The sequence below is a fragment of the Ictidomys tridecemlineatus genome, chromosome 3, assembly GCF_052094955.1.
Source record: "Ictidomys tridecemlineatus isolate mIctTri1 chromosome 3, mIctTri1.hap1, whole genome shotgun sequence".
Taxonomy (NCBI): domain Eukaryota; kingdom Metazoa; phylum Chordata; class Mammalia; order Rodentia; family Sciuridae; genus Ictidomys; species Ictidomys tridecemlineatus.
This window is the reverse complement of record NC_135479.1, coordinates 107685977-107758065: the sequence shown is the minus strand read 5'-3', so window position 1 is coordinate 107758065 and position 72089 is coordinate 107685977.

Here is a 72089-nt window from a genome sequence, read left to right as displayed (position 1 = left end):
TGTCCCAAAGATTTTATATATTACATCTGAAATCATTCAGTAAAAGGAGGAACAAGGAACACCATGAGCTAACAATGCTTTCAGCTACATACAGAAGTGAGAAGGGCAAGAGTGACTCTGACAAGCTCATGCATCTTAAATTCAGTACCACTCAATGCTTTTTCCCAAGAGGACATCTAAATAACACTAGACAATGGAGATATCCAGTAATAGAGTGCATTGATACAGAAACATTACAATGCATGTAAATGAGAGCAGTCAACTCCCAAAGGAATCAGCTAGGGACCAGAATTGTCACTCTTTACTTGCAAAATAAGAAAATGTGCGCGCGCGCGCACACACACACACACACACACACACACACACACACGCTCACATACAGGATAATAGCAGTAGTAATAACAGTGGTAAGACTATAAGTAACTGATCACATAGCATTATACCAAAATAATAATCGGATTTTTTAATTTGAAATAGAGTATTTTAGACATGATTCAAGCAAATGATATTGATGAGGAACTACATGAGATTTAAAATGAAAAATGTTTCTAGAGGTGTTCTTTGTTCACCTGTAAAATAATATCAACTTACCTTCTAATTTTCAAACTCATTAAACAGAGGATTATTTCAGGGATTGCCCCCACACTCCCACAACCACCCACACTCACTTACATCATAATGTCAACACTGTCTCTATTGGAAAACTGTTCTCTGCTTTTCTTTGCCCGTTTCTAGGTCTGGTTTCTGCTTTCAGAGGATGAACTACTGCATGTTTTCCATTTGCAATGACAAAGTTCATTGAGATTACATTGGATCTCTGAAGTTAAAGTGCCATCTTGTGCCAAAAGAAAGCATCTCAATATAGATTTTTTTAAACATTGGCAAGATGAGTTTTCACATAATAGTGATGTATCATATGTATATAAAACCCTCAATATTAAATATGAACATCAACATAAAATGCACATTTAACTTTGTTTTACTTTGTTAACAACATCGTACTAAGTTTCACCTAGGTTGTTTAAATTATGCATTCCACATGCGTGTGGCAGCATCCTGTGTCTTCTTATTGCAGTAATGTAGACATAAAATGAATGCTGTAGACCTCATGCTCTCACACAATGATAGATTGTTTAAGACTTAAGTAATAGTTCTTTTAGGACCAAGGGCAAACCCCAGTCTCACTGATAAACTTGTCTGCCTGTACCAATCATGCCACTTGGAACCAATCCATTCCATTTTAAGAATTTAAATGGCAGCAATGCTCAAAACACTGTACCCAAGAGGGAAGTCCAATGCCAGCAGACACTATGCCAGTGCACAGTCAGCAAATGCAGAAACCATGCTGCAAACAGAATGATTTCCTGCATTAGCCTGACAGCTTTCAAAAGCAATCTCATGTGACCAGCAAGAGGTTTATAAAATCCATTCTGCTCACAATGCCAACATGCAAACAGTTAGAAAATGGGATCATCATTGACTTTGTGTTATAATTCCTTCAATTAATAAGATATAGGTGGAAATTTTTAAAAACACTAAAACCTAGACCATATTTTTTAAGTAAAACAAGTTGTATACACCTTGAAATCATACCACAGAACACAGTAAACCATCTAGAATGTGAAAATGTATCTCTAATATAACCTCAAACGTGATGAAAGGGAAACAGTTACTAATAGAGACAAAATTTTATTTTTTTTTGAGGTTAGGTTTTCTTTTTTTTATTGGTTATTCAAAACATTACAAAGATTGCAGAATCACATTGTAGAGACATAATTTTAAAGGTGATGAGAAATGAAACAAAATTGCTAGATAATCTGATTTGGGGCTCAATGTGTCGGATGAATTGTTAAATAATTAAACACTGATTTGTGTCCATATATAAGGCAAAAATTACTCAAAAGATAGTTAAATAACACTATAATCTTGAAAAACATCATTCAAGAGTTTATCTCAACCCTTTTTTGCCTCTTTCCAAAATTTATAACATTTAAAATATCTGAAAAAGCATTTAACATGTTTGTAGTAGTCCCTGGAGGGACCATACAAAGGAAACATATTATAGAAAAACAAACATATTTGTGAAATTATTTTTGCCATTTTGGTGCTTGAGGAAATAGACACATTTGTAGAATTTTTAAACACCCTGACTTTACATCTATTTCTGTTCTTTGGATTGCAAGTTATCTGACAACATGGTAAAACTCATGAGGATTATTGCTAGTGTCAGTCTCTTCTAAAGTATGATAGCTGATTTATCCCTTTGTTTAAAAGCTTATAGTGTAGCTTTATTTTAGTAATTAACTTTTTCATTGAGCATTTATTACATTCCCACAAGTCTACTTAGTGTAGGATCCAGTCTTCACAATAGCTGGGACTCAGAGTGGGAAAAAAAAAAAAAACATTTTCTAAAATCAAATACCTCATTTGTGTTGGATATGGAAGATAACTTTATTTTTAATTTTTCTTCTGCTAAAGCCATATTTTTAACCCAAATTTCAAAAGTTATCACAAAAATATGTTTTTTTTATTTGATAAACAAGAAAAAAATCACTTCAATTAAAAGTATTGTATCATTTCAATCCAGCATGCTTATGTGTCTCATGTGCAGTTCAATTTACAGAATACAGTGATTCTTGTTCAACTTCCCTCTAACAATTAACTAAATGGAATATTATTATATGTTCTCTTGCTAAACATCTTAGACTCATGAATTGAGCTTGAATGGTGTCAACCATTCCAATTGCAGCCACCAGAGTTCTTTATAGTATTTTCTCCCATTTTAGAATGGCTTTTCATTTGGATTGGAAACTTCCTCTCACATAATCTGATTCTAATGTTTGCAACAGAAACTAGCTGTAGGAGAAATATGCCAGTGATCTTCGTGACCACTGAGGCAGCACTGGTAAGTTTTTCATCTTGTACAAGATGAGTCCCTCACCTCTCTCCAGCTTCCCCTCCATGTTTCCATAATGTTTCAGTTCCTTTCCCTCCTTTTGAAGGGTTAGGCGATCAGAATGAAGACTTGAAGTGCATTATCTTATAGCTAGATGGTCCACAGTCTACCAGTCTTTTAAAAGCTAAAGAGTCATTTACATTTTATGTGTTGAAGAGCAGGCACTGTTCAATAGACACTGACCTTCTAGACTCAAATATATGTGAAAAAGAGAGGAGTCTGAGAGATTCTTCAACTTCAGGTATCAGTTTGACATGTGATCCTTGAAATGGATGAAAAAGTCTGGTAGCAGCTCAGTATTCTAATAAACAAAATCCCTGTCTCTTTATGACCATTAATCACTCTCCTTTTTTCCTTTTTCCTGATTGTGTTCTTCAGGTTTATCAGTTGTGCCAATACATTTGATATTTTGGGCAGAGGTAATATGTTCAAATCTAGAGTGTTACCATAGAATTTATAATTGCTTTCTTTAGCTTTTTGAAAAAAATCATCTCTCTCTCTCTCTCTCTTTCTCTCTCTCTCTCTCTCTCTCTCTCTCTCTCTCTCTCTCTCTCTCTCTCTCTCTCTCTCTCTGTCTCCCCTCTCTCTCCTCCCCATCTCTTTGTACATAAAAGCACACATATTGAAATCTACTTCTCTTGCCATTTGTGCAAAGTGGGAGCCTTATAATCATTTTAATTCACTTCTGTTCAGATGGGCTAATAATATAATGCATTGAATGCCTGGCTCTGCCTAGGGTCATGAAGTAAAGAAACAGAAAATGAAAGCCGTTTCCAACATGCCCATGCCTATATGCTGCTATTGATTGGTTTTGAATTTCCTTCACCCTGACCCCAAATACTGCAAGGGAAAAAGTGTCTGCCCTTCTGAAGCCTCTAATACAAAAAGATGAAAACACATAACTGTATACTTGAAAATAGGAGAAAATATGTTCTTGTCTCATACCGCCTGTCTTGCCTCTGGAAATGATTGAATCAAGGCAAGAGTGGGTTTCTCCTAACAATGTCACCAGTGACCTTTCCTCCTCCTCTCCTCACTCAAAATGTGAAAATTAAGAGTCAAAGCTGTAAATTAATTTAAATAAAAAATGCCTGAAACAGAAGGTCTTGCATATTGTAAAGAAATAGGACAGGTATTCTGAGTGTTCCTCCATTGTTGTTTAGAAAATCTTCATGATCTGGAAGACTTAAGATGGTGTTGCACTGAAAAGGTGCAGACTAGGGAGGTATTTACCATGTTTTCATGGTAATTTACCTCGTTCGGTGGACTTGTAATGCACCATGCGCTTGCATTGGGCTAGATACCAGGAACTGAAAAGTAAGTAAGGTTTCTCTGTCTTCACAATACAGGCCACAGAACCACACAAACAGGAAAAGATAGTGAGTTCTCTGCATGAGGCAGAGGAGAAAGAGGCATGAAAGGGAGTCCTCTATGAGTGATATGATCTAAGTTATACAAAAGGACAAGTACTATCCAGATGAAAAGGGCACTACTCCAAAGCCAAAAGAGGTGGAAAATATTTTGTGTGCTAAGGCAGAGGTCTGAAAGGATCAAGCATATGCAAATAACAGGCAGGTTGGTATAGAAATTGCCACTTATCTCCACAAGACCACACAATATAGCTTATTTCAGAGTGTTTCCTTTCACCATTGCAATATAATTACTTTTTATATATGAGAGACCACATCTTGATATTTAAACTTAAATTAATAAATATGGTGCTAGCTGGGCATGGTGGCACATGCCTGTAATCTCAGCAGCTTGGGAGGCGGAGACAGGAGGATAGCCAGTTCAAAGCCAGCCTCAGCAAGAGCGAGGCACTTAGCAACTCAGCGAGACCCTGCCTTTAAATAAAATACAAAATAGGGCTGTAGGGCTGAGAATGTGGCTCAGTGGTTGAACACCCCTGGGTTCAATCCCCAGTACCAAAAAAAAAAAAAAAAAAAAGTATACAAAAACAAGTATGGTGCTTAGAATGGAGCATATAAGTTTTATCTTTACTTTTTTCTGCAGCCCTCAGGTTCACAAGTCTCTTCTTCACTATTTACTCCACCATGTAACATTATACAACATCTGATGAACATACAGGAGGCACTGAAGTTCATGAGATTGTCACAACTTGATTTTTATCAAGTTCAGTACTGAGAAGAAACTTCCTTCACACTGATTCTTTTGTACAAACCAGTGAAAGTAACTGTGAGATGTAAAATATTTGTGATGATGAATGATCTCCTGCAGTTCTTCAGGCAAGATTAAGTTACTCTCACTCCAAAAATCTACTTATTAGGTTATGGTTGAAGAAGAATTTGAAAACTAGGTCCAGGAACTATAAAAGTATGTACAGCCTACAAATTTTCAGTCTAAAATTCATAAACACATCTTTGAACTTTTAATAATGTTAGATTTGATCAAAATGATTGACAGATGCATGTTTTCCTTTAACCATCTGCTAAATGGCCTCCCCAAGAAGTTCAACTTCACTGCACACAACTATTTGAAGAAAAATTTCATCCTTTTTTTTTTTGAAAACTAAATTTCATAATAGTGGTCCTGTTTTAATGCTGTTATTTGAGTTGAAATATAATTACGAACTTATCTGTACTAGGTTTTCCTCCAAATGTCTATTTGAAAATAATTTTTCAGCTTTTATGTTTTTCTGATAGTATGTATCATCACATTTTTAACCTCTTATTCTGGCAGACATATACTACACACACACACACACACACACACACACACACACACACACACCTCTTAATGATTAAAATCCCTTCCAATGTCGTTTACTCTTAATGGTAAATTTAAAATGTACATGCAGTCAAAAAATCATAATAAATTAAGTTCTTATTTGTAAGAATACAAATAAGATAAAATTTCCCAGTGAATGAAAACCATCCTTGTCATATTTTCAACCTCAAGTTTGATATAAAGCATATTTCTTATTGTGGATATGAAGAATTAATATTGTTTAAATAATTATATTGCCAAGAACAATCTGGAGATTCAATGTAATCTCCACCAAAATACCAATGATATTTTTCAGAGCTAGAGAATTTGGTATTTTTTACCAAAATGCCAGTGATATTTCTCAGAGCTAAAAATTCTAATCCATAAAAGCAATATCCGATTCAAATTATACTACAGAGCCATACTGACAAAAGCAGCATGGTACTTGGCATAAAAACAGACATGTAAATCAAAGGAACAGAAGACATAGAAACAGACTTACACAACTACATCCATCTTATTCTTAATAAAGGTGTCAGAAAGATACATTTCAGAAAAGATAGCCTGTTTAATAAATGGTCCTGGGAAGACTCATATATAGAAGAATGAAGCTAGCTCCCTATCTCTCATTCTCTACAAAACTCAAAATGAATTAAAGACAGAAGACCAGAAACACTGCAACTGTGAGGGAAAAGAAATAAAGTAAACAATTCAACATACAGGTGCAGGCAAAGACTTCCTGAATAGACTGAACAGAACTCCCATAACAAGGAGATAAGAGCAAGAATCAACAAATAGGTAGACATGGAATTAAAAAGACAACAAAGAAAACAAAAGAGTAAAGATAACTGTCAGAATAGGAGAAAATCTTTGCCAGCTACTTTTCCAACAGACGATTAATGTCAGAAATATATAAAGAACAAAAGCAAAACAAAATAAACAAACAAAAAACAGAAACCTTAAGTCATATTATATATATATATTTTAACCATGCTTTGGATCGAATGCAGGGCCCAGTACATGCTAGGCAGCCACTGTACCACTGAGCTACAGACCCAGCCCCAGTCTAAGTTCTTTTAAAGTCAATTTTAACATCAATCCACTGAAATGCTACATGCCACATGACATGCATATTAAATGAATATGTGACCTTACATTCTGATTTATACTGCAAAGCAATGAAAATGATTTGGAATAACCAGAGTCTATATGTTATTTTCATATAATATCAATTATTAAACATTATTATCCAGCCCTTTGCTAATATTAAAAGGTTATAGCAGTTTTTAAATTGCAATAAATACTTTGAAAAAGAATATCCTGATGAAAAAGTACTAATAATTTGTGATAATAATGGTAATTTTTGTAGTCTACTATTATATAGTTTTATAATAAGTTAAATAAGCTTTTTCCTGGGCAAGGTGTTACTGTGCAAATTGAAGATTAACTCAAATTTTGGCACCTTTAAAGCTCTATGTCATATGATAAACTTACTGGATCTTAATCCAGGTCTTGCTGGATGTTTATGTTGCAAGATGTTACTAGAACTATACCTCATCATCACCAAAGCATTCCAAACAGCTGTCTGCAAGAAGCCACGTGGAAGCATTAAATAATGTGAGAATCTCCACAATGTTGGGGACCATCTGAGGTTTTTCACACCAATAGCCAAAAGATGCAGGTCAGTGGCAGATATCTAGAGTGATGGGTCAGGGTAGAATTACCTGCAGTTTCAATTTAAATCTTTTGTGGACTCCTGTATCCCACCATAATATCTACTCACCTCTACTCCAATCCTCAAATATAACTAAAAATCAAGCTGTGAAGAATCTAGAAGTAATCTCTAAACAGAAGCTGGGAAAAAATGTTTCTTTTTTTTCTAAAAAGTATGCTAGCATAAACTTAGGCAAAAGGACTCTTCACAAAAGCGACTTCAGGAATACATTCATTGGGGTAAATCTTGCAATTATTTGTGGTTGTGTTTGTCATCTTTGTGTTTCTGAAAATAAATAAATAAAATAAAACATCTGAAACAAGGACTTAGAGGAGGAAAGATTTTTTTTTCTTAATTTTCTCATGTTTTTGAAAGTTTTACTTTATGGTCAGCTGGCTCCATTGCTATGGCCTGTGATGAAGCAGAACATCATGAAGGAGAATGTTTGACAGAGCCAAACTGCTTATTTCAAGCAGAGAGGGAGGAGGGAGCCTTGAACAAGATACACCCATCAACATCATATACCCTGTGAACAGCATACTCCAACTATGCCCCACTTCCTGCAATTTCTACCACTTCCCAATAATGTCATCATATTATTAATCCATTGGTGGATTAAGTCACTAATGAAGTCAAATCCCTGATAAACCTATCACTTCCTTAGGAGCCCCATCTCGGAACACTGTTGTATTGGGACCATGCCCTCAACACCTGAGCCACTGGAGAATATTCTACAGCCAAACCACTAGTGAAGATAAACAAATATAAATCAGAAATCAGAAGAAAACTACTCAAGTGAATAAAGTTTTACACATAGAATTCCATTTCGAATGAACTTGCTACTTATGAAAGCATAAAAGCATAATTGATGTGAGGTTCATATTTAAAATAAAAAGCAGCATTGTTTGGAGCAATATATATGAATTAGATGAGCTGGAGTGATTTTTTTTTTCCTGCAGTACTGGGGAATTGAATTGAGGGATGCTCATTGCCTTTTTTTTTTTTTTTAAAGAGAGAGAGAGAGAGAGAGAGAGAGAGAATTTTAATATTTATTTATTTTTTGTTTTGTTTTCGGCGGACACAACATCTTTGTTGGTATGTGGTGCTGGTGCTGAGGATCGAACCAGGGCCGCACGCATACCAGGCGAGCGCGCTACCGCTTGAGCCACATCCCCAGCCCCAAACTTTATTTTTTATTTTGAGACAGTCTCCATAAGTTGCTCAAAGGTGTAATCCTCCTGCCTCTCCATAGCAGCTAAACTATGAGCACACATCACATGACCACTTTAGCTGAAGCCCTTAACAAAGACAGGTTATTAAATCCTTTTACTCAGGATTCTCAAGATTTCTGATTCACTAATTAAGACCTTTTTGAGAGAAATCTTGTTTGGTTTTCTTCTTTACCTAACATCAATCCTTGTTAAAAGGTATTTTAAATAAGGAAATGTAGCAATGCATTTGATTTTATAGAATGAAAAAAAAAAGTATTTTTATGGTAAATAAAGCTTTACTTAGAAACATTTTCCACAGAATATCAGGAAAGATATTTCTTTTGAAAATAAAAACAATTTTAAAGAAGGCTGTATAACAGAGAAATTATTAGGGAATCTTATGCCCAAAATGAATTTCAAAACCATTTATTATTATCATTATTATAATTAGCAACAAAAAATGAATATTGAAAATAAATATAGAGATAAACATACAAACACATATTCACATACATATGCATGTGTATTTAGATACAAAAATAAAAGCATGCCAAATTGAAGAAAAATATTATTACATAAACAGATAAAATAACAATCATGAGTAGTTTTTAAAAAAGCATAAATACTTAATGAATTTGGTGTCAACATACCTTATATACAGAGATATGATAAATGATGGTATAAAGGTGTATTAAGAATTGTATGCAAAAACAAAGAGAGAGAGCTCATGTATAATGGCATAATTTGTCCTGAACATACTTTATATAGAGAGTTACAAAAAAATTGTGCTGTGAATGGATAATCATGAATGTAATGCACTCCACTATTGTCATGTATGTAAGAAATAAAGAAAAAAGAAAGAAAGAAAAAAAAGAATATAAAAAGTCTTGTGATGCACTTTAGGCTTTATTTTCTGTTGTTGAGTATAATAAAAATATGGGAATGACTTTTTGTAATAAGTACAATATCTAATATCTATGAATCATTTGTTTTTAAGTATGTATATTCATAATAATAAAAACATAGTTGATAATAGTTCCATGAGAAAGATTCTCCCTATGTTCATTTCAAAAAAGATAACATTTTATAAATTGTTCTAAATTCATTTTCATTAATTTATAGTTTCTTCCCTTGTAGAGGTCATGATTGACATTTTGTCTTTGGGGGAAAAAAAAAACAATATGACAAAGAAATTTTTAAAGAAATGCCACAGTTTCAAGTGAGCACATCCCAATGTATTCACTCACTCCTTGATGACTCAGAGAGAAGGAATGGTTTTGTCATACCTGAAAAAAATAAAAGTTCCTAGAACATTTCTCCTACTCATCTAAATAACTTCATAAAAAGTGAAACAAACTGCAGGAACCAAACAAGGGAAAAAAACAAGAATATAACACAACAGGATGTGCATATTGGCATTAAAACTGATTATGTGATAGTTTGATTTTAAGAAAAGTAGTTATAAAAGCAAGGAAGAGGCACACAATTTATGCTTTTAAAAATGAATCTCTTTTTTATAAGTAAAATAAATTATGCTATATCAAGATTAATATTATTATTTATTAAATAATTAAAAGATAAAACAATAAAGGAAAATAACCAAAAAGAAATTTCTTTAAAATCAAAAAACAAACAAAAAACATTTAAAATTATTACTTGTAGACTTACTATATTATTTAATAAGCTTTAAATTGCTCTATAAGATTATTTCTCAAAGCTTTCCTGAAGTCAATTACTTTCCTGAAATTTGTTTTCACAGTCAAATCTTTAATATTCCAGCTTTATAAAAAATTGTTTGAGAATATTTCCCTTTTAATATAAGTGGATTTAAAGAAAGGATATGTATTCAGTTATTGATCCAAACCATTTGATTTTTTTCTAAATGTCTTACCTCTACTCGAAAATCCACCCTGATTTCTAACATCATTGTGTAGTATTTGTAGCAAAACCTTCTAATCTTAACTTCTCAAGTAGTTCCCTGAATTTATCTTCAAATAAATAGAGTTATTTCGTTTCTTTCACGAGAATAATTATCTCAGATATGTTTCTTCTCATTTTCTAATTCTGTTAAATGACGCCCTACAGTATCTCTCTCTCTGAAGCAGAGTGACAGGCTGACAGGTGTTGTCAGCAAGAAGTCTGGTGACTGAGAGATGTGTTTGTCTTCTAATAGATTCAATAAAGCATAAAGGAGAGGCAAAGCAGCAGTGTGTGCAGCTTGGGAAGCCTTTAGCAAACCCCTTTGAAAGATGTGAAATCTCTGAATATTCTAATTGAGGCACTGATACTTACAGTCTGCACTGTTGTGTTCTTAAAACATTCAACCAAGATGCCTGGTGGCACATTATTATCTAGAAACAGTGATACATATCATAAGGAGGCCCAAATCCATTGCATTATTTGTGCTTCCAAAAGAAGCTGTGGTGAAGGGTAGTTAGAAAATGACATAAAAATTCATCTTAAAAGGCTGTTATCTCTTATTTCCTCTGCAACTTTGAAACTATGCTGTGAGCATCGTCCCAGCAGCACACATCTCAAGCCCGCTGTGAGTCGTTACACCCTCAGCAAGACTTCCTCCCCTCTTCCTCCCACCTTCATTTAGTTCCCCTAAGAAAACACTGTGTGCTGTGTATTCATTTCCTGCAGCCCTTGGTTCCTGAATGTAGCTGAACGGAAACTGACCAATTCTATAATAAGCAACCTCTTCAATTAGTCACAGTGTCACCTGTGATAATACAAATTCTTCTCTGTGATTCTAATCATCAGCTGCCATTCAAATAATGCCAGGTGCTTAGCAAAACACACTGTGGAATTTTCATCCATCTGTCCAGTCTTGGAATGACCTTCCATTCCTTTCCTTTTTATACATGTTATCTTTAAATAGTCCATTTGCATAACATAAGAATGCCTCTGACTATTATAGAAAGTTGCATGATGGGAGTGGGGACTATTTACTACATGTTTTGTAAACCATATGATATTAAAGCTATTGCCATTCAGCTTCAGTTCATTTATGTAAAGAAAACAAATGATAATTATTAACAAAAATACATTCTTCCTTTTATCAACTACAAATTTATTTTCAGGATAAAATAAAACTCTTTTGCGAATACTTAAAGGAGTAACTAATGAAGCCATTTATTGTCCAAATCTGACAAAAAATTGTGCTGAGAAACTGCCTAGGAGCCATGATGAGCTTTGAAATTAAGCATTTTCAGTAAGGGCATCAAAGGAGTTAAACCAAAATGATAACATAGACTTAAGGAATCTGTCTATTAATATTGATTCCAACCTGCATAACCATGTAAAAAATACCTACAGACACTTCGAACAGAATGATCCAGAGGCAGATGGAAAGAGATAATGAATACCTTCTGAAAATATATCTTAACTAAACTGATCATATAATAATCTTCCACATCAGAACATGTTTGAGAACGAAAGAGGCCACTGTTAATAATAACATCAGAACTATAAGAATAAGCTAAACTGTCAAGCAAAGAAAGATGTATGCTCTCTGAATTTGTATTTCTATTGTTCCACAGGCCTCCAATGAAAATCCAAGTGATTTTCTACTGCATGAAAAATAAATCTTCACAATATGGCTCCAAACCAATGTTCCCTTTTTTGACCACATCATTTGACTTAGAACCTATTTTCTAAGTATATTGGCCTAAGTATGTTGGCTGATCATGCTCTCTTGAAAGATTAACCTTAATAGGCACTCTAGTTTCTGTTTGGAATGATATCTTGGAAATTAATTAATTAAAGGTAAATTGTTCTTGTAACTCAAGGTCAAGTTAATTTATGTCCTTTTATTGGCAAATACATAGAAACTTTAGACCATATGTATTAGGAAATGGAACAAAGCTTTCCATTAGTAAATCGGCTCTGAGGAACAGTTTCTCCATCCATCTCTCTTTGCATTGTTGTTTCTAAATAGAAGTTAGTCCCCAGTTTCTTTGATTTTTGTCAATTCAACTAGCTAATATAACCTTTCTTGCATCCTGATTTTCAGTGGACTTGGCCAATAATATTTTTTGCTAGGAATCCATCCTTCCATGTTACATGACTCATGGAAAGGTCATCCTTCATTCTGGAAAACATCAATCTAAGAACAAATTCAGTGAAAGAACAAGTTACCTCTGCTATCAGTGGGCCCTCTTATTTCAGAATGAACATGATACAAAGAAGTAGAGTAAGGAATAAGGGCAGTTCCAACCTCATCCTCTTTATGAAGCCTTCCCAAATGTTACTGAAGAAAATTGAATGGTCTCCATTGAACACTGGCATAAAATATTGTACTGCCACTTATTACTGTGCCATATATTTTGAATCAAAATATTTACATTTGAGTTTCTCTCTATTGCTGGATCATGAACTTCTGAACCACCATGATCTTTTCTTATTGATATTGTCATTACTCATGGTACAGTGACTTGGTCTTTAGTAGATTTCAATAATGTTTATTACATTGAATTGAAAAGTTAGAAAGTTATCATAATTCAATGTAATGTTAGATATGGAAAATGAAACAAAAGAAACTAACAGTCCTTCCACTCTAATATACTGAAATACAAGTCATTGTTTATCTCATCTCTCACCTGTTCCTTGCATCTGTAATTTTTATGCTAACCAGGAAAATAGAAGGGAAGATTGTATTCTAGAAAAAGCTGTTCATAAGATGCTAATTAAGGCACCAGAAGAGAAAGTTATAGTAGCATAGATCATACATTCTTAAAATAGCCTGTGTCAAATTAATATGAAGCTTTATCCCAGCTTAGAGGAAAATCATTTTAATTTCATACACCAATATTTCAGCATAATAACCAGATTAGAAGACCCAACTATAAAAAGATTAACTTGAATAAAAGATCAGGAAAATACAAGTGAGTAAGTAGCAGAAACAAATAAACAAAATCCCAGCCTTTTGTCAATCTTTATAATATTTTGGATAGCACTTAGGAAATTCTGGTTTACACAGTGTTATTGCAAAAAAGAATGTGGGCATACATCTTGAGAGGTAAGTGTGAAAATAGACCTTTGCCATCATATAACTGAAAATTCAAAAATGCCAAGGACTGAAAAGTCATTACAGGAATGTACAAGGAAAAGAAATTCTGGTCAGGTTTAATCTGACTTTGAGAGTTATCATAAGGATTAACATGGAATTCAATTGGCAACATATCAGAAGCCATATTTTGCCTTTAAACTTATGTAACTATTTTTACAGCTTCCCGGCCTTGCTATTTTTAATGTTTACCTTTGCAAAAAAAAAAAAAAAAGTCAAATCTTTTCCCACTTAAATTATAATAGTCTAAACTCTTTACTAACTTCATAAAGATTTAAAGATTTCAGAGACTATCATGCACACTTTGATGTAAGTGAGTCCCTTTACTTTCACTCTTGTTTCCTAGTGAATGCTTTTTGAGGGATATCACATCTATGTTCCTTGAATTGAAACTCCTTTGGGTTAATTCACAACACCATTTGTTTGTACATATCTCTAATAGGAATTTAAATATTGGAGCCTAATAAATTGGGTGGGTTCACTACACAGAAGTGATTTTTAAAAAAGAAGTGGGGAGAAATTTAATAGAAAATAAAATGATATGCTGAACAAACAAAAAAATCTGCTGTGGAATATTTCAGAACACCTGATTAAATATACGGAAAAAATTTTTCATCTTCACTATTGTTAACTACACAATGTGTAAAAGATGTAAAAATAATGTAAATACATAAATTTCATTCTACATTTATACATGTATGATATACAAATGTAAATGATATTTATCAATTCTATTCATATTTATGCAATATGCCAATTTTAAATGCAATTCTATTTTCTTTTAGGTTCAAGAATAAGTTCATATAAAATCTCTGACTTATGATAAGAAGTATGTGATGAATTTTCTCATTGAATATCAGTCCTGCTCTAAACTGAAAAAAGAAATGAATACATCAGTGAGTAGGTTGTAGAAGGAGTGATTACAGTAGCATGATAAATACAGAAAAACTTTTTTTTTTATTCTTCTGAAGCACTGCAGATATTATTCAGTAGCTTATCTGCACAAAAATAAAATGTGACACCCCCCCCTCTCGTAAAACAGCCAAGGTTAGTAAGTATTCGTCATGCAAGTTAAAGTTCCCTCAGGCCTATTCAACCTTTTATAAGACTTTTCTCCCTTTTTCCCAGGAATAATAAGATCTTTCCTGAGGGTTTGTAGAGTCCTTTTGAATCATTCATTCAACTCCATAGCCTTTGTTAGATGTGTTTCTTTAAAAAAAATACATTAAAGGAAAATTTCAAATATGTTAGATTATTTCTAAGGCCACCTCATGGTAAAACAGCAAGTGGTAAATTTTTTATTTTAAGTAAAATATATCACAGCTAAATAGCTTTTACGTGTGTGATACATGTATTGCTTCAAATATATTTTTGTGTGTGCTACATATATATTGTCACCATAATTTTTAAATTTCTTAATGGAAAGTGGAAATCCATGAATACATTGCATGCTGCATAGTTGCACATTTGAAGAGCCTTCTCTTTTATCATTTATACTTATCAATAATCAATAACTTAAAATTTACATTTTTTACAAACTGTCAGTTATTAATCTGGGCAATATATAATAGATTGAGATATAAAGTATCTATATTAGTAGGCACGACATTATAACTTATAGTTTAAAAACAACCTTTTCAGGTTAGGGATTTTTTTCCTTTTATTCAATTTTTTTTTTTAAAGTTTTTGGAACTGAGTGCCTAGAACATCCTGACACATAGTGGGTCAGGATATTTGCTAATAAATGAAGGAATACATTAATAAATGAATGATAGTCCAATGGATGATATTAAGACAGTAGTATATAGATTCAAAAGTGAACATATTGTTTACTCAGAAACCCAAAGGATTGATTCCAGAGTACCAGAGCCTCACATTCAAAATTTCATGTTTAATTCATATCTTCCTGATACAAAATAATTTACTTTATTTTCATTTATTTATATATCAACATACTTATTTTTCAGTTATGCAGATTGAACTCAGAGGCACTTTATCAGCAAGCTACACCCTTAAACCTTTGTGTTTTTATTGGACATAGCATCTTGCTAAATTCCCAAGGCTAAACCTTGAATTTACAATCATCCTGCCTTAGCTTCCTGAGTCTCTGGGATTACAGGCATGTGCTGCTCCATCCAGCTGGATTTATTTGTTCAAATGTATTTATGGATCAAATATGAGTTGAAGATGATAAGAGACAGTGAAGACTGAAGAACTCCTCTGCAACTCTCTGCTGTCACATTTCCTGTAGCTGTTCCATGCCAGGTACATAGCCTTGACCCTAACTCTCCCTTTCTTTCACTCTCAATAACATCCAAATAGCCCAAACAATGATTCCTAAATTTCAGAAATAATTCCTCTCTTTTCATACTGCAATCCTTGGATAACTGTTATCCAAATTAGCATGATATCATCTGGTTCCCTTCTGCTGAAGCCCTATGAAGTGATTGTCCTCTCTTCCCCAGGTTAAATTCTCAGCATCTTTGGAATCCTCTCATGCCTGATATTTTTAAGTAAACATCTGTGCACATGGTGTTGTGTTTGATTTTCCTCCACAGGGCGATCAATTCACTTCAGAGATTGAGTGAGTCTTAGGTATCTGTGAAGATGAAAACTCAATGTGCAGTACTATGTGCAATAGGGTCTTAACTTAATTAGAAAGGTGTTTACAACACAAGCAAATCTTGTCCAATCTACAGACATTAATCTCTGAATCATTATCATAAAATAAGTATATTTCCAAAATTTTAGAGAAAAGCAAAAACTATACACTTTGGGGGGGTTTTAAGTCTTCTTTGATTATAAATTGTCTCAATTATGTTTTTTTTAATAATTCCACCTATTAGATCTTTGTTTAATTTTAGGCACAGAAATTTGTGTATAAATTACCCTTTGAAGGTATCTGGGTGACTTTTGGAAGACCTCTGCATGAAAGTGAGAATTTTAAGGAGGAAGATTAGGAGTTTTTAGTGCATCTCTGGCAGCCCTTAGAGACAATCTAGTGTCCCATAATATTCATTGACAAACATTTATTATTATTATCATCATCATCATCATCATCACCATCAAAAGAAAAAATGTGTTCCTAAGGCTCTGCTTGGTCCATCTCAGTGTCTACAGAATAGGAAGCTGATCCCCAGGCCTTGTGCTAATTCTACTATGACCACCTGGTCTCTAGAGGGTATCCCCTGATCACAGAGAATGGCTAACACTGTGATTGGCCTCACACTTTATGCCCAGAGCATCTAGAAATATTGCCACCTTCACACTGTATCCATCAGAATATTTCTGGGATAACTCCCTTATCAGTCATTGGCCAGTTGCTAAATCTATGTTTTGATCATGGCCCAAAATGTAAACCTTTCTAGTTATTTTTCTTTTTCTAAAATTTTCCTCAAACAAATTTGTACTTCCTTCTCTCCATTCAACTAACTTCATTTCTTCAAAACCTTTTCTTAAAATTTGTTATTGGTGCATAATAATTTCACATAATAGTAAAATTCTTTGGGACGTATTTATACACACACATTATCAATTTGATCAATTTTATTTCCCAGTTCATGACATGCCCTCCACTCCTTCCTCCCCCTAATTCCTTTCTTTTACCATACTGGTTTTCAATTTTTATTTTATTCTTTTTTCTTTCTTTTTTTCCTTTTTTTGCTCTCTAGCTTCTACATGAGAAAAAAACATACAATCCTTTCTGAGTCTGACTTATTTTGCTTAAATGATACTGCCCAGTTCCAAAAGTTTCCCAGCGGATGACATAATTTCATTCTTCTTTGTAACTGAGTAGAACTCTATTTTGTATATAAACTATAGTTTCTTTCTCCATTTGTCACTTGACAGACACCTAGTCTGGTTCCATAACTTGGTTAGTATGAACTAGCCTGCTATACATATTGATAGCATATATCTTTATAGTATACTGATTTTACTTCTTTTGGATAAATGCCAGGAGAACAGATATAACTGTGTCATATGGCAGTTTCATTCAGAATCTTTTGAAGAATCTTTATACTGACTTATATACCAGTTGTGCTAATTTACATTACTACACTCAATATATAAAGGTTCTTTCTTGCCTGAATCCATACCATCATTTATTGTTATTTGTATTCTTGTTGATTGTTACTCACTGATTCCATCATGTAAAAATCTCAAGATAATTTTTTTTTCATACTGGGGATTGAACCCAGAAGTGCTTATCACTGAGCTATATCTCCAGTGCTTTTTTATTTATTTATTGAAAGAGGGTCTTTCTAAGTTGCTATCTAAGTTTGCTTTGAATTTGGGATTCTCCTGTCTAAGCCTTTCAAGTCTCTGAGAATCAGATAGTTTTGATCAGCATTTTCCTGATGGCTAAAGATGTTTAATATTTTTAAAATATTTTTTGTCCATTTGTACTTTAAATGCTTTTATTATGTGCTCTAAAGTATCTCTTTTATGAAAAAAAATAAAAATAATTATTTAAAGAAATACCTTGACCGTATCACTGAGAATCCTCCTCTATCTTCTTGCCATAACTGAATCCTGTTCCTTTCATGGTATTCTTGATTTTCCCAGAGCTCTTTAAAAGAGGGGAATAGAAAGTTATTCTAATTTAACTAAATGTCTTGTGAAAGAGGAAGGGCTTTGGTAATTAGAGTATGGAAGAGATTTTTACAAAATGAATGAACTAAATCTTCAGATAAGAGGAATCTTTGAAAAATATTTAAGAATTATTAAAACCCATGGAAAACAAATAGAATGTTTACCAAAAAATATCATAGTCATAGAGGCAATAATTAGATAAATACTATTTTAATCTTCCAAGATTTCTGGATAGACTGCTTTGAACAGAATGTTTCTGAGTGAAACAAAAACAAGTACAATTGATTCTCATTATTCATAGTAGTTATGTTCTATAAAGTTACCATAAACACTGAATTATTGATTGCTGCATCATGCTTCTGGGGAAAATACAGAGTTAGGTTCTTGTGCACCTCTGGTTCATGGTATTTTCATAAATGAATCAATATACAACAATGAACTCACAGCCAATAATTGCATTATAACTGATGTGTGAATGAATGTTTTCTTACACCAGTTCCCCCCATCACAGTCTTCTTGTACTTAGAAACATGAGATAGTAGCATTTCAGTACTATTCTTGGGAGTTATATTAAACAAAAATATCACCAATGAAAAAGCCCAGAAATGCAAAAGAAGGAAAAAAAGCAAACAAAAAATAGGATACTTAACAAACCACAACAGGTCACTTATTTATATCATGTGACATAAGTGACCTGTTGTGGTCTATTAGGTATCATTTATATCATGTGACATAAAACTAGAATACAAATCATCATCCTGTTTGACTACATTGGGAACATTCATGTGAGATAAATCCAATTTGTTGCCATTCTAAGTATGTCCATGAATGACAGTAAAGTGTAATGAATATTGATTTAAGTGTAACAAATAAATCTTTGCAAATAAGTAAATTTAAAAATATTAAATTCATTTATAATTAAGGATTAACTATATTTTTATATAACTGCCACAAAAATGTCATCCATTACTAGAAAATATATGATAATCTTCACGGGTGTTCCTATTTTTGCCTTCTTACTAATTCCACAATAACTACTTCAAACTTTATTCACTTGTCCCAAATTTTGATGTCAACTTTTTTCATCATTCTCATAAGTGACCTTGCCTTTTAAATCACCATATCATTGGTTGATTTTTTAGATTCTTTGTATTCTTTTCATACTCCCTGTCTAGACCTGATAAGCCTATGCTAAATTCCCCTACCTACTTTTCTGACTATCCCATCAGAAGTCAGACTCTTTGCCTATCTTGTTTATTTCTGTATTTCTTTCACTTAGCAGTAGAGTAATCTAATAGTAATGAAAACATAAAGATTTATAAAAATGTGAACCTAACTTTCTATTTAAACTAACATCAAATCTCCTGCTGATACAAAATATAGAACTGCTTTAACCAAAAGTGTGCCATAGTAGTTAAAACTAAAAGTTAGAAAGAGAATCCTTTAGCTGTCAAAATAAGAGACAATATTTAGAATTACAATAGACCACTCATCAGAAAAATAAAGGACAGAGACCATGGGATAATATCTTCAGAGCTTTAAGGAAAATATAAATGCCAACCCCAATATTATATCCAGATAAATGAAAATTAAATAATTATACTAAAGTAAAGACTTTTTCAAAGTCAAGAGAAAGTTTATTCACTGAATATTTTACTAAAGGATAAATATTAGACTGAAAAAAATGATTTAAGAAAAATGAAATGGAATGGAGTGAAATGATGGTGAAAGAACTTTATAAATAGAAAATCCAAACAAGTGTTGTTCAAACAAAATATAATAATGAGAGCAATAACAGTAATAATAATGATTAATCTTGTGATGGAAAGTATTATTTATACATTAGTATTATACTTTCTTACTCCCTTAGAAATAGTGTAACTTCACATAGTCTTTGCTACAAATAACTTGAGAAATAGTTATGCCTGCATAAGGCAATACTTTTCCAAACACTTTTCTACTTAGCTAAAAATCTTCCCACCTCATTTTACATAGGATATTGATCAAAGACATGTAAAATTCTGGACAGATAATTAAGGTACCATACTATAGACAGTAGCTTTCAAATATTCTATTATAGCAACAAAAAGTGAAATTTGGTCTGCGTCTTCACTGTCTTCTTTTTATTTTACTTTATTTTATTTGTTCTTTTTAGTTACACATGACAGTCAAGTATATTTATCTAATGAGATAAAATATTCATTGATCAAACCAATGACTTATGGAAAACATGTACAAGTGAGGCAAATTATGTAAAGGGAATTTGTAATAACAATGTGCTATCCAAATATACAGAAATGCTACTATAGAACACTAACCTGAGGATGCAGAGGTCCAAGCTTTCCTCAACATATGCCTCTCTTGGATGAAGTTGCTTTTTTGGAGGTCTCACTTCATGGAAAAAAATTGTTTAAAATTGAGAATGGACTTAGGAACTATATGAAAATTTTACTTTGCTCTCAAGCATAGAATGCCACAGGACAAGAACAGACTGAAAAATCATTTGGTTCACACCATGCAGAAGGAATGGAAATCAGAGACAGGATAGATAGCAAGATGTCCAAAAGCAGAACCTTATGATTTTCCAAGAGCAAATTTTCCAGGTGGAGGGAATCCTTGTGGATTCCCCTGATTTGCAGCTGAAATATTAAGAGACTGAGAACATTTAGACATGATTCAGGGCAAAACAAGTACATCTATAAAGAAAGACAATCTTTGTTAGTTCAATTTATTCTATTTATCTGTGATGGGGATTTATGCCAATGTCAATTTAAACCCATGACAAATGAAAGAGAAGCATCACAAACAGGGTTAAAAGGGACAGAGTAAAAAAAAAATTTTAATTAAAATATTCTAAGGTTCTTACATTTTCTTTTTTGTTTGCTTATTTTATTTTGATTTGTTATACATGACAAAGGAATGCTTTACAATTTATATTACACATATAGAGCACAATTTTTCATCTCTTTGGTTGTACACAAAGTGGAGTCACATACTTCATATCTTCTTAAAAGTACTTACAATGTTAAATAGAAGTGGTGAAAGAGGGCATCCCTGTCTTGTTCTGTTTTTTAGAGGGAATGCCTTCAATTTTTCTGCATTTAGAATGATGTTGGCCTGCAGCTTAGCCTAGGTAGATATTATGATGTTGAGATATGTTCCTGTTATCTCCACTTTTTTTAGTGTTTTGAAAATGAAAGGGGGCTGTATTTTGTCAAATGCTTTTTCTGCTTCTATTGAGATGATCATATGGTTTTTATCTTTAAGTCTGTTGATTTCCATATATTAAAACAATGTTGCATCCCTGAAATGACCCCACTTGATCACAGTCTACTACCTTTTTGATATTTTTTGTATTTGATTTGCCAGAATACTGAGAAATTTTGCATCTATGTTCATTAGAGATATTGGTCTGAAGATTTTTGTTTTTATGTGTCTTTGCCTGGTTTTGGAATCAGGGTAATATTGGCCTCATAGAATGAGTTTGAAAGTGCTGCCTCTTTTTCTATTTCCTGAAATAAATTGAAGAGTATTGGTATTAGTTCCTGAAATAAATTGAAGAATATTGGTATTAGTTTTTCTTTAAAGGTCTTGTAGAATTCAGCTATGTATCCATCTGGTCCTGGGCTTTTCTTGGTTGGTAAGCTTCTGATGGCATCTTCTATTTAATTGCTTAAAATTGATCTGTTTAAATTGTTTATATCATTCTGATTCAATTTGGGCAAATTATATGACTCTAGAAATTTGTCAAGGCCTTCAATATATTCTATTTTATCAGAGTACAGGTTTTCAAAATAATTTCTAATTATCTTCTGTATTTCTGTAGTGTCAGTTGTGATATTTCCTTTTCCATCACTTATGTTAGTGATTTGAGTTCTCTCTTTCCTTCTCTTTGTTGGCATGGCTAAGGGTCTGTCAATTTTATTTATTTTTTTTTCAAAGAACAAACTTTCTCTTCTGTCAATTTTTAAAAATTTTTGTTTAAATTTTACTGATTTACTTTTACAAAATTTTACGTTTGTTTAAATTTTACTGATTTCAGCTCTGATTTTAATTATTCCCTGTCTTTTGCTGCTTTTGGTGTTCATATATTCTTCTTTTTCTAGGACTTTGAGATGTAGTGTCTTTTTTTTAAGTTGTGTTATTTTTTTTTTCATTGATTGTTCAAAACATTACAGAGCCCATGACATATCATCTTTCATACATTTGACTCAATTGGGTTTTGAACTCCCATTTTTACCCCAAATACAGATTGCAGAATCACATCTGTTACACACTCACATTTTTACATAATGGCATATTAGTGACTGTTGTATTCTGCAAAGACAAATGGGGGGAGAGAAAGGGAAAGAGAAGGGAAAGCATATGGAAGTGGTAGGAGACCTTCAATGATATAAAATTATAAGAGATTGTGAAGGGCAAGGGGGAGGGAAAAAAGGGGGAGAGAATTGAACAACAGCAGAGGAGGTAGAGAGGGAAGATGGGAGGGGAGGGGAGGGGGGATAGTAGGGGAAATGTAGTGTTAAGTCATTTATTTGTTGACTTTTTCTTCTTTTAAGGAATGAACTCCATGCAATGAACTTTCCTCTTAGAACTGCTTTCATAGTGTCCCAGAGATTTTGACATGTTGTATCTGTGTTCCCATTCACCTCTAAAAATTTTTTAATCTCCTCCTTCATGTCTTCTTTAACAATTGTTCATTGAGTAGCATATTATTTAGTCTTCAGGTATTGGAGTAGATTTTAGCTCTTATTTTATTATTGATTTCTAATTTCATTACATTATGATTGGATAGAATGAAGGGTAGGTTGTATCTCTACTTTTTTTATTTGCTAAGAGTTGCTTTGTGGCATAATATATTATATGTTCTAACTTAGAGAAGGATCCATGTGCTGCTGAGAAAAGAAGTGTATTTATTTGTTGAAGGATGAAATGTTCTATATATGTCAGTTAAGTCTAACTTATATTGATTATGTTATTTTGTTCTACAGTTTCTTTAGTCAGCTTTTGTGTAGAAGATCTATCCAGTGATGAAAAGGTATGTTAAAATCACCCAAATTATTGTTTTGTGATCTGTTTGACTCTTGAACTTGAGAAGAATTGTTGATGAACATAAATGCTCCATTGTTTGGGGCATATGTACTTATAATTGTTATGTCTTGGTGGTATATGGTTCCCTTGAGCAGTACATAGTGTCCTTCCTTATGCCTTTTGATTAACTTTAGTTTGAAGTCTACTTTATTTTATATAAGGATGGAAATCCCTGCTTGCTTCCATAATCCAACTAAGTGGTATGATTTTTCCCAATCTTTCACCTTCACTCTGTTGTCTTTTCCTATGAAATGAGTCTTGGAGGCAGCATATTGTTGAGTTCCTTTTTTTTTAATTGAATCTACTAGTCTAGTCTTCTGATTGGTGAGTTTAGGCCACTAATATTCAGGGTTATTATTGAGACATGATTTGTATTCCTAGCCATATTTGTTTATTTTTGGTATTTAACTTGTTTCTCCTCTGATTATTTTTTCCCTTTGTGTAATACCTCCCTCTGCTGATTTTCATCATTGTTTCTCATGTCCCCTTTATGGACTATTTTGCTGAGGATGTTCTGTAGTGCAGGCTTTCTAGTTGTAAACTCTTTTAACTTTTGTTTACGGTGGAAGATTTTTATTTCGTCATCAAATGTAAAGCTTATTTTTGCTATATATAAGATTCTTGGTTGGTATCCATTTTCTTTCAGAGGTTGGTATATGTTGTTCCATAATCTTCTGGCCTTGATGGTCTGGGTTGAAAAATCTGCTGAAACATAAATTAGTCTCCCTCTATACGTAATCTGATTCCTCTCTCTTGTGGATTTTAAGATTCTATCCATATGCTAGGAAATTTCATTATAACGTTCCTTGGTGTAGAAGTGTTGTAATTTTGTAATTTAATGTCCTGTAAGCCTCTTGTATTTGGTTTTCCAATTCATTCTTCATGTTGGGAATTTTTCTGATATTATCTTATTGAAGAAATTGTACATTCCTTTGGTTTGAAACTCTGTGTCTTCCTCTATCCCAATAACTCTTAGATTTTGTCTTTTGATTCTGTCCCATAATTCTTGGATGCTCTGTTCATGGTTTCTTACTATCTTCATTGTGTGATCAACTTTTTTTACAGATTGTATATTTTGTCTTCATTATCTGACATTTTTTCTTCCAAGTGATCTAGTCTGTTGATTATGCTTTCTATTGTTTTTTTTTATTTAGTTTATTGTATGCTTCATTTCAAGGATTGCTGACTTTTTTTTTTCCAAAGTGTCTATCTCATTCTTTGGCTACCTGTATTTGCTCTCTTATCTCTTTGTTGGAGTGATCAATTTTTGCCTATATTTGCTCATTTGGGTCATTTTTTAATTCATAGATCATTTTAATTATGAGCCTTCTGAACTCATTCTCTGAATTTCATCAACCTCGCTGTCCATGTGTCCTGAACTATTTATGTAGCCCTCTTGTTATTTATTCTACCATTAGCATGTATACAAGATTCTAACATATAAGGCTATTATGACTCTTATGCCAATTATTACTATTTTATTATTGCTACACTTTTGAAAATTATCCTTAGAGTTCATCAGACATCTAAACCATCACTTTTAAATAGAAACATAATTTCCTGGTTTGTTTGGGGCAATTTCCTCCCTTGTTTTTTCATGTTGTCTATGTGTCTTCCTTTCTTGCAGTGAGGATCTGACATATTACAGTCTCTACTCTATATTCTTATATTACCTATGCATATTGTCTGTACCTCACCTCACCTTGATGTTGGGCTTCCAGACCCTGTTGGTGTCCCTCAATGTATGTTTCTGCTACTAAAGGTGGTTGAGGCAAATGCCGATGTAACACGAGGTAATAGTGGAGGTGCCCCAAGATGGATGCAATGTCTTACAGAGATGGGGCTGAAAAGGTGGGCCTTATACAGTCTTTGGGGTGCCTGCTCTCAGATACAGTTCCTTCTAGGCCCTGTAAGTTGTCAAAAAGGTAGGGGCTACTGTGTGAAGGCTATGGCGATGTCTGCAGTGTCCCAAGGTGGAAGTGGGTTAGGCTTGGGCTCCTAGGTTCTAGGGGAGTACGGGGGAGGGGCAAACTGGTACCTACCCTGGGCCTGGGTCCCCTCTATGTCAGTGTGGGTGGGTCTGGGCTGGGCTTGGCTCCCGCAGTTTTTGAGTTTTTTATTTAGTTTATTGTATACTTCATTTCAAGAATTGATGACTTTTTTTTCCCCCAAACTCTTTATCTCATTCTCAAGTAATTGGGCCTCTGGCCTGAAGAGGTGGTCCTACATCAGAGGCTAAGCTCTGGCAGGTGTCTCAAAGTAAGAAATCTTGAAATCATTTGGAATGCATTGACAGTGGAAGATAACATTGTATCTATTTAGTAATTACTTGCTCAGTCCTACCTTATCCATAACAATATCCCCAAATGAACTGCATACATATAGAAAATACTCTGAAGTTCTAAAATATTTTTAGATAAATATTTTGTTAAATGGACATAAGGGGAAAAATGGAACTCTTTAACCCATTCAGTCCCTAAATGTTTAATCTATTTAACCTATAGCTGTACACAGTATGATTTATTTTTGAAATATTTGGTGCAACTTCTAAAAATAATGAAGCATTAATAAGGAAAACATAGGCTCATCAAAAGAAATATAAGACAAATAAAAGATTGAAACAATTTGTTGTGAAGAGATTATACTCAGATTTTTCTTGCTCCAAAATCCTTCAGACTACCAAGTTCCTTTGTTCAAGGCGTTCATTCTCAATTTTTTTTCTAAATATGACATAGAGAGCTCTTATAGAAAGAAAACAAGAATTTTTCATGTGAATATTTCTACCCACATCACTAATTGAACTATTGATGTAGCCCCCTTGTTATTTATTCTACCATTACCATATATACAAGATTCTAACATATAAGGCTATTATGACTCTTGGAGTTTGACAAAAGCAACTAATACTGGTGTATTGGTTTTTAAGCAAATTTTTATCATTATAGATCTTTACAAACCATTATAGATCTTTACAAACTGATTTGATTAAATATTTTTAATTGATAAATTTCTATTATCATCCCTCTTTCCTCCTCAAATTAAGTGAAGTCTCCATAAGGAACATTCTTTTTAAAAGTAATCAAATCAAATTAGTCTTCTGCTCAAAATCTTCCAAAGAAACCTGCTCATTCAGGAAAAAATCCAAATTCCTTATTGTGGCCTACATGACCAACAGAGTTATTTCATTACTTGTTTCATCCCACCTCCAGTCACTTACTTCCTTCTCATTCTGCTATAGACACATGGACATTCACTGTTTCTCAAACACAGAACTTCATGTTTCCACTGGGTATATACTATCCTTCAGATATCCATGTCCTTCTTGTTTCTTCCTCCATCAGGTCATTGAATATCCTGTTTATATTGTCATTTCTTCTTGCCACTCATCCCTCTTCTCTGTTTTTCTCCAACACTATCTAATCTAGTTTAATTTTTGAATGATTTGTTTGCTGTTAGTCCCACTTGTCTAGAATGTCAGCTCCTCAGGGCTCTTTGAGATCTGTTTAGTTTACTGCAATATCTGCAGCACTGAAAACAGTTCCTACAACATAGTATATGAATAAATGTTTTTTGAAGTGTTCAATAAACTTAAAATTTTGACTTACATGTATATGTTTAAAGAATAATGTAGAAAATCTTCCCCACAAATAATATGTATTTTAAAAGTTACCTGATCATAACATATTTATTTTGATGGTCAAAAAACATAACAGAGAGATCTATCTAATATTTTTAGCTGCTATTCTCAGAAGCAAGATGAAATAATTAAATAACATAAACATGATTGCTCTGGAGATCTGCAGTCTCTTAATCCTTTTAGTGTTCATTGGAGGGTGACAGTGATTGAAAAAAATATGATTAACATATTGTGCCTCTTCACAGTTATAATGGAGAGTTAAAAAAAAAACATCAAAAGCATTTGAAATAACTTTAAACTGTTTTAGGGAGTTCTAGACCAAAATTTAAGTTCATTTCCACCTTGCTATAAAGTAAATGTCAAGTTTTAAAAAAAAAAAACCTCAACCTTGTTTTAAACTGCTGGGATTTCTCAAAAGATGTTTTCTTTCTTAACAAACAATTGTTCATATTTTTGAAAATGAGACATAACCATAATTTTCGTCAAAGAAACTTTGAAGTTTTAGAGATATCTGAAATTCTACTCACTAAATTCTAAAGATCATTATTTTGGAGTTCTCTCAGTAGCTGATATAATAGCACAATTTAGAATATTGGGGAAAAAAAGAAAAGATATTACAAAACAATGCTGTATAAAAATTGAAAACAATATTCACAAAGAGGTTGAATTAAATGTATCTTTGCTGAAAATTTGAGGAATTAACCTTTTTAAATGAAATTTATAATACATTTTATTAAGAAATTCCCAATGATAAATAAATAACATAAATTAATAATAAGTTATGGTTTTATGAAAACTTACTATGTACTACATACAAACTGAATATATACTTTCCCAAAATTCTGAAAATAAACTTGCTCCTTCTGCAATAGGCTTCATTTCATTAAACAGAATCTCTGTACTTCCAACTGATTGGTTCCTACCAATGGAACAATCTCTAAAAGGAGGAAAAAATGGCCACTGAAAGAGAGATATCAAGTCCTAATAATCCTCCTGATCTTATAAAGAAAAAGAAATTTTGCAGAGGTAATTAAGGATCTTGACGTAAAAAGATTATGCTGGTTTAAACAGGCAGGTCTTAAATTTAATAACTATTGTCTTTATAACTTGGACAGATGAACATTACACACAGAAAAGTGAGAGCAATATGAAAAATGGAAGCAAGGATTAGAGTGATATGCAATTACAAGAGGGCCAGCAAAAGGAATGTGATGACCTCATAAATATCTGTGCTATGCCCTCTTGCTAATGATATAAATCCGAATGCCTTAAAAAGACACTCACAGGTTTGTAAGAATGTATACTATTAGAAACAATCAGTATGGACTGAAAAGGAGAGGGTGAGGGCAAAATGAAGGGAGAATATGACCTCTAAAATTCCATACATGAGAATCAAAATGATAAAGCTATTCATCTGAAAACACATACGATTCTTTGGAGGGGGAATGGAGGATAATTTGAGGGAAGAACTAAGAAATCAAAAGCTGGAGCTGTGGGCTCAGAGGAAGAAGCCCACTTTGTTGGCACCAAAAGTAGAGCCAGTGGTGCAATAGGGTAGTACCTAGAGCCACCCAGAATTATTCTCAAATCTTGAAAACCAATTATTTTCTCTATTGTATTTCAAAAGTGCTTAGTATCAGAAATCTACTTTTTCCTTATGTTTATCCCTTTGGTAGTGGGAATATCTATCATCTTATATCTGACTCAATATTATATTTAATGAATAGAGTTTTCTACTTTCACAATTACGTAGATGGAAAAGAAATTATCCTAGGACAATTTTCTCATAGGAAAATTTCTAATTTTGATGATTTATAACCAGTTTTGAAATTTGGGGGCTGATTGGCATTGGGGACTTAAATTAATGCTATAGTGCATTGGCATTTGGGAGAATGTTGAGATAGAGTTGATGTATTTTGTTATGTGGGATATACATGATTCTTTGAGGTCCAGAGGGCAGGTGCTGGTGGACTAAAAAATGTCCCTCAAATATCTCTAATCCTATATTTCTATGTCTGTGAGCTTTAATACTTTTAGCCATCCAAAAATGCAAATTCAAATAATGATGCCAAAACACCATTAGCACTGCCAAAACTTTAAAAACTGATAGCTATTGTTTTATATTTAAAGAAATGAAAATGTATACAAATTGCTGGATAGGGATATAAAATGATACAAGTGCTTGGAAACTCTGGCAGTTTCTTAAAAGATTAAATGTACTCGTATAATACACAATATGCATAAATATTTACATACATACATCCACTGTGAAATATTTATCTAAGAAGAAATGAAAAATTATACCAGCACATATCCTTCTTCAGCAATTCCATACAGCTTGATTCCTGTTTGGCTCAAACCTCAAATGTCCATCATCAATGAGGTATAACAAATTGTGTTATGTCCTCACTTAAGATACTCAGCCATTAAATGCAAGAAACTACAAATTTTATATAACAGTCTGGATGAATCAAAATAATAATGCTGGAAAATGCCAAACTCAAAGGAGTGTATACTTTAAATACTATTTATATAAAACTCTAGAGAAGAAAAACAGATTTGGTAGTACAAAAAGCAGTTCAATGATTGCCTGGGACCTGAGCTATAGTGTATGAAATTGACTATGGACAAGCATGAGATGATGATGATGATAATGATGATTACTATTATTATTTTATTTTATTTTTTGGTATGAGAAGTCTTAATGGTAGAGGTCATAATACAAATATATAACAATTTTTCAGAACTCAAACTATACTCTTGAAATGGATGCATTTGATTTTATATGTAAACACTGATGGAAAAACTATAATACTAAAATGTTAAAACAATATAATAAGTGGAAAAACATAACATGTAAAGCTTGGCATAAAAGAATGAAAAAAGCTAATAAATAATAAATAAAAATGGTAACCAAATTTACCTCACCTACTAAAAAGATGCACATATCTATATAGGTAAGTTTCCCTAAATGTTTGAGGTACATGTAATTATCTTCTACAAATTATAACAAAATGTAATAAAAGAAAAAAAATACCCAATTTATTTCATAAAACTGTCCTATCTTGATTAACAAAATGGACCAGGAAAGTAAAAAGAAAAAAGAATTTACAGGACTTCTTCATTTGGAATCACAGAAGTACAAATCCTCTGGAAAATAACAACTAGCCAATTCTCATTGTATATTACAAAAATGGTAATAAAAAATCAAGATAGAATGGAGTTTTATGTTTACTCATATTTATAAACGAGGATGTGGGTTAATTAATTTGGTCCTTAGTATAGTCCTTAGTATCAACAAGCATGTAGGTTTTGGTTCAGTTCTCCCAGAACAATCTCACCTCTGATACTCAGAACAGTAAGGAAGAGCCAGTGTTCCTCTGAGCAAATCTTCCTTGGTTCAGCATTCTGTGCACGTCAAATTAGGACTTTGGGCAAGTGTTATGGCTATGCTATGGTCAGAGTACTGTGTTCTTGCAGAAGATTTTCTTCTTGTTACTTTCAAGCATTCTGTAACTCATTTTATGAAAAAAAGGGGAGCACAAAAGATCTACATGCCCAATTATCTGTGCTTCAACATTTTGATGCACAAGTTTTTTTTTTCTTTTTCATTTTTCTTTCCCAGTTCCAATTGCATTGCCAATTATTAATGTTGGAATTGTTGTGAGCATTTGTTGTTCTTGAAGCTTGATCAATTCTCATCGCTCCATGCTGGCAAAAATTAGTGCAATCTCCTGAGATATCTCATTTCCAGATTCACTACAATGTGCTCACAACCACAAGAGCTGTGTATCTACCTTCAAAGTTTTGTTTCAGTTTTGTATAAATCATGCACTTCTATATTTATTATTTGCAGTGTACATCAGGACGCTTTTTAGTTTCAAAATGTATGATGATATCTCCACTCTGTTTAGATCTTTTTGTTTATTTCTGTATGTACTGGAAGGATGATAATATAAAGCTTTACTTAACACATTTGCTTCCTCTACTCTGTTGATATGTTGCTGTGTTCTTGTACTTGAAACTTTATACTTGTCTATAGAGTGTGTTTATTCATCTTATTTAAGACTAATTGCTTCTTTTCATGATATGTTCATAAAAATATTAATCCACCATGAACAGATCTTTCAATTTAGAATTCTCCCCAGGCATAAAGATGAATGGAACTGAACCACTTATGTTCTTAATCAAGTGCATGCATTGACTGGACAGCTGACTTGCATTTCAATGTGCAATCCATATCCATGAAACAAATTGGGGTTTGGGCCCATGATATGGCCCTTATTATCATTAATCTTTGGGTTGAACTAATGAGACATGATTTTTTAAAACACATTTTCTACTATAAATTGTTATTTATTAAATCAGAAAAATGTTGTTCAACTTTAGTATTTCTATCTGTATTAAGGTAAGCCGTCAAGTCTCAGAGAAATCATTTTAAAAAGCTAATACTAGGGCTGACAGTATTTGTCTTTTTCCAAACATACAAAAGGAATACATGATCACATACATAAAAGCTTGTTTAGAAATAGAACAGAACTCTCCATTATCACGTTCTTTTGTACTGAAGGTACTTCTCTGAAGTCAGTTGAACCCAATTTTGAATCTTATCTCTACCACATATAAGAGTTGAGAATTCATTTAACCTTTCAATAGTCCAGTTTTTTCTTATGTAAAATTATGACTTTAAAATCTAACCCTGTGGGAAGGATAAAACATCACAGAAAGGACTTAACACAGAGTGTGTTTTATAGAAAGCCCTGAACATCTAATTGCTATGACTATCTGTAGCACAAACCATTTATTTTAGTAAATTACACAAAGGGAAAGATTAAAAGCTTCAGTTTTCTAACCTATAAAATGGTAATAATACCTGCCTTACAGATCTTTTTTAATAAGGATTGTTATGGTTTGGATGTGAGATGTCCCCCAAAAGCTCATGTGTGAGACGATGCAAGAAGGTTCAGAGGGGAAATGACTGGGTTTTAAGAGTCTTAACCCTATCAGTGAATTAATCCCACCATAGGGATTAACTGAGTGGTAACTGAAGTGGAAGGATGTGGATAGAAGAGGTGGATATTGGAATATGGCTTTGGAGTATATATTTGTATCTGGCAAGAGGAGGCCTCTCTCTCTCTGCTTCCTGATCTCATGTGAGCTACTTCCCTCTGCCACACCCTCGCCATGATATCTAGCCTCACTTCAAGCCCCAAGGAATGGATAGACTTTCTATGGACTAAGACCTCTGAAACCATGAGCCCTCAAATAAACTTTTCCTCCTTTAAAATTGTTCTGGTCAGATCTTTTAGTCACAGCATCGAAAAATCTGATTGAAACAAGGATCAAATGAATTAGAAAATGAGATGAGAAAATCAGTATAAATGTTAACAGAAAATCTAAAGTAAAACAAAAAGCGTGTAGGTCAAAATACTTTGTTTATCTTCTGTTTTCTATAAAGTAGCCATTTTAATTTTGAAACAAAAATCTTTTGGAAAGTCACTTATCTCATTTTTATACCAGGAAGGAAAAGTAGAATGAATTTTTTTTCCCCACTTCTAGCTTTAAACTTGTCTGGATTAGAAACATGTAAGAAGACGTTCAGAAAATATTTGGTGTGAATTTTTCTCCTGCTATTTCATAGATTTATCCACAAAAATATTTCTCAATCATGGAGAGTATGGGACATGGCAAATAACAAATGCACTTTATAAAATACTTACATATAATAGTACATAATTTCATCAGAAATTTATGTCGGTAAGACACATAAATTCATCATTAGAAAATACTTTGTAAATGTTTAACTGTTTCTAAAAGTTATAGCCCCATATAAAGTTGCATTTTTGAAACAAAGTATGTAATTTACATAAGATGTTATCAAGCTAAAACAGCTAAAGAAAATTTCTATTTCTTTAAAATTCTTCAAATAAAATCATTGTAATAGTAATTTTTAAAATTAAAGGCAAAGTGTAATGAAAAATTTTAAGGTATTTAGAAAATCTCTCTGAATTAGTTTTTATTTGCTATAAATAAAGCTGAGTTTCCACTTTCTTTATAAAAATAGTAAACCATTGAAAGAGTATTTTAAAAATATTTTAAAGTTCTTGTTCTACTTTAATTATTTAGAAACACATTAGTCTAAACTTTCAAATCCAGGCCTATTAATTTTTATGATTAAAGCTCTATGTTAGCTTCTATTATTCATCTATATATATTTGGGAGTAACAGTCTTGTATTTGAATAAAACTATCCATAAATTAAGATTTTATTTGTTTAATAATATTAACATGATGCATATTTATTAATTGAGATTAATAGCAAATATAATATGAATATTTCAAGGATAATTGTTGCCCCAGAAACATAAAACATAGTAAATAAAAGTGTATTAAACACTGAAGTATTTGTGTAAAATTATAATTTATTATAGAAAACAAAAATTCCTAAAAAGAATTATACAGGCCTCATTGAACATGCTTATAAAAATAGCAATAAAGGTTTGTGAATATTTTTATATGTCTCTCCACTGTAGGCTATTGTTTATCGGCAGACATACCAAAATCTAGAATACTTTTTTTTCAACCTTTTTGATTCAATGGACCAATGACTTCCAATTCATATATAGATATTATATTTATCTTAATAATTAATAGTTTGGTGCTTCATTTTTGCATATATACCATTAGAGAATAAAAATTTCTTCTGGACCAGAAATCAGAAACTTGATGTCCCTTGACTGGCACTGCAAATATTAAAATGCCCTCAGCTAGTTATACCTTTCAGCCGAGAAGAAAGATGGCATATCATCCTATTGGATAAGAGAAGTATCACAGAGTTGGGGACAGAAGTCTGATATTTGAACTTGGCATATCCTTTACTGACTGACTAGGTCACCAACTATCTCTGAGTCTTATCTCTCTGGAAAAATGAAATAAACAAATGCATTTTATTTGGAAAATATGAATATCATTTATACAATGGTCATTACATAAACAGGATCACCTAAGTGACCAGTGACGACTAACTTATTTACCTTTTAGTTCAAACTGATGTGACCTGTTCCCTTTGATTTCCTCTATCCATCAAGATTCAGTCAGTTCAACAGAAGGATTAGTGTGAGCAGCTTCTGACAAAAAGACATGGAAGAGAGGAACACAGACACCATCCTTGGTGGGACCTGTGAAAGTAGAGAGGAGAGATGTCTTGCAAGAGAAGAAACCAAGGAGCAATTCTCATTCAAGTCAAGATAGAGGAAAATATGCCCTGGTTTTTATCTTTCTCCTTCCTAATATCATGCCATTGATCTTTGGCACTAGTCAGAAACCTACCTGGGAAACAGCATGCATTGCTCAAGTTTTTGAGATGCAAAGAGGAGGGCAGAGACAGGACTGGAATTGAGAACAAACTGGTAAGTGATCAACACAGGTCCTAATTGCTTATACTCTACCCTTTTTCTCAGATGAGGATTAGCATTTCCAGAAGGAAAAGTATACATTTACCAAAATAACGCTGAAAAACTTTATGTCCTAATCATAAATTCACCTAGGACCAGACTTATTATCTTATGAGCACTACTTCTCTTGATATCAAACTTTTGTTTTAACACTATTGATACAACATATGAAGCAGTAAGAACAAAAACGACATTAAAATAGTTGTCATCTCCTCCTTATCACTTCATATTTCTTTGTTTTGCCCCTGTAACACCAGATGCCATATTTAAGTTCAGCATTCTGTCAGGGAGGACTTGGGTGCTTCAATCTGTATAGGCAGGTATCTGACACTCCTGGATAGTGGTAAATATTTGGTGTACCCAAATAGTTGTCTTGACATAAAGAAGGGTTTAAATCCATTCTCTTACCCCACACACAACTCCTGTGTCACAGTGGAATGGTGAAGAACATATTAAAGTCCTGTGGCTGCTGCAAAAAATCACCACAGTCTAGGCGTCTCCCAAAAAACAAAGAAAAAATTTATTTTTTCACAATTCCAGAGACCAGAAGTCTGAAAGCAAGATGCCACAAGGAGGCATGGTGATACATGCTTGTAATCCTAGCAGCTCAAGAGGCTGAGACAGGAGGATCATGAATTCAAAACCAGCCTCAGCAAAAGCGAGGCAATAAGCAACTCAGTGAGCCCTTGTCTCTAAATAAAATACAAAATAGAGCTGGGGATGGTGGTACAGTGCCCCTGAGTTCAATCTCCATTTCGCTTGCCAAAAAATTTAAAAAAAAAAAAAAGATGTTCCCATTTGATTTTGAGCAACTCATTAAATTTCAGTCATCTGGCAAGTGGAGTAACCCAAATAGGTATAGTTTGGATATGATGCTATCAACTACTTGGATTACCATCAGCAAGCCTGAGAAAGGAATCCTGGATAAGAAGAGCTTTCAAGAAATGAAAAGCATAATCCTATGAGATTAGAAGAAATTGAGCTTTCTGCATGAGTGCCTATGACTGAGTGCCCCTGACTGACTTCATCCTTTCTGTATAGAACCATGTGATAAAATAAAAAGTGACTTCCCTAATTACAGCTACTTTGTAAATATTAGTGGCATGAGGATGAGATTTTATGTTTTTGTTTGTTTGTTTGTTTTTGTTTCTTTCTTTTCTTTTTTTTTTTTTGTATCAGGGATTGAAACCAGGGGCACATCCCAAGCCCTTTCTTTTTTTATTGTGAGACAGGGTCTCACTAAATTGCTTAGGGACTCACAAATTTGCTGAGACTTGCTTTGAACTTGTGATCTTCCTGCCTCAGCCTCCCAAGCAGCTGGGATTATAAGTGTGCACCACTGCACCCAGAAAGTTATTTTTCTTTTATTGTATGTAATTTTAAACCTTTCTAATATAACCTACTGCAATTATTTATACAAGTACTGACGAAAAGCAGAATGGAGGGATGGGTAAGAGGAGATGATGGAGAATTAATTTGTAAAAAAAATTATGTGATGTGTATATGTAAATATACTACTGGGAACTTTACCTTTATGCATAGATAGAACCAGCCAAATATGAATAAATGGATGAGCAAAAGAAAGTTTAGTAGGGTAGAGGAAGTATACAAGGAGAGGGGAGGGAATGAGAAACAAAAGGAAGAAGCAGGGGACCATGATCTGAAATAGGATACAAGCATGTACGAATTTGGGGTGAATATACTATGTGTGATTATAAAGCTCTAATTTAAAGACAAACAAACAAAACAAAGCAAAAACACATGATATTGTTTACATTATATCTGTGTCACTCCAAATGAATTTTCCTTGGTGAAATACACACCCTTTGTAAGTATGTTTATATATAAGCTGTATGCAGCTTTGGAAACAATTTAATAAAATAACAGTCAGTTATATTATCCAAAATTAACTCAACCAAAGACTTAAAATAAATTGATTTTCTCAAAAGTTTTTCAGTGTTTATTACAAAATAATAAAAATCATCTTTTCTTAAAGAATATCAAATATAACCCAGAATATAAAAATGGCTTTGAAATTTTTAAATAGTTGAAATCATAAAAAAGAAAATACTTTGTGAAACAGGAAAATTTCATCAAGTTCACATTTTATTCTCAATAAATACAAGTTTTATTGAACACAGCCTCGCCCATTCGTTTTGAATTTTCTATGACTGCTTTCATATTATAATGGTAGGTTTGAAACAATTGACAGAGACTATATGCCCTGCAAAGTCAAAAGCATTTACTATTTGGCCATTTACAGAAAAAATTGCCAACCCCTGTTATAGATGATTGAACTGAAAAAAAAATCCCCAAACAAAAGAAATATAACCAAATATCATCATTTTATAATATCTCACTTTAGCACCCCTTTCTCTCCCCTCTCTCCTTCTCACTCCCCCTCCCCGTTCCTCCCTCTCTCCTTAACCCCCCCCCTACTTTTTTCTCTCTTTTCCTCTACATTCCATGACTCATTAATGACTTCAAATGAAAGTTTAAATTCCAAAGACAAAACTGCAAAGCTCTTAAATCTAACACTAACCTATTCTGTGGAAATTCATGGTATTCCATTTGTTGCTCCTATGGAACTAACTACCTGCTCTTGACAAGTTGTTCTGTTATTCATCATTCGAAGTCTAGTGCATTTGCCATCTTATTTAAGTTTCCCTGAAGTCCACCCTCCGTTCCCCATTCTGTATTCAAAATCCTTCTCTTCTATTGAATTATTATAATTTGCTCTGAGTCAAAATAATATATCTCCTATTCTTTTTTGAAAATAATTTTTTCGTAGAATGATATGTAGATACATATCATTTTATGTATCTACATCTGCCTTCAAAAAGTTTTTTTTTTAATATTTTGGTACTTTCTATATCTGTACCCCTAATCTCCAAATTACTTATATTCTTTCTATAATTAGTGGTCACCTTTTTTTTATAATTCAAGCTCTTTAACTGCTTTTTACAGTGTTTTCAAATGGTAAGTTCTTGATTTATTTTTATCGTTCTAGAATATTCTGAAGTAGAAACAGTGACAGAGAAACCAATGCATATTTTTAAAATATTGCTAAATATATAAACCTCATTTTTTCTCCCTAAGCATATAAATTTTATTTTAGATTGATAAAAGTTCTGGGAGGATAGAGAGAGAGGGAGAGAAAAGGAGAATATGTTATTTGAAAGCAATACCAGCAAATACCAATTAAGCCCCTGGTATGACATCTGTGTTCCAGCCCCAGTCTCCAGATCTGTGCTGAATGAAATGGTAGAATCAGTGCTGTGGCCATCTGTACCAATTAACTGAACACTAATGTTCTTGCTGCAGCTGATGGTTGAGATCTCTGCAGCACAATAAAGTGCTTGGAAATTCTATTTGCCATTTTGTGGAAAGGGATAGGAAATATTGATCAAGGCTGTAACATAAGAACTCATTCAATTCAAAGCAATAAAGAGACATTAGCACAACAAATATTTTCAACTAACGAATAAAGGGGTTGCTAGTGCATCAGATATGCATAATTATGAACAGTTGTAACCTTTTTAATGGCATAAATATGAAAATATCTTTATCCATAGGCATCCAATCAGCAGGGTCAAAAATATTCACAAGTACATTGATGTCTGTTCCTTGTCTAAAAACACTCATCTTTAGCTTTAAAATAATAAAAGCAAACCAGCCTTAATTTATATTATGCTTAGACATGGGAAAGGAATATGTTTGAAGTAAATGATGAAGATAATTTTCCCCCTTGAAACCCATGACAAATTCATATCATCTGATTAAGGCACAAGAAAGGACTTCTTATATTATTTCCTGAGGCCATAAGTTTCTGAATGTATACCTATTAATGTAGTTCATACAAGAATATTGACTTGAATGGGTGAGAGTTATACATATTTGAGCCAAAAGTGAATTACTTAATTCAATATGTATAGTTATCAGAATATTATGTGAGTAGATAAAAAAATATATACTTCAGCATCATTGAAGCAACAAGACCAATGAAGCAACTCCTTTTGGAAATTGAACCAAGACTGGTGATCCAGGGAGAGCACTGGTATTTTTATGATCTTGTAGAGATGGTCTTCATTTCCTCTGAAATTATCTGGATACTCCTAGTCAATATCTCACAGTCCTCTTTGCAGCATATAGTTGCTCATGTCAGCCATTCCATAGTGTATGTGTGTGTGTGTGTGTGTGTGTGTTATTTAGTAGAAACTTTCTGTAAACTAAGTATACTTTATCCATCAAAAAAATAAAAAATAAATCATACAGTGGGGACAAATGCCACTTTCAGAATAGGATGAGGAAGGCATTTCTTCCAGTGCACTGATACATTGGGTGGGGGAGGGGGAACTAGGTTAAGACTTGGCTTGCTCTCAGATAATACACTGCAGCAAAATCAGCAGGGAGTTTATGTCAGCCAGGATGTTGTTATGGTGACAGATATAGATACTGCAATCTGGTTTCTTTCTAATTGTTCTGTCATTCAAAACATTTGTGTGAAGATTAAGAAAGGAAAAAAAAAGATGATATTTAAGTATGGGTAAGGCTCAAATATAAGTAATAGGAACTCTATCCCCTAGTTGACTGTTTCCTACATTCTTGCTTTTGTGTCTATGAATTTCAATATTGTGTTAAGTACAACTATGTTGTACTATAATAATAGAGTCTTTCAAAATATCATGGACTAGAGCACGAGTTGAGCCTCCTTGTTTTATGATGCTATTTCCCCAGGCAGCCCAGCTTACTGTACCTCATCTCACTCAGCTTTAGCAATAGAAGGAAATATTAAGAGTTCCATCATTGCCTGAGAGGTGAAATACATCCTTGAAGGCTCCATAAAGAAAGGAATGGAAATATTATAAAGATTTCACTAGGGAATTAAAAACACATTCTGTATTTGTTTTTCAGGTTTAAAAGTAAATGCCTGAGAGCCTGTTCAGTGAGTTAAGTTTGAACAAACCATTAAAATGCGATGGCTTTAATCTAGAAAATCACATTATTTTTCTAATTTCATTCTGCAAAGAAAAAGTATGCGGCATACACATATAAAAATAAAAGAATAGTCAAATCTAAAACTTAATTATTGGAATAAATTCTTCGTTATTTAATACACTACTAGATAATATTTCCTCAAACAGCAATGTATAGTATAGCTCTTTGTGAGAGTTGTAGGCAACATGGGTAACTAATCTCCCACATCAATATCATTAAGCCATTAAAGTAAGAGTATTTTTTCAATTCTCAGCAAAACATCAAGGTTTCAAAATTAGAATATATTTTCTACCTTCACAGAAAGAGGGTAAAAACATAAGTGTTTTGTACGGGGGATTGAACCCAGAGGGGTTTAACCACTGAGCCACAGCCCTAGTCTTTTATTATTTTTATTTATTTATTGCTTTTACTTTTCTTTGAAGACAGGGTCTTGTTAAATTGCTTAGGGCCTCGCTAAGTTTCTGAGATTGGCTTTGAACTTGTGATCCTCCTGCCTCAGGCTTCCAAGCCACTAGGATTACAGGCATGTGCCACCATTCCTGGCAAGGCAAATTCTATTAAGTGATTTTATTGTTGGTTATAAGTTGTGGCATCATCCTTAAGTTAGAGACTGAGTTATGTCCTCCTCAAAATTAATATGTTGAAATTCTAATCCCTAGTTCCTCAGAATGTGATCTTATTTGGAGATAGGTCTTTATATAGAGAGGTGATCAATTAGGTTAAAATGAATTCAGTACAGTGGTCTCTAACCTAATTTCACCTGTGTCCTTTTAAAAATAGGAAATTTGGAGACAGGCATATAAAGAGAGTGCCAGGTGAAGATGAACCCAGAGATCTGGGTGATGCTTAGGCAAGCCAGAAAATGCCAAGGATTGCTACAACCTACCAGAAGCTGGAGGAGAGTCATGAAACAGAGTTTTTTCTAATAGTCCTTAGAAAGAGTCAACCCTCTAGATTACCTGAATTGGACTTCTAGTCTCCAGAATTATGAGAACATTTTTGTTTGTTTGTTTAGACAACACAGATTGTGGCGTCCATCACAGCAATTTTAGTAAACTAACACATTTGCATAAAATTTATTTGGTGGTTATTTCTCAGAATAAATAATTAGTATTCACAGCATGCTATGAAATTTATATTTTATTTAATGATAATTTTTTATATTAAGAACAATATTATTCTGACCAAAATAAAATTTATAAGCCAATTTTTCCCCATATTTAATTGAATTTTTCAACCACATGTCAAATTGACCAAGGTCTAAGAGGTGCTAAATGCTTGACTGTTGTATGGGACAGAATTCAGAGAGAGGTAAGGTAAAAGGAAATATAATGTCCTGTTTTTATGATTGTTGTATATTGTATACTGCTACTGTGCATAGGTACTATATGAAAATAATCACCCAGCACTTTAACTCAAACCCCAACCTGAAGTCTTTCCCCCCTCCTTAAAATCACTTAATGGAACTTGGAACAGGTATATGTCTTCAACTCTAGCTTTGTTTAAATTTTAAACTCTTCAAATTAACTACAGTTGGCAAATGTTTGCCTACTTTGCTCAAAGGTCCTGCAAGCTCAGCACAATCTTCTTAGCATATAAACTCTTAATTTTCTGCCTTCCTTTCTGTCTCTGCTGTACACTTCTTTGATAATGTTATTTAACCTCTTAAAATGTCTCTTTTAAAACTGCTCATCTTTATGTGTATATATGCTAGATCCCATCCATAATAAATAATTCTCACTATAAATATGAAACTATGATTATTAATAACCTAAATATCAATCTAGGAAATGTAACGATTTTGTATTCTCTTTTTTAAAAAAATTTTTAATTAGTTATACATGAAAGTAGAATGCACTTATGGACTCTGATATATCATACATAGATGGGATATAATTTCGTTTTTCTGAATGTACATGTTTCAGAATCATATTTATGATCAAAATAAATGTTTGTCAATATACAAAGTTGAAGTAAAAGATTAAATCCCATGTTTTATAATTAAAAATAATTCACTATCTTTGAAATTACTATTATATTGTCATAATAACTTTTAGAAATATGGGAATCCAATTTATAATGGCCTATTATGCTTAAAAGTAAGTATACACTGCTAAAATATTTACCTAAATATTTCTAATTTTTCTTTATTGTTCAAAAGATTTGAAGTCATTGCTCAGGCCCTTGGATTTTTAAGTAGTATTACTTAATATTTCAGAAAAACTCCACTTAAACTATGAGACTATAATATTTTTGTAGTGTTTGATATAATGAAAATTATCTGTAGTAGTGAAACTCTCTTTCATCTCAATTAAGATGAAAAGTTCTTTCCAGAGTAGATCTGAAGCAACATAATATTTGACTACCTCCTACAAAAATTGAATGTGCTGATAAAAATGGAAAACCACAGAATGCACAGATACACTTCTCTATACTTGTAAAAATAATTTTCTCCCCAATAACATGTCATGCAGAAGTTCATGCTTCATTACTGATGTGGGTGAACTGTGACTAGCCGCAGAGTTCTTCCCCAGGCAAGTCAGCTTCTGTGTGCAAAACTGTGTGGCAATATAATTATTAAAATGGCTGTTAAATACCTAAGTTTGCTGTATGGTGAAGACTTTGATAAGAAAGAATTTCTTTATAGCTCGGGGGTTATCTTCTTGCTGCCCCTCTTTGCATTTCTGATTCTGGTAACATTAGACAGGCAATTGCCAGGATCTGAGAAACCCTTAGATCATTGTGGGAGTTTTGTGCTTGTTTTTATTTTACATGATATTATATCATATCCCCTCCTGAGAGAGAGAGAGAGAGAGAGAGAGAGAGAGAGAGAGAGAGAGAGAGAACTTCTTTTTCTTTTTGCCTCCATCTTCCTTTCCTTCTTGACATTGTTTCTTTTATGTACAAAACCAATATTTTTAGTATATTAGTGAATATATGAAAAAGTACATTATTGATAAGTATGTAACAATATAAAGTAGAAATCAGAAAGACAGAAACATAAGTGAAAAAAATCAACCTATGTACCACAAGACACAGTTGTTCTTCTAAGTATTAGAAGATGCATTCATAATTCTAAACTTTTTGATTGCAAACTCCTATCTCTGCCCTGAATAGCTAATTTCTTTCAGTTTTGGTGATTACCATAAACTGATCAAAGTAAATGAAGAGATATTCTTTACTAAATAATAATGTTTAATTGGAAGTCCTTTGCTTTGGGAATATTCCCAATTCACTGTAAAAGGAATTTCCTGCCTTCAAAAGCAATGCTCCTTTGATTTTCAGCAAGCCACTTTCTCTCATATTAATGTTAATGAATTTGAGATCAGTTTTGCACCTGGAAAATCAATAAAAAGCATAAATGCTTTTCAATAAGAAGCCAACAAGAACTCTCTGTGTTATATAAAATCTATCTAAAGACACTGTCTAAAGATTAAAATATGTCAACTCTTAATTTTTTTGCATTGAATAAATGAGACATTCATAGTCTTTTGTTGTTCTTGTTAATAATGTTGCTAATTGCAATATTATGCTCCTTCTTTTGAAAGCTATAGACCCCATGTACAAAATATACAAAGGCCACAAATTATAAGTGGCCTTTCGAAGATCAGATCAGCACAACCTATTCAGGAGTAAAACAAAAGATCATTATGTGGAGCTAAAACTCAAGACTTAAATTTGCTACTTCTGATCTTTTTTTTTTCATAAGTAGCACAAAGAGTACAGTGACCATATCTGTTTGCTAACCTTTGTACCCTCGGCTTAATAATTGCCTGACTTGAGTCTGCTCTCAATAAATTTATTTTTTCCAATTAAGTCATATGAATTTTGATAGTACAAACACTTGAATGACTGGATTTTGAATCATTTAGAAAGTCATACATTGAATAATCTTGGTTTAATGTACAGCCTTTAATCTCACTTTGATTACTTGAAAAAGAGATAATAATTTTAGTTGTAGGACACAAATATTAATTACATATTTTACTTTAAAAATAAATGCAATTAGATTTAAGATGCCCTAAATCTTATAATAAAAATGCTATATACCTCTATTTGACAGAAAATAATTTTTAATGTGAATATCAAACTGCTATTGACTTGTCAGTTCATATTTCTCATGAAGTTTTTTTAAAGTATGCCAGTTGTAAATAAGATTAATGTAATATGTAAACTAAAATTTCCTACAACTCTTTTTAGTAAAGAAGTATTAGTCTTGATGAATTTCTTTTAAATTACTAAATTTCTAAAACAAGAAGCCTCTTCACTGAGTGACAAAGTCATAATAGCTTGTATAAGGATGTGCATATTTATGTAGTCTGAATTAATTTCTGGTTTAGTGAGCTGCCTGGAAGAACTTTAGAATCAGGAACATATAGATCAATCAGAAGAAAAGAAGCAAGAGGCACAGACATTATCTTCCCTTGCAATTGGTAAAATATGACCACTAGAAATTTTCAAACACTGCAGAGGTCTTTAAATATGATATCTTTGTTAGAATTTTCAACAGAAGTCTTATATCCCACCATAGGCATTCCCTATGCCAAAGGAGAACTACATCTCAGTAAGAAAGCAGGTAATGGGGTGCACAACTGGGTTTTAATGTAACCTGGACAGGGAAAACAAAAGGATGATATGACCTTTTGAAGTTGCCTGCTTTAAACTAAAATTCAGCTCAACTCTAAAAAGAAAAAGTATTTTTTTTACAGCTTGTACCTTGTTAGCTTAATTGAGTTCCTTCTTTATTCCAGATAAGCAACAGAGTTCCTTTCTCTCTTTTTTTCCCATCAGTGAATTTCAGAATTTCCAAGCTCCTATTTTATTGCTTATTAAATGTTTGTCAAATGAGAAGCTTGCTCAGACCTGTTAATTGGTATGGCTTCCCATATCCTGTCACATTGACTTGGCCAGAAACGTAGCAAAATAAAGATCTGCTAATTAGTTGTGTGGGTCTGTTACAAGTGATTTCACAGTGCAAATGTGCATGGAAAACATTGAAAATACTCTTCATTTCCTTTTCTTTTTCTTTTTAAAAATCCTATGCTTAATAAATGCTAGTGGTAAAATTATCAGATAATGATTTTACGAAGTTTGTCAAAGTTGGCAAATGAGATTAAATAGGATAAATAGTAAGAATTTATATGAGCTAAAAGTGATAGTAATTTTAAGTAGAAATATATAGAGAAATACATAGCAGTTGTGCAAGGTGAACTTAAAAACAATCTACTATGTAAAAACAAGGGAAATAAGCAGCACTCACAATATCTCCTCAAACAATAATAAAATAAATATAATGATAAAATTTTAACAATGCATCTCATTTCTAACTCTTTCTACAAAGATATGGTGCAATTGATGCTAATGCCCTCAAATACAATATAACCCAAAGATCTCATTTATTTGGCTCTCTCCATCAAGAGTTTATGATTTCTCTGAGGCAAAGGTTCTCAAAATTCTACTTTTGGGCAGCTGATGAAACATTTATTGTGGGCACCAATGTATTGGAGAATCTGTTTTTTCTAGTACATATTTCCTTTTATTATAAGTAGAAGGGCCTTATATTTTCTTCCTTGGTTAAAAAAAATGCATGTAATCTGCAGTGCCTTTCTATAATTGGAAACTGGAAAGAAAATTTCAACAAAGGTAAGTATTGCACACTTTATAAATTCCAGGTACTACCCCATACATACTTTTATTTTGTAGTATATTAACATTTTATTGGTGTGGTAGTTAGGACTCAGAAAGAGTAAGTAATTTGTTTAAGCTCACAAAGGATATAAATGATATTTGAACTATAGCTGCCTACCTTCAATAATGACAGCTTATTTTTCTAACGGTTTATTAAATGTCAGGCAATGTTTGAAACATTTTACATACATGAGCACATTATGCCTGATTCAGGTAGTGAAAAATATAGATACCTTTCTTTGTAATATTAAGGTGAAATCCTTAGAAATAACAGGAATCCTCTAATGAATATGGAACAAGAAGTCACTCTTTTAAAAAACATATTACAAATTATGAAGGAAATGTTCTCTTAGTTTTTGATTTGTGTGTGTTATTTCATAATATTGCTGTTTGATTATGTTGCTGTCTTTGTTTTCTTTTGGCTGTCATTCAAATTTCAAGAAAGCTTTGTTAAAAAATCCAATGCACCATTGTACTACTTTTACAAATATCCCATCTGAGGGACATCTAGGAACTCTGATTTAATAGAAATGCATATAGATTTGATATAGATTTGAGTCACATAAGTGCATGTATGCATTCATCAAAAATTCAGAGAAATTGAAGTTAATATTTGTGCAATCATTGTAAATTTTAACTTCAAGAGAGTATGAATACTTGTGAAAATATTTTTTAAAAAATGTATTTCAGTATGTAATTTTCTGTTGGGTATAAAATACTATGAATTGATGGATATATATAGAAATAGATAGATGAATAAATTGATGATAAAGCAAATACAGAGAAGTATTAATGGTAGAATCCTGGTGACAGATATGTGGATGATCCCATAAAATACTTTTAAATTTGCTATATGTTTAAAATTTTTCACAGCAAAATGTTGTGGATGCTATTCCTTAATATGAGCAAATTTAGGAAAAGATTGTTTACTTAACAACTTATCAAATTTTATCCTCAAATAGTCTCATGATTTTTTTTTTAAGAGAGAGTGAGAGACAGAGGGGGACAGAGAGAGAGAGAATTTTAACATTTATTTATTTTTTCTTAGTTCTCGGCGGACACAACATCTTTGTTGGTATGTGGTACTGCTGAGGATTGAACCCAGGCTGCACGCATGCTAGGCGAGCGCGCTACCGCTTGAGCCATATCCCCAGCCCTAGTCTCATGATTTGTGATTTCTCATGAAAACATTCATGACGCTTCTGAGTTCTCTCCTGGTTTTATTCAGACAACACACACTGTGGGTTCCTAATGTTTCAGCACTGTTCAAGATGTCACAGATACAATGAAAAAAGGGCAGGCAGGATAACTCACTCCATGTAGCCTGTCATCTAGTATGGAAGACATACTCAATAGGGAAATGGAGATGATCACTTAGTCCATAAGAATCAATTGGCTGAGACCTTCAGGAAAGCCTGCCTTAAGCTAGTTTGTGAACTACAGTGTAGGTAGGAATTAGTATGAAACAGTATATATGTGAAGAACCGTAGGTCTGAGTATTTGAGGCACTATAAAAGGAAGAGTGGATGAACCTGCAGAGCAAGAGGATTTGATACAACTAGGTGTGCCAGATCTTTGCTCATACTCTGTAGCTGACACAATGCCATGTCTGATAATTACATGGTCTTTGAAATTTTAAAATCCAGAGAGATTCCTCAGGATCCTGGAAAAATAAAATGCCAAAGGAGTCTATGTTGCCAATATCCAACCAACTTTGATTTTACAGTTAGTTGGTTACTTTTTCTGAGCTTAGCTGCCTCTAGAATTCTAAAGGAGGTGGGGAGATAACCCAGCTGAGAGTATTTGATCTGCCAGGATCCAGGACAGAGAAAGCTGGTTAAGGATTTTCCATTCCTTTCTCCTAGGCCTAAACCCTGAATTGAACCAAGAAACCTGAAGTTAAGAAATCTTAGGTAAGGAGGCCTAGGGAAGAAAGGGGTTGGATTTTGTATAAAAGGATTTGTGAACTTGAGAAGAAGAACCTCCTCTCACCTACATACTGTCTTTGGGAAACTAAGACGCCTACACTAGATGAGTAATTCAAAATGAAGCTTCTCTAGGCAGACAGCTTGGTAAATGGGAAGTGTTCTTCTTATGAAAAACTAGGTGCCCTTTTTGTCCACTGACAAAGTCTGGGCATCAGTGTGTGTAGGTTTGGGGAGCAAAGCAAGAGTTGGAATTTTGTCTGGATTTTTTTCCTTCATAAAACTAATTATGAATGGCAATCTTTCCCAGAGAGGAAAAGTAGCTCGATCCCCATATGAGTATCCTTAGAGTGGTCTGGCTACAGGAGAGCAGCAGAGAGCAGAAAAGTTCAGCAGTTTCTTATTATATCTTGAAATCTAGAAGAAGACAACTTCTATAGCTCAAGCTCTGATAAGAAAATGATAACTTGCATAATAATAATAATCTGTAGCAGCTGACTCACAAGGACTTTTTTTTTCTTTGCTTACAAAATCCATACACAAAACTTATTTAAGCACTGAACATCATCCCCAATGAGGAATTCCCCATTGTGCAAGTAAGTAGGCAAAACCAAAAAGATGTTCCAAGTAGAAAGTAGAATGTAAATTTATAAAGAAACAGTTCAGAGCTTGAACAAAAAGGAGCAGCAAGGGCATTTATTCAATTACAATGTAAAAACTTTCTGAAAATTGCTTACATTATTTTGGAATTAAAATATTCTGGAGATGAACTGGTGGGGAGGGTGGTCACTGTGGAGCATATAGACTTGGAAGGTCAAAAAGCCCATGTGGAACTTAATAAGGAAAAAGATTTTGCAGGTAGAATGAAGAGAGCAAATATATAAATTCGAAAGTCTAAAGAGCATGTGATGGAGGAGAGAAAAACCACATAATTAACCACATAAAATAAAATTGGATTAAAAACACAAAACATAGGGAAAAAAGGAGATTTAATAATAAAATGCTTGATTTATAAAGTATATATAAACGTTGAAACAAATAGCATCATAATATCAGCTCAACATATTAGTAAAGAACAATTATACATGCAATTATAACATGATGAATATGTAACAGTAAAAACATTTTGTTAACTATTCAAATATCTGTCATAACTAGTGGGTAAAAATAAGTAACAACATAAAGGAATTAAATAAATAAGATCAACAAACTCTATTTAATGAATCTATCAAATAAAGAATGTGTATTTTTGTATGCCATAAAATTTGCCAAGGTTTTAAGAAATTATGTACTACTTAAATTAACTACTTAAAATTCAAAAGCTGTAGCCATAGGTCCCAATTATAGTCCAAATACTTAGAAATAAAAACATGTGAACTACAAACGCCTTCACTCTAAAAATTAAGAAACATAACCCTAAAAATGCCTGTGTCAAAAATTTATTTCATCATAAAGAAGGAGTAAGTTCTTACCATTGGCCACAGCATGGTTAAGACTGGAGGACATCATGCTAAGTGAAATGAACCAGACACAGAAGAAATATATTGCATGATGTCACTTACATGGGGAATTTAATTCATGTATGCAAGCAAGCATGTGTGAGCATGTGCATGTGTGTTTGTGATTTTCAAACAACAAAGGTAAGAGAACAACACACTGCTTACCAGAGAGGGATAAATGAAGAAATGATAGATGTAGGATACAAAGCAACAGATTATTGATCAAGTCTAGAGATCTAAAGTACAATGTGAGGACTGTAGATAATAAAATTGTAATATACATGAGATTCCTCTTCAGTGAAAACAGATTTTAACCACTTTCCTCACAATGGAAACATAAAATGATAACTGTAAGATAATGAATATGTTATTTGCTTCACTATAGTAACCTTTTAAAAATCTACATGTATCATGTAGCCTTGTGTTGTACACCTTAAATATACACAACCAAAAAAGTGTTGAAAGTGAAAAGCATAAATTACATATTATTTTAAAAACAATGAAAAAGGAGAAAATATTCATCAGATTTTGTAGAATATAACAAACATTCCTTTAAAATGTCTAAAACAATATTAAAGACTATAAAGTCAATTTTTTTTATAAAAGGAAAAGTAAAAATAAACCCCCAAAATAAGAATAAAGAAGTAATGAAAGGAGGAACTAAAATTAATGAAATATAAAAGTAAAAGATATTTTCAAAAGCTACTTCTTTGGTTTCACTTTATTATCTCAATAAAAGAGATAAATAGCAAAAAAAAAAAAAGAAGAAGAAGAAAAAATAGAAAAAAGAAAAAACAAGAGAGCAAAGTATTCAAAATTAGAAATGGCAGAAAGATTATGGCCATGAATACATAACACATTGAAAGAAGCTAACATTACATCATTCTTTAGTAATAATTTGCCTGAAGCTAGAATATGAAGATTTGCAATCCTGCTAAACTGTCTTCATCAACTCAACTACCGGCAATTGATCTGGATCACAGAGAATATTAACTCCAGTTAGGAGACCCAGGGTTAAGGAGCAGCCCTACATTTTATATTTTCAGCTATTTTCACCAAATTTTTCAAAGCTTATAAATCATTTTAACAAACTAAAACCTGAGTAACTGTACGTGGTCTTAAATTTAATATTGAGAATAAGTACTTTATCTTATAATTCCTTGTGATATGGCAAGTGCCCTACCTTTTTAAAAGTTGCTACTAATACCTTAATCTGTAGAAAATGTATGAATTTTTAAAAATGCTTTCACAAATATTATCTCATTTTATCATGACAACAGTTCTGTGAGCTTGGTAGCAGCCTTGGAACACTAATTCCTATTTTATACAGGAAGAAAAAAGACTCAGTAGGAACACAAGTCTGGAGAGGTTTTCCACAGGTCTTGCTTTACCTCACCTTGGTTTTTCCCTTAAATCATTATTATTTAAATAACTCTGTGCCATTCTTCTTGCAGGCTCTCCTGGCCTTTATTTGGTATCCCTGCTGCCTGCATATGATCAATAATCAGGCCATATGTGTTTAACTTTCTGTGCCTGATATGATATTTTATACCTGTAAATGACTGATTTGAAAGTTCTTTCCAAATTTCCAACAATTTTTAGAACAATGTAAAGTTTAATTTTCATTCCAAACCTCCCAGTAAAATCATAACCTCCATTTTAATTAGATCTCTACACATTTCACATTCTAACCTCTAAACAACTACTAAAGAGAGATAGAGAGAGGTAGAGAGAGAAAGAGAAGCAGAGACAGAAAGAAGTTAGGTAAGAAAGAAGTAAAACCCTTCAAAAGTATTTTTGCAATCTCTCAGCATCAATCAATTACTCAATTCTGGACGTTAAACACACTTTTTGAAATATTTTTGTGATATGATTTATACTTTTTGGAATTCTGTCTGTCTTTTTGGCTCTCCAGTATGTTTATGAAAGAGAAAATTCAACATTCCCAACTCTAACCAAGGAATGTCACAATGTTTATAAATTTTAAAACATTAATCTCTATGTTAGGAAGGTGGATTTTTCTAGAATTTTGCCAAAATGGAATCTTGAGCTGATTCAATATACCAACCTTTAAAAACTGTGTTTGTATTCACTTGTAATTACTAATAGAAAACACAGGTAAAGGGAAATATTTTTTCTTTGGGACATCCTCACCTTTTCATGGAATATTCATTCACAGATGATCATTCATCTGTGGAAATATTCCTATTCTTTCCCCACCTTTTCATGGAATGTGGATGATGGTGCCTGAGAACTGGGAAAATGGAAGACAATCCATTGAGGACAGCTTAAATAGAATGAGCAAATATTTTAGCACATTCCTAAGTAGACAATTCATGAGTAACATCAAGGGCAACTGTGGACATGGTGGTCTCAACAGAATAACAACACAGATTTCAATTGTGTGTACACACTTATAATTTAGAAATAATTGGTTGGATTAATAAGAATAAATAAAATTAATTTTTTTTAAAAAAAGAAATAATTGGAGGAGACTGAAAACTGAGAAATGTGGGGAGAACACTGAACAAAAACTTGGATGACGAAATATATCAGGCAGGTTTAGGGATTAAAACTATTCCAACTGCATAAAGAAAATTTATTTAATGAGAAATCACTTGTAGTAGTTAAGGCAAACATGATAGCTCATGAAGGACTCTGTGTTATGAAATAACACATCAGCAGGGGGCCCAACAAAATTGGAGCCATCCTTTATGAAGTCTACTTAAAAAGGAATGTGTATGGTAGACTAGGGGGATAAGACAGGAAGGCCAGTTATAAAGTTACTGAAATCATTATTACAGAGTAGAAGAGCAGAGAGCTCTATTGAGCTAAGAGTTAATGAGGCCAAAATCTAGGGCAATCCCATAAGACAGGAAAGACAAAGATAAGTATGAGAAATAGGTTAGAGATGGACCCCAATGGTTTTGCCACAACTCCAGATAATTATAAACAAACTTCTTTGTATTGCAAAGGAAAGAACTCTACTTTCTTATTTAAAGACCTAAGTTGTCTTGGTTAGATATCTATTAGCATTGGAGAGCTGTCAGAACAAGTGTCATACTCTCCACCTTCTAAATTCAGCAATAAATAAATAAATAAATTCAGCAAGCATCATGACTTAATACTTTCAAGCACCCATTAAATAATTTACTGATAAACTCAATAAATATTTATTAAACTTTATTAAGTGCTAAGCATGTTTCTAGGCTCTGAGGCTATAATATCATTGAACCTATAGACATTAATTTATGCCTTCATGTAGCTAATTAATCCACTAATATACAAATAAAATAAAATTCATTGTATGACAGACGATGAAAAGAACTATAAAAAAATCATAAGAGGGATAATGAAAGTTGAGAGAAAAGGATGTTGCAGTTTTTTTTTTTTAAGAGAGAGAGAAAGAGAAGAGAGGGAGAGAATTTTTTAATATTTATTTTTCAGTGGACACAACATCTTTATTTCATTTTTATGTGGTGCTGAGGATTGAACCCAGCACCCCACACGTGCCAGGTGAGTGTATTACCGTGTGAGTGACATCCTCAGCCCAGGATGTTGCAGTTTTATGGGGGGTACTCAGGGAAGAGCTCACTGAACAAATGACCTTTGAGTTCAACTTGCATTGGGTTAGAAAATAAACTATGTGAATTCAGGGAACCAAAGGGTTTCATTTAGAGGAAATAACCAGTATAAAAGGTCCTGAGACACTGAGATAGAAGTGAATCTATCAACCAAGTGTGGAGAAGGCAGCATTGTGGAAGCAGGGAAGTTAGAAAAAGTGTTAATAGTTTAGCTAGAGATTCCTAGTCCAAACTTTGGAGGCTATTGTGGAGCACTTTAAAGTCTCAGGTGATCCCTTTAGAAGGTTTTGAACAGAAAAATATTATAATCTGACTTATATCTTAAAAGAAAGACCTCTCCTGCTGGGGACATAGGACTGAGGGAGTGAACAGCAGCAACAAGCAGATCAGGCCCAGACAAGGGACTTGGTCGGAGGTGGTCATGTTCTATATCTGCATTGCAAACAGAAAAAAAAATATATATTCATAAAGAAACTTTGGGTATGCAGCCATAAAGAAGAATATTTGGGTCTTAACATGAATTTAAATTTAAAAAAATAATTTTAAGTCAGACTCCCATGACCCCGGCCAATGGCTCCAACTTTGTTGAGCTTATGTCCAAAGTATAGTCTAATCCTGACTAAACCATGCAGAGTGATACAGGCATGATAATCAGTGAAGCATTCCCTTAACCATACTCTGACATTTATGTGCATATTCAGAGATTTTTCAGTTAGTTCATCCTTTACCCTTATAATTCTTTTGTCCATTTTTCACATTTAGTACAGGTGCATTTAATTGAATTATGTAAAGAAGATGACAGGCTATCTGGCATCTAGAGAAATAGCTTTTGTTCTAAAGCTTTTTAAAATGCAAAACCAACTTTTAAATTTAAAATAAAGCTTTCTAATGTCATTGATATGAACTGCACGTTGTGATTAATGAACTACAGGCAAGCATATTTAAAGGGACAAACAGCACTAGACCACTTTTGAGTTAACAGAGAAAACAGGAATTAATGAGACTAATTTTAAAGTGCAATATATATATTTTTTTTAATTTAAAATAGAAATTGAACAATATATAAATTTTTATTTACTCCATTCACATACTGAATAGAACAATGAAGAGACACACTCTGTTGTTAATAGAAAAGCATTTGTAACAAATTTATTAATTGATAAATATCTGTTTGTATTCCACATCCAAGTATTAGAGTGAGCATCGTATCCTCCCTCCACCCCAAACAATCATAAAACGGGGGCTAGAATGCATGGACTTGCTATCTGAGAACTCTGAATATTAAATAGGAGCTAGATGGGGGGAGAATAATTCAACATGTCGAGCAATCAGTGATGAGTCTAACCATTTCTTTTCTCCACTAGTTGCAACTTAAAGTCAGTGTACCTCAAATCCCAAGAGGGCACTGCGCTACAGAGACCTGGAATAGCAGACATTCTCTAGTTCTGGATCAAAGCAGTCTTGGGGTTGTGGTGTTAGAACTTAAAAAAGAGACACCAAGGGGACCAAACATTGGGATTAAGAATCTCCCTGTCCAATCAATGGTGTTGTGGTTTCAAAAATTTGCCTAAAATTACTTTTGCAATCCTTTCTAGCTATTTTGTCTTGGGCAGACCCATGGAATTATGTTCCAGGATGAAGCAACAAAAGCTCCAGTTTTCTGGCCAAAGGACAAAAAGGGGAAGTCTGAGAGGACCAGAAAGTTCATCAGAAATTGCAAACAAGGAATGGCAAAGCAAACCTACAAGGTTATTTGTAATAACTGTGGGCTCCTTTCCCAGAGTTGCACACGTATGAATCTGATGCTAGTCGGCAAACTGAATGACTTTGAGAACCAAACTAACAGAAAACTCCAGACCACTGTGATGTGCTGTAAGATAAATCCTAATAGCACTGAGCAGATATTAAAACTGACCTGACATTGTAATCACAGTCATTACAAAGCAAATGCTGTCATTTTCCCCTCAAAATATGGAATCAACCTGTTGCTGCAAACATTTTCTAAGTCAAATGCTTTCTCGTTAGGTTCACAGCATAATTTATAATTTAAGAGTAAAGTTATTCCATAACAACAAAATATCAGCTATGGTTAGGAAAGGTAGCTAGGTAGATTGAGCAAAGGAAGAAAGAAAAGGAAATTTAGGTCCCACCCCTGGGCAGCACGATTGGCTGTTACATTGCCCAGCGACCACTAAGGGTCTGTTCTTGTGGTCAGACTGCCAATAGATCCCTATCAATTTAGAGGAAGGATACTGTCAATAGTCCTGGGAGTCTGGTGTATACAAAGAAGCAGTGAAATACCGTCCTGGGGTGACCCTGGGTTCATGGTAGTATCATTGGCACTTTGGTATTCTGCAACCCCCCCCCCAAGCAACGTACATGCACACCCTCATGCACACCTGAATTTTGCTTGGGCAGAGTTGATACAGTTGCACAAAACCAAGGCGGGAAACAGCTGTAACCACCCCCAGATAAATAATTCTTGGAGTGGGAGGATCCCAATCAAGCCATAAACCCCACAGTGCAGAAGAAATGAGGCATCCTTCTCGCTTGGGACTGGACATTCCACATTCTCTGGAGTGTACTTTCGTGTCACTAAACAAATCCTTTATGCTTATCCTGTTTCTGAACTGAAGCCTTTCTTTTGGGAAGATAAGAAATGAGGAAACTATCCCTGGTTACAGTATGATTTAAGGAGAATTGTCTTTCATAGCTTTACCTCTTATCTGTTAAAACGCTACCTTTTTGTAGGAGGCCATATATGAAATATGGGTTTGTCTGAGCCATCACAAGGCAGGGGGTTGCTATTCTTGGAACTGCTCTGTGAAATTCCCAGTTAGAGAAAGCCCAGATTATGCTGATGCTCTACATAAATCTTTAAATAAAGCCTGTGGACTCCATTTTGGGGAGTTAGACCCAGTCTCCAGGCTGGCCCCCACTGGATCCCTGTTGTTTCGCTTATTTTTGTGTCTTATTTCTAAAATTTCTCATACCTTTAATATTTCTGCTCTGACTCACGGCCCTAGCTCTGGAAAACTGAGGAAACATCAGCGGACTTTTCCTTTTTAAAAAATGCATGCTTATTAAGGACAGTTTTAATGAAGAAAAGTTGTTTAAAGCTTTTTATCCATTCGTTTCCAGGTTTTTCTTCTGTGTAGTTTGTTTAGTGTAGTGTATGTGCTCCTGCCTTAAATAACTTCTAAATCAAAGGCAGTTTGTGGGTATTTTCTGGTCAGTATTTCTATTTTAGATACAGTGCATGCAGTAGATTGCTTACAAGTTATTGCTATTTCAAATGACACTGTGATGAACATTGTTTGACAGTTTCTTTCAGGTTTTTTTTTTCCTAAGAGCAGTATGGTTGTGCATAGTAGTTGCATTCATCATGACAAAATCTTACATGCATGAAATTCAGTTTCAGTTCATTATCCTCCCCTTTACCCTCTGCCCCTCCTTCTCTTCTCCCTTTTTTCTTCCTCTACTCTGCTAGACTTCCTTTCTCTCATCTATTTTTGATTGGTTCTTTTTATTTATACTTAAAGGTGAAAAACCCTGTGATGAGTTTACACATTGTTATGGTTTAAATGTTGTGTTCCCCCAGAAACTCACGTGTGAGACAATGCAATGGTTCAGAGGAGAGATGATTGGGTCATAATCTTAGCCTTATCATTTAATTAATCCCTAATGGGATTAACTGGATGGTAACTTGGAGGCAGGTGTTAGTGAGGCTGGAGAAAGTAGTTCACTGGGGAGGTGGCTATGAGGTATATATTTATATCTGGCAAGTAGAGAGCTTTCTCTCTCTGCTTCTTGATCATTAGGTGAGCTGCTTCCCTGAGCCACATGCTTCTGCCGTTATTTTCTACCTCACCTCCAGCACCAAGGAATGGAGCCGGCCTTTTATGGACTAAGACCTCTGAAACCGTGAGTCCCTAAATAAACCTTCTCTCCTTTACAATTGTTCTGGTACGGTCCTATAGTCATAACAGCAAAAAGAAAGCTCACTAAAACACATATGCATTTTTTTTTTAAAGAATTCACCCATTGCTATTGCTTTCCCATCCCTTCACTCTGCCCCTGGATCTCCTTCTTCTAAACTACTGATCCTCCCTATGACTTTATCATCTGTTTCTTCTTTATTAACTGATTTGCTAAGGATTAATTGACATCTGATAAAATACATATGTTACATAATTTTCTTACTGTTTGACATCATAGAAGCCATCATCACCACAATCAAGAAACACCCCAAAGGTTGTTTCTCTAGTATTATTATTCTGCTTTCTCTGCCTTCCCTAATGTATCAATTGTCTGGCATTATAGCTTAATTTCTGTTTTCTAGAGAGTAGGCATAAGTTAAAATAAATTTCTAAATGGCAATTACTGTGACATATATTAGCAAATTGCCAATTAGGTTGCAGATACTATCAGTTTGCTTTTACAATCTGTATACCAACTTGCTTTTTCAGCAACATGTACAAGAAAGTTTGTTACTATATTCCTTTGTCAAATTGGCTTTTATTAATCTTTTTATTTTTAATAAAAGAAGCAAAATAACAATGTTGCCATGTTATTTTCATTGAATTAGGAGTGAAATGATATTTTGTTTCATTTTTACTAGTGATAAATATTTATAATTTTTGTAAAAAAAAATAAATCCTGTTTGTCATTTGCCTTGATTTGAACTGAGCTGCATATTTTTAAATTAATGGCAACACATTTTATTTTACAAAATTAAGTACCTTTCTGTTATAGATGCTTTAAATAGGCTTTTAAAACTATTTTGGGTCTTTTTTCTTCTGACAAAATAGAGAGTTTGAAATTGATCATATTAATAAAGAATCAGTGCACAAAATTCTTAAGTAAAGGACCACGGTAAAAAATGTATAACGGACTATTGTAAAGGAATTTTTTCACTATATAGTTTGAGGGCAACTGAGAAGCATTTTAATAAATCCATACATAAATAGAAAAGATTAGATAACTTTATGATACTCTTAAAAATAACATTCAGATACATCAAAAAATTAAAAATCAGTACTAGAAGAACATCATTAAGGGGCTGGGGATGTAGCTCAAGTGGTAGCGCGCTGACCTGTCAAGTGCAGGGTGCTGGGTTCGATCCTCAGCACTATATAAAGATGTTGTATCCGCTGAAAACTAAAAAATAAATATTAAAAAGTTTTCTCTATCTCTTTAAAAAAAAATCATTAAATATGCTTGTGCTCACAGCATAGAAGTTTTATCTGACAAAAACTCAAAACACAGAATAATATGGCAAAACATGTGCTCATGTAAATATTTCCAAAATACTAATTATATGTATGTGGTTAAGAACAGCATTGTTTATGAATTAGGTTGGGTATGGGTATCTACAAATTTACTCACAAACACATATGGAGTTATTTATATACAATTTTTAGGTTCTATTTCTTCTACTTATATATTTAAATAGGTTATTTAAGCAATAAATTTTAGTAATATATTTTGTGAGTAAATTAGCATTTATAAATAGTGATTTTGCTTTTATTAAGAACACATTAAAGGATGACAAAAGTATAATTTTAACCACAGAAAAGCTAATCTTCCATATATCTTTTTAAAATACTTACAAAGCTTTTGTGTTTTTTCTCTGTAAGAGCAAATTTCTAAGAAAGATATTATTTGACAAATTAACAGGTCAGACAAGCAAAGGTGACAATACCAGCCAATATATGTAGTACACTTTAAATATTCCAATATTCAGTTTAAAGACTTAGAATTTTTATCCCCATATGCTTATATATATATAAATACATTCAGATTTAAATTAGAGTATTACATTAAAATTTCATTTATCATTTCAAAATACCTCACTGTACTAAATTAATTTCACTTAAAAACTTGTCTGGCTGAGAATAACTTATGAATATTTCAGGATATTCTATTACTCACGTATCTATTTTCATTGTATATCTTACATAAATAACATTGAAAGTGAGCACAATTTGATTCATTTGGCATGAAAAGTCTAGCTAATCAAACTATTTAATGTCACTTTTAATATTTCTTTAAAAAAAGACATCTTATTTGCTGTGGATTAGGGGATATTAAAATTAATATGGATAGTAAGTTAATATCATAAGTAATATTATGTTCTTTGATAGTTGTTCATTTATATTGAGTCAAACATGTCCTGAAAATGACTAAAGTGATTATTTTTGGTCATGTTAAGTGAAAAGACTAGGAGACAGGGCCCGTTAAAATTAGTTGAGAATTATGAAATGGTTACTGACAAAGTTTTATAAGCAATGTACATTTCAAGAACTCTGACTCTTTGTAGAGCTTCAGGTGGAGGGGAAGAGTGGGGCAGTACCTGTAGATGGAACAGGTGGGGTGAGTCTGAGTTATTTACAGAGGCCAAATTGAAGGCTTTGAATGCCAAGAAAAAAGTCAAGATTTTTAAATTTTATACCAGTATTTCTCCACATCTTTAAAACTGCTCTCTCTCATTTTTAAGTTTATATATATGGCAAGAGTGATTTTTCCAACATTTTTCATTAGAAAAATAATAAACACAGTTTTTGAAAGTGCTCTTTTATATGTTGCCAACTCTTACCTGCAAGTTCTTTCCTTGGTGATGAGTCACTTTTCCTCATCTCTCAAAGTTAGAACCTCTTAAAGTTAGATCTTGGGGACATATCCATCAGGGAGCAAATGTTTACTACCTATTACAGTGTGTCATTCAGCAAAGGGTTTTTGCACAAGAGGAAGATGTGTGATATGCATATGTAATTGCCAGCACTTGATGAAAAGATTTAAAAAAGAAGGGAAACGTTAATACATGTTGCCAGAGCAAAAATAGAAAACAATATGGGAAATACCAGTAATACAAATATGTGAGTAGTGTAGAATTAGGTAGCTGTGATTCAGAATGCTAAAAGTGAAAGTTTCACTTTTGTAATTCAGAACAAAATTTTGACAGCATATATTTTGGTACTCAAAACCATCTTGGGGACTGGGGTTGTAGCTCAGTGGTAAAGCACTTGCCTTGCATGCATGAGGCACTTGGTTAGATCTTCAGCACCACGTAAAAATAAATAAATAAAATAAAGATAGTGTGTCAATCTAAAACAACAACAACAACAAAGAAAAAAACATTGTGGATCTCCAAGAGAAGAAGACTTCTTGAGTACCTGCCAGGGTATTTGTTACTGGGCACAAGTTAGTAGAAAGTGGCATGAAACCTGGACACAGAGATGACAAATGTAGGGTTTTTTTTTTTTTTTTAAGTTGTCAATGGATATTTTATTATTTATTTGTTTGTTTGTTTATATGTGGTACTGAGGATTGAACCCAGGGCCTCACACATGCCAGGCAAGTGCTCTAACACTGAGACAGAACCCTAGCCCCAAATGTAGTGTTTTGATTACCATTTCCAGCCAGTTCTTATGTCTTCAGAAAAGCCTGCATCAAGTCAGTTACTGATAACTCTTTATATCATACACTGAACTTTTCAACCTAATTTGGTTTCATAGGGAATGCATCCTTTTACATTAATGAAAGACCTTTTCCCTTTCCTATCTCAATTCTTTCTTATTGTATAGTGCTAAAATTTATCAGTGACTCAAAAAGGAAGCTTAAAAATAAAGAGGGCTCTATCAGTTGTTGCAGAGAATGGTTTAGATTCATATGTGCATTAATATCTCTAAAATCTTCCACCCACCTAAGGCATACCATTTCTAACTATCTCCAGTTATTTCTGAGGCTCTAAGATTTTCTCTTCTGTCTTTTTATGTTTGAAGGTGACCTTGACATTCATTTGAAATCATTTGACCTGAATTCACTGCACTGAGGTGATGAGAAACATTAAAGATTGACTGGTTCATACTTGCACATGTTATTTTTTTCACAGCCTAGAAGTTAAATGACAAAGGATATTTACCTGGATAAAAATTTGGGTTATATTAACATTTGTGTCATATACCTTTTGGTAAAATTTTTAATGTGGCCATTAAAAATTATGACAACATAAATAAAGCAAAGAATTTATATAATTTTTGGTTTATAAAAAAGAAAAAAAAAGCTTGTCCATTCCATATTTTTCAACTTCTTTGATTAAATTTCTTTTGGATTGGTTCATTTACACATACACACAAAATGGCACTGTATATTAAAGTATACATGGAAATAAAAATGCCTTGAGGAAGTATCATAAATGTTTCTGATAACTTTGAGTTGATATACTATTATTTTTTACTTCCCATAAAAGTATACTGAACTACTTTAAAGTATATTTTAATAGTAAGTTTGCTTAAAGTAAGTGAAGGATGGAAGGCCTAAAAGGGAAAATAACTTGCTACCTGAAGTTTTTGCCCCAATTTCAGTAATCCTAAACATGGATATGCTTATACAGAGAAATATACACTTTAAAAGAAACTTGAAGATCCATTTGAACTTCTCGGTTCCCCTATGTTATGAAATGAAGATGATAATGATACTACGTCAAACGGCAAAACTTTTTACGTCTATCTAAATATATTTTTGGTAGGAAAATGTATAAAGTTTATAGGTGAATTATAATGAATTGGCTCTAGATATTATGTTCTGATTTTGGAAATCTGGAAATTATACAATATCTTTAACTTAGTTTATGTGCAAAATATGATACAAATCTCCTTCCCTTCCCCTACCACGAAAAAAGGGTATCATTAGTATTAACAGATGTTAATGTAGACATTTAGTATATAGGAAATTATTTTATTTTATTTTATTTTTATTTTAACACATATATACCATTTTGTTTCTGCAATTTTTAAAGATAGATGTATCTGCTAAGAGACTTTTACATGATGACAAGGTCACCAAATTTGAGGAAGGGTTTGTATTAGCCTTTTTAATCAATATTTACTCTGAACCATCAAAGTACTTCATGGCTGTTCTGATAACTATGGGTTTCCTGAATTCAGCTTCAGGTTTTCAGCACTATTTATAGCTTTCAATCAGCTGAAGAAATAACTGCTTTATTACCACTTTACTGTGGTCCAGTCAGAAATTAATATATCTAGTCATGAAGCTCTGAAAGGAATTAAGACACAAGTTAGCAGTTTATGAAATGTGAAATAAAATTCCATAGATTGATATTATATTAGTAAACTAAAATAAAACTTTATAGAATACAAAATATAGTTTCAAAAAATTAGCTTTCAATTTATTGTCCTAGATGTCATATCCCATTTTTATGACAACTAGTTAAACTGTTACGTATGAAAATATTATAAACATTTCCTTTCGGTATTTAAACAGTTACTAATAAACAAAGACTTAAGCACATAAAATAGGCACACATTATAAACCATATCTACATGAGACAAATATTCTAGAAATTGAACTATAAGCCTTCCAAATTGCATTGCAGAGATGAGTAACCTGTGGCATCTGAAGCTATTTTGAGTAGCTTTTATAGTGAGTGTTCAAATTATAGCACATAAAAATGTTGAGGTACACATTCAAGGACAGCTCAATTCTCTTGTCATCCTCATAAAGAGAGAGGAACAACAGCCTCTTTGTTGGGTACTTAAGCTGGGAGCAGTGTAGAGAGAAAGAGAAGAGAGAAAAATAAAAATAAAGAACAACAAAGCTTTGCTGGGCTTTTGAGTCCAGGGTCACTATCACTAAAATTCCTTTCCTATATATTCCTCTGACTTGTGAACTGCTGGATTTCCAAACACTCCCAAATAACATCCAGCACTGCCTCTTGGAACATTACCCTGAAGGTGAGATGTGAGTAGCAAGGAAGACATTCCCATTTCCAGTGCACCCACTCTTCTAGTGACAGGCATTAACCACAACTAAAAGGAAATCAGGCATGATTTCTTCGCAAGCAGCATGGATTTCTATTCAGTGGTGAGGAGGGAGGAGAGGGGCATTTCATTATCTATTTTAAGCACAGTATGTGAAATCCCCTATCTGACCAAGTTGTTTCCAGAGCTGCTGCAGTTTGCCACCCTCACGTGCTAGTCATGAAAATTAAAAAGCATATAAAGGAGCTTTGGGCAACTGTAAAACGCTTTATGAATAAAAGCAACTCTCTGTAACAAGAAAAGGATGTTACTTGGGAAAATTCTCAAATCTCTCTTCTGATGGTATCACCTCATCTATAAACTACATGATAAAATTCCACTTGGATAGCCATTGTATTTTAGAATGAATTTGTAGATTTAGGAACCCTAAAATTTTAAATAGTTCGCCAAAAATGATGTAAGTATTGAGCTACATTTAGAATATGTATCTTTGATTATTTGAAAGGAAGAAAGTAAAGTAACTGGATATATCTTATTATTTTTAAGAACCACAGCTAGGCCTGGCACTGTGATGAATATTTGTAATCCCAGCTACTCAGGAGGCAGGAACATTAGCAAGTTAAATACCAGCCTGAGGAATATAGGGAGACCCTGTCTCAAAATACAATTTAAAAAGCCTGGGGAAGTAGCACAGAATGAGATCACTGCCAGGTTCAATCCCCAGTACCACAAACACACACACAAACACACAAAAGAACTAAGTTTACCCTCAGTTACATCCATTAAATCTATAATTAAAAGAAAGAACAATGCTTTCTTTTGGGAGTGGATTTTAGTAAGATCACTTTCTGACTGTGCTGATATTTCTTCAGGTGATGGAAGGAAATGTCATCTCTCCCTGGCCAGAATACAATTCTGAGTTCTGTAGGACTCCTCGTTTACCCAGAGGAGTGTTTTGTACCATTGCCCTAAGTTAGAGGTGCCTATGGTCTACTTTAGTTAGGTCCTCCTTTTTCATTACATTTCCCACTCATTCCCCCTTTTTAGGTTGCTCCTTGGAGAAATCAAAACAGACATCTGAATATGGATGCTCTACTCTTTCATAAACACAAATGCTAAGGCTTCAGAGAAGTCAGATTTCCAGCAAGAAATGAAAAAGAAAAATTAGTGATTCATGACATAATCATGTATTTTTTATCTAGATGTTTTATTAAGACAATGGCCAGTATAAATTTATTTCTTTTCTCCTGTGTTATATTTACCTTGGACCTGAACACAATTTTAATGGCTAAATCCTTGTTTTATGCCATACAAAGGATGTCTCATCTTAGATTGGAGATTCATTCTCTGTGTTTCAGAGCATTTTGTTCATACGCTTACAAAATAATAATTTATATCCCACATATAGACAACTACTTCCCCGTAAAATAATCCTGTAAGCAAGTTAGCCATCTTGACTTTGTAATCTGTGGTTCACATATTGTGAACCAAATCCTCAGAAGAAGGCAAGACTGGATCTGAATGTGAATTGTGTACTTGTGTTTTTTTGTGTGTGATCAGTGACAGTGCTGGTTTACAAAATAAAGTATTCCAGAATGCAAAATTCTTAAAAATGATTTTCTGTTCATATTACTGATTATAGCCTATGGCTAATAAGGAAAAAGTAAAATAAAGTAATAAGGAAAAGGAAAGTGATGAAAGGATCAAAAGAGAAAAAGGTTAAATAAAAGGAAGAAATGATGACTTCAAATTTTTTTACAGGCATCAAGGAGTACCCAGGTAACAGGTACTGCCATTAATTTATTCAGCAATCCATCATAAAAAATAAAACTCTCATGCTGGTGCTGTAGCTCAGTGGTAGTAAAGTGCTTGCCTTGCAAATGTGAGGCTCTGGGTTCGATACTCACCACCACATAAAAAATAAATAAATAAAAATAAATATATTCTGTCTACCTACAACTAAAAAAAAAAAAATTAAACAAACAAAAAACTCTCATCATCTTCCCACTAAGGCCCTCCTAAACATACATACCATTCCTTCTATGTGCATAGCTACCTTGAATATAAGGAACCAGGAAGAAAGAGATTATTCTCGCTTTCATGTCCTAGTTAGACCTTACCAAAAACATGGAACACACCAATGTCCTGGGAGTATTCAAGGCCTCAAGTTCATCTCAGGGGAATAAGAATTCATTAAATTTTATGTAGCCTATATAGCTTTCCCTACAAAAATCTATTCAACTACCCTCTATTTCATCTCTTTCTTGCTGCTGTATATTACGAAATGGTGTCTGGAAAATATTGAAAAAGATGGTCTGCTTCTTCTAGGCCAGTCTTTAGGAATTTACTTGGGCCATCTGACTGGCAGGGACCTGATACACTGCCTATGAGACATTAGTGATCCCTCTTCTGTATGGTGATACCATCTTAGCCCACAACCATCAACTATCCCTCCTACCTCAATGAAAATAAGCTCATTCAGGGTAAAAAATGAGAAAAGTGAAGAAATGTAACAGTAATCATTTCTTCTAAAGCTCGACCCTTTAAAAGCAATTTTTTTAAAATTTTTTGCTTGACTATTTTGAAACATAGCATTTTGACATAGCCATTTTGATATAATGGGGAAAAATAACATTGTTAAAGCATTAGAATTAAATGTTGATTTTTGTTAGTCTGACATCTCTGGCCCAGACATCAATTACCAATGTCTTTACTTTATGCATTATTTATGATTTTCTACCATTGGATGTTACCTCTCTGATAAGAAAAGATAAAGATATAAGTTAAGATATTGTGTTATATGTTAGTCTCTAAAGGGATATCAGGCCTATTTAAGTGTTTCATAACATTATATACAATTAAGATACTGAGAGCTTCTAGGAGAAATGTAATGAAAAGTGTTATAGGACATTTGGAATGATAATAAGTGCTCCCATTAGGTTTTTAATGCCACTTTTCCCCAAGTCTTATAGTGTATGGGAATAAACTAGAGAACATGAAATAGGATGTCATGGATATAGGTGAGAGAATGAGTGTGTGTTCACAACAGATGATGGATAGTATTTGAAAGGGAGGTGAAGTATTAAAGTTTGAACTTCACCAAGTCCCAGTTTCTTTAATCATGTACCTAAACTTCATTCTAGCCCTAATACCTGTTCTCTGCATAGAGCCCACTGCATCCCTCATCTTCATTATAGGGTGAAGTCAGCTCAGCAATGGATAGACTGATAATAGTAAACACTGAAAAGAGTTTCTTTTTAAACAATGGCATAATCAACCTTGCATCAAAGTTTCATAGCAAGGCAGAATGTCCAAAATTTCTTGGCATTAAAATGAGAGGTTACATAGGTAACATAGTCCCATCAAAATGTTACACATATACCTTTAACTTTTCATAGCCTAATTAGAAAAGACTCAGAATTCTTAAGATGAGTGACAATTCATCGAGTCACTGAATGGCCCCAGAGAGGAATGCAGAGTATATGGACATCATGAGGTGTGGCAGAGACAAGAATGAAAAACAAGCTAAAGAATCTCTCAATCACAGGTTTTCCCTAAAATTGATAAAAGATTCGCCACAAATATATTTAAATAACTATTTCTCAAAACTTTTGTTTTAGTCTTAACAAAGAGTAGTATTAGTCACTTGATAGAATGGAAAAGCTTTTTCCAACTATCTTAAAATATGGCTTCCCCCCAAAGTGGCAATTCAAATGCATATCAAGCATAGAAATAAAGTGCTTAGTAAGGACGAAATGTAATACAATTTTCTGCTAAAGACCAAATCCCATTTTAAGAAAATCTTAATGGTCATAGGGATAATTTATTTTTTTCAATAATAATATATTTTGCAAGTGGTTCCATTTGAAGTAAGGATAACCAAGGGCATCATTTTCCTGTCAGAAACAAGATATGTTATAACAGCTAACCGACCTTTTTCATTTATAATTTCAATATCTCATAACAGAAGAAAAGACTGACTTCAAACTTAGTTTAATTTTTTTTTTATTTTAACTTCCCCTTCATGCCTTTTTGCATGTATTTTGTGAAGACTAAAACACTGTTCTGAAAAATAATGTATGTTGTATGGCTTTTGGAGAAGGAACATTTTTGCTATAGTAATTAGAGATAAGGAGTAGCTAGTTATGTTCCTTGTATGAGGAACATTTTGAAAAGACTTTACAAGAATCATTCATGACAACATGGGATCCTTGTCAATATATGCATATAATCCTAAACTGTGCATGAGATAAATCTTATCTTTTTAAATAAATACACAGTTTTTATCTGTTTCTGAAAATTCCACACAGATTCTAGCATGATTAGTCTCTTTGTCCTCTTTTTTGAAGGGCATCTAAGTCTCCTCTTTACTCTTATCACTAATAGTGAAGTTTCCAAAATTGGATATTAATTACTGACACTGATATTTCTGGAGGTTGTACTTTATGCTTTTATTTTTTTCTCAATCCCTTCATTTTAGTAGTCATTCATTTAGAGCATTGGTCCTAGTTATTTTGGGTCAACATCTTAGATTCAGGGTTGCTTAAAAGAAACAGTAGACTGATAATCACTAATGCAGTTATTAAATATATCTGCATTGCTCCCCAATCTGGCTATCCTTCAAGTTCTAGCAAGGACTCCTCCTCAACTATATCAGCTGCAGTGGGCAATAGATCTCTAATACATTTTCTAAAATATAAGAAAGTTTACTGACAACACATCAATAGTGGAGCTGTGAATATCCACACATTGACTGTTTTGATGTGAGGAGATTACAAAACTCCAATCAGATGGATTAGCTGAGCATCCCTAATTATGAGACTAGAAGAAAATAAAGATATAAATCTTTGTATTATTTTTTCAGATCCTAAGACATGAAGCATTTCAGAATGAAAATTAACCTGTTTCTCATTAAATCCTAGTTTATGAAAAGCAAAAGAAATAAAGACAACTGCAATGTTTTATGAAGCTACTTATAGACTCTACATCATTTTATAATTTTCTGAATTTCTGATTTTGTCTTTTGTGATTTTTTTTTCCCCATCATGACTTCTCATTTCAAACAACAAAATCTTTGGGAAAGGATAAAACACATTCTTTACAAAACAAGTACTAACAATATCAAGAAAAACGTTGTGGCTGGGAAGAGAGATTTAAGAAACAATGAGAAATGAAATCTCATATATTCCTGGGAATATGAATAATTTAAAATATATGTATATATATTTGTATATATATCAAACACAAGAAGACATCTACTATTTACTGATTAGGGAATGATATGATATAACATACATTTTCGTAGAAAAATTAGTCATTTTTCTTTGAAATATTTGGGTAAAATAGGAACATAAGAACTTTAGAAATTTATTGATGATGAACTAAGTGTGCCTTATACTAACAAGGTGAAGAATACTATGACAAAATCTAAAAGCAAATTAAACACAGTTAAATGTAACTCAATACTTGTTTTATTAAGGTTTTGTGTATTTGTCACCAAAAAGACGAGACAAGAACAATTAGATGAGGAAAAGTTCATTTTGGCTCATAGTTTCAGAGGTTCAGTCCATACACAGCCAACTCCATAGCTCTGGCTCTAAGGTAAGTTTGAACATCCTGTAGAAAGGCATGGTGGAGGAAAACAGCTCAGGATATAGCAACAGGAGAAAGAGAGTGTTCCACTCACTAGAAAAAATATACAAAACCTAAAGGCATGCCTCCAGGGTGTATTCCTCCAGCCTTAGCCTACCTACCTGTAGTTTCCACCCAGTTAATCCATATCAGTGGAATAATCTACTTATTGAATTATGCCTCATAATCTATTTCACCTCCGAAAATTATTGCATTGTCACATACAGGAGTTTTTTTGAGGGACACCTCATATCTAAACTATAATATCCATCTCAAAACAGATAAGCATCGCCCCCTCACACACAAACATGAACATTACATTCATCAAGAGGTACACACATTCACATATGCACATCCAAACACACACTCATTTCTAGAAAGCTTCACAAACTTGCATCTGAATATATTTGAGCAGAATAAAGATGGTTAATGCCAGGTTCTTATATAAAAGTTCTTATATAAAAGTGAGTTAATTACCATTGGGGAGAGTTTGTTCCAATTTTTTTATTAAAGAAAATGTATATTTACATTTATTATTGCAAGACTGTTTTAATTATTTTCCTAATCAAGTTAGAATTGTTTATATTCAGACCTTTTTCCAATACCTGGTTTGTTTATTCCTCATTTTATAAATGTTAAAATTAAAGCCCAGAAAAGTTCAACAGCTTTTGCACAGTGACTAAAATGGTCTCTGGTGGAAACAGGAATCCTGACTACTCATCTTTAATTCTCTGTCTCTTTCTTTACTGTTGCCTCCTTAGCCTCTGCCCCTAATTTTTCAATTTTGGAGACATATTTAGTAAAAATGAGATACAGGCTTCTTTAAAATTTTGGATTTTAATTAGCTATGCAGAGAAAGACATGTATGTCAATTTTCTTCCTATAGCTCTATTCATTCAGTTAATCATTTTCTTAAATATGTGGGTTTCTATTTCATTTGGAATTTAAGTTATACAGATGAAGCTTTTTAACCTGCCTTGTTCACAACTCCTTCTAAAACTGGTTGGTCATTACACAGATACTTGATTAATTATATCACATGACTAACACAATCTGTTAAGATTATCATTGGCTGTATTGTAAAGTCTAAACTTCTAACATTTAAAATTCACAGCCATTTGACTTCAAAATAGTATACAATTTATTTCTGTAACCATTCAAATTGAGCCGAATTTATCCAATTTTTTACTTGCCTTTTTGCATATATTGTGCATCTTCATATCTGTAATTTTCTTCAAAATACTTCTACTCACTGGATTAGGACATACATTTTATGAATGCTTGTTATGTGCCAGACACAGAGCTAAGGATTTGAAAAGTATTATCTGTAAGCTGATAATAGAGGTCTGACCTCCACTTAACACTTACTTTTGGCCTCCTCAAGCCTAATAATATTTTTGTCTTTCTGATCCCTTACTTTCTTTCATCTGTTTTACTCCATAATATAACAGTATCATTTCACATCACCACCCCACTAGCTTTTTTGAACACACAACTTACTAGATTGTGATCTTGCTGAAGAATTTGTATTTCCTTTTTCTAATAGTATCTAGAACCCTATCCTCTCTACCAAATATAGCAACTCTACAGGTAACTCAAAGTTGCATCAAATAGAGACTGAGGGAAAATTATTTTCAAAGCATAAATCAATACGACTATAGAAACAAAGAATTCAAATTTGTAGCCATTTTAACTACTTATTCTATGCATTCTGTGATAGAAATAATAATACAGTGTTTTATTGAAATGAAATGAGACCATCTACTATTAATTAAGTAAATAACTATGTGAAAAACACTCAGATTTATTTCTCATAAGAACCTATGAGAATTATTCTCATCCTCACAGCAGGAAGAAGTTTGAGAAACAAAAGTTTAGGTGATGCACTTCTAACATTGAAATTAGATGAGAGAACTAGAATTTAAATACAGAACCACTGGCTACAAAGCCTCTTCCCTCTACAAAATCTAAAGAGGTGCCAAATGTCAAAGTGTTTTGCTTATGGCAAAGTGTATTATACCAAATGATTTCCTTGACTCTGAAACAAAGAAAAATACCTGTGTTTTAAAATAAATATTGATTTTTAAATCTGCAAAATAAAAAACAAAAATGATTTACCTTTATAATCAAGAAAATAGTTTTGCTTGCTTTTATACTTTAGATATTAGGTGTTCTCCAAAAGATCATGTGTGAGACAATGAACATTGAGAGGTGAAATGAATGAATTATGAGAGAATTAATCCAATCAGTGAATAATCCCCTGATGGAAATTAACTGAGTGGTCACTTAAGGCAGGTAAGGAATGGCTGCAGGAGGTGGGCATTGGAAGAGTGCCTTTGGGGTTTATATTTTGAATACGATGAGTGGATTCTCCCTCTGCTTCTTTGTCATTCTGTGAGCTGCTTCCCTCTGCAACTCTTTTGCTATGATCTTCTGCCACATACCTCAAGCCCCAAGGAATGGAGCCAGCTGTCTATATACTGAGATCTCTGAAACTGTGAGCCCCCAAATAAACTTCTGTCCCCCTATAAAATTGTTCTTATTGGATCTTTTAGTCACAGCAGTGAAAAAGTTGACTGAAACACTTGCCAACTAAACCTAGCTTCTAAAGAGTAGGACTTTGTCTTATTCAAAATTACCTTTGAATTCTTCTCATTTTTAGGAAGTCCCCATGGAGCAGAAACTTGGGGAATTAAAAAAAAAAGTAAGCTAAAGGAAATGGTTCTAGACATATCAGTGATAATCGGGAGACAATAGTATTCTATGGTTCAAATAGATATATAGTATCATCTATATCCCAAGGACTTTATGATCCTTGTAATCATGGTGAAGGGTGCTAAACTCTGGTGCCCTGACTTATCTGCTTACATTATAAATGTAGCACATACTATAAAAGTAGATTTTGTCAGCCTGAACACTAATATGTTATCCCAATACCTTTATTTCTCAAGTCTTAGTGATATTAACTGTTTCTCTAGAAATGATGTGAGGTCTGTTGAAGTAATTTTGAATTTTTCATAACAACTTGTTGGTTCAGGGCTGGGGATGTGGCTCAAGCGGTAGCGCGCTGGCCTGGCATGCGTGCGGCCCGGGTTCGATCCCCAGCACCACATACCAACAAAGATGTTGTGTCCGCCGAGAACTAAGAAATAAAAAATGTTGGAAATTCTCTCTCTCTCTCTCCCTCCTCTCCTCTCACTCTCTCTAAAAAAAAAAAAAAAAAAAAAAAAAAAACAAAAAAAACAACTTGTTGGTTCAAAATTACTATGGTTAGTGCTGACCAGGGTACAATGTATGTACAATATTAATTAGGATAATTCATGTAATTTTGGGAAGAGATCAACATTAATTAGCAGAAAATGATATAAGAAATTATGACGATATACTAGAGTTTACTAAGATGTGTGAAAAAGTGAACAAAATAATAATGAATATACTGTAGAGATTGTATATTATTATAAGAAAGGGATTTTGAGCTGGGGTTGTGGCTCAGTGGTAGAGCACTTGCCTAGCATGTGTGAGGCACTGGGTTCAATCCTCAGCATCACATTTTTAAAGTTTATCAACAACTAAAAATAAAAAAGACAATTCGGTAGGGGTTTTGGTAAGTATTATTTAGATTTCTGATAATGTCACTACCAGTTGCTATGGCAATAAGATTTCCACCATATAATAATATCATGATGAGGAAAACTGCATAAAAGTAAATGAATAGTATTTACAGATATGGTCTATCCCTACTATGGGTGATCTGGAGGCAAGTGTGTGATGGATTTTATCATAGAAAATGACTGAGGATGTGAGAGGATTAATTTGAATTATTTATAAAAGGACTCAGGAATTAGGTTCACCTTATATGCTATAAAGTATCTTGGTAAAACATAATTTGTTTCTCTCACAAGTGGTCAAGGTCAATGTAAGTAACTTATTAAGTAGCTGTATGTCTATTATGTATAGTCAGCTCACCCACTGAAACCAACACTCAGAAGGAAATTGTGAGGAGTAAATCACAGAATGCAGTGTTCTTATGATCTGTGCCAATGGATGTGAAATTGGAGCAACATTATCAAACTCTTGCTGAAATTACTTTCCTGCTTTTAATTATCACCCAGGAGAATTGTGTACTCCAGAAGGAATTAGGGATAGGATGATGCAGTGGATAGAAAGCAAATAATATCAAGCATAAAAATTCAAATTCATTTGGGAAATTTTGAGATGCATACAATTTTTATGCATCTTAGTGTTACAGAGTTTTAAGCCTGATCCTTATGATCTATCCAGAAATATTTCAGACATGTTGCTTATAGTAACAGATGTGAGTTTACTAGAAGGGATAGGAAAGGGGGAAAGGAGAACCTCTCAAGAGAGTGAGTCCTCTCATAGAGAAAAGGCATCACTTTCTCCTTCTGCCTTCCAGTTTTACTGGGGACCCAGGGAAGTTTTCAGAGAATTCTGTTAAAGTCTACATCTTGACTTTTGACTGAGAGCAGGATGACATCAGACTTTCAAGTTCCCACTGCCACTTTAGG